Genomic DNA, 62,477 nt, shown 5'->3' with positions numbered 1-62,477 from the left:
AAAAGGCAAGCACAACATAGAGCCATAGGGTTGGGTTGGAAGGGACCCTAAACACCATCCAGTGCCAACCCCCTGCCATAGGCAGGGACACCTCCCACCAGCCCAGGCTGCTCAAGGCCTCATCCAGCCTGGCCTGGAACACCTCCAGGGAGGGCACAGCCACAGCCTCCCTGGGCAACCTGTGCCAGTGTCTCCCCTCCCTCACTCCAAACAATTTCTTCCTCCTCTCCACTCTACCTCTCCCCTCTCCCAGCTCCAAGCCATTGTCCCTCATCCTGGCACTCCCAGCCCTTCTCCAAAGTCCCTCCCCAGCTCTCCTGGAGCCCTTCAGGTACTGGAAGGTTGCTCTAAGATCTCCCTGCAGCCTTCTCTTCTCCAGGCTGCACAGCCCCAACTCTCCCAGCCTGTCCCCACAAGGGAGCTTCTCCAGCCTCTGATCATCTTCATGGCCTCCTCTGGCCCCTCTCCAGCAGCTCCAGGTCCTTCCTGTGCTGGGGGCCCCAGAGCTGGAGGCAGTGCTGCAGGTGGGGTCTGAGCAGAGCAGAGCAGAGGGGCAGAATCCCCTCCCTGTGCTGCTGCTCTCCCTGCTCTGGCTGCAGCTCAGCACACAGCTGGCTCTGGGCTGCCAGGGACCATTGCTGGCTCCTGGGGACTTTGTCACCTACTGACACCCTCGAGGCCTTCTCCTCCAGGCTGCTCTCAGCCACTCCTCACCCAGCCTGGATCTGTGCTTGGGTAGGTTTTCCTTGAGAGACAGCTGCAAACCACCTTCCTACAGTCAAATCTAAGCAAAGGGAGAAGGGAAGGAGCCTTTCAAAAGCTTGAGTACCTGAGGAGGGGGAGTGCTTGCAGCAGGACCTCACTCTCAGGTGCTCCATGGAGGATGATGTTGCTCAAGGGGCAAGACTCGGGACTTGCTGAACCTCTCAGAGCCTTACTGGTACTAAAAGGCAGAAGTGAGCACTGAGAGCATCCAGCTCCCAGGGGAGTGAGCAGAGCAGGGCCAGGCAGGCTGCTCTCAGGTATCAGGCACCCCAGCCCAGAGGCACAGGGCACCTTGTAAGGCAATGCTGTAACACGATGCCAAGTGCCAGAGCCAGGCTCTGCAGCACCCTGCCCAGGAGGCACACAGAGCAGCAGAAGCCTCAGCACAAGGATCCAGCTGCATCTCACTCCCTGCTCTGACCTCACCTGCTGGACCAGGCAGCCCTGCAGCTCTGCAGGAAGAGATCAGGGAGCTCCACAGGCCCTGGAACAGTTCAGCCAGTCTGGATGGATCTCACAGGTCTCTTCCAACCTCAACATTTCTAGGAGTCTATGACTGAGCCTAGAATCAGCCAGAAATGAAGCCACCAGCAACAAAGGGGTGGCACAAGCTGCAGCTGAACAGCCTTAACCATGTTGGACATCTGTAGCTCCCTGGGAGCTGACACAATTTATTGTCCCACACTGCTCTTGCTGATGGAAGCTTGAGAGAAAGAGCCAGGGACTGTTACATGGCAGGGAGGTGTGTGAGGACAGGCTGGGAGAGCTGGGTTTGCGCAGCCTGGAGAAGAGAAGGCTCAGGGCAGACCTTATCACCATGGACCAGGACACCAAGGGTGGCTACCAGGAGGGTGGAGCCTGCCTTTGTCCAAGGAGTCGCAGGGGAAAGACAAGGGGTGAAGGGGACAAGTTAATGTCTGGGAGATTCTCATTGGGCTCCAGAAGGAAATCTTTCCCCATGGGCACAGTCAGACACTGGAATCATCTCCCAAGGGCAGCAGGGGAGTGCCCTGCAGTGGGCACTTTGAAGGCTCAGCTTGGCAGGGTGCTGGCCCTGCTCATTTCAGCTGCACTGGGACCTAGAGAGCTTGGAGCAGGAGGTCCTTGGGGTCCCTTCCACCCTGGCATTCTGTGATATCCCTGGGAAGCTGTGGAATGAAGAGGGAGCTGATAACTCACACCTGCCCAAGAAACTTTTCATACCTTGAGGAAAGCTCAGCAGCAGACCTTCTATGCCCTCTCCTCAAGACAGAGCTGCAGGACAGTCATTCTGCTTCTTGAAGCAAGAGAGGCTCCAGCTGCAACTCCTGGAGAAGCCAAAAAGGATCAGCAGGGCAGTGAGAGTGCTGCTCAGGGCACACAGACACAGCTGAGAGCCAGGCAGGATGTCCAGGGCCACCTTAGCTAAAGATGTGCATCCTCATGGGCAGAGTGAGAGTGGAGATGAAGAAATTCTTTGCAGTGAGGGTGGGGAGACACTGGCACAGGTTGCCCAGGGAGGCTGTGGCTGTGCCCTCCTTGGAGGTGTTGAAGGCCAGGCTGGATGAGGCCCTGAGCAAGCTGTGCTGGAGGGAAATGTCCCTGCTCATGGCAGGGGGGTGGAGCTGGATGAGCTTTGAGGTCCTTTCCAACCCAACCTATTCAGGGAATCTATGAATCTCATAAAGCTTTAGAGCCAAAAGGAGTCAGCTCATGTAGGCCACTCACATTTTAAGTAGTAAAGGAAACCAGAGAGGTGCTCAGCAGCTACAGAATGTGCTACTCCTTAAACACCTATCACAGCACTCTGCAGCACCCCAGGCTACCCAAAACTGCTCCATGCTTGCATCTGCCTAGAGGAACACCTCAGGAATCACAGTGATCCACGAAAAGGCCTCTTGGAAAGCCTAAGCCATGGCTAGAGGCAGAAGTGTGGCCACTCACTGCTAACACCAGGGAAGAGGGAAGATTGGCCAAGCCCAGCATAGAATGAATCACAGAATGGTTTGGGTTGGAAGGGCTCTTAAAGATCATCCAGTTCCAACCTCCCCAACACAGGCAGGGACACCTCCCTCCAGGCCTTGGCATGGTTTGTAAGAGAGAGGCTGGAGCTGCCATGCACTGGAGCAGCAGATCCGTCATCCCAGGCAGGAGCAGGAGTCATCCACAGCATCATGGACTGGCACCTTCCAAGCTCACCCAGCCCACCCCTGCAGCCAGCAGGGACAGCTGCAGCCAGAGCAGGCTGCTCCCAGCCCCAACCAACCTGCCCTGCACTGCTGCCAGCCATGGGGCAGCTCCCACCTCTCTGGGCAGCCTGGGCCAGGCTCTCCCCACCCTCACTGCCAAACATTTCTCCCTTCTCTCCACTCTCAGTCTCCCTCTTTGAGTCCAAACCATCCCCCCTTGGCCTGTCCCAATGGTCCCTGAGAAAAACTCTGTCCCCAGCTTTCTCCTGGCCTCTTGAAGCACTGCAAGGCCACCAGAAGGTCTCCCTGGAGCCTTCTCCTCTCCAGGCTGAACAACCCCAACTCTCCCAGCCTGGGCTCCCAGCAGAGGGCTATTCTCCAAGGTCTGACCATGCAGGACACTCAGGCCCTAAGTCTCTCATCAGAAGCCCTTAAGGTGAACAGACCTGCATGGGACACACTGCCCACACCTCCTGCACCTCTGGGGAGAGCTGCCACAGGGCTGTCAGTCACTGCACACCCGAGACAGAGGGCAGCCACAGTGCCATGTCCCAAAGCATGCTGTGAGAGGCTGCCAGCAGTGCCCACACTATGCAGCTCCCTGCTGAGGCCAGCTGGCCCCTGCACCCCCTCTGGCTGCAACCTGTCCCCAGCAACTCACAGATGAAACAAACCCTGGAAGGCAGAGAGGTCATTAGAAGCTTGAGAAAGCCCAGCTAGCACTGTGCCAGGGGAAGGAGGCATGGAGAGGAAGGATAGGAACCCCTGATGGATGATGGCACATGCAGTTCCCTGCTCTTAACTGGCAGCATTAGAAAGTCACAGATTGCAGCAGGTTGGAAGGGACCCTCAAAGGGCATCTTGTCCAAGCCGCCTGCAGGCAGCAGGGACACCTCCAGGCAGAGCAGGTTGCTGAGGGATAATTCCAGGCTGATCTTGAGTATCTCCAAGGATGGGGCCTCAACCACCTCCCTGAGCAGCCTGCCCCAGTGTCTCCCCAGCCTCACTGTGCAGAGCTCCCTCCTGATGTCCAACCTAACTCTGCCCTGCTCCAGTTTCAAACCATTGTCCCTCATCCTGGCACTCCCAGCCCTTCTCAACAGTCCCTCCCCAGCTCTCCTGGAGCCCCTTCAGCTACTGCCAGGCTGCTCTGAGGTCTCCCTGGAGCCTTCTCCTCTCCAGGCTGCACAGCCCCAACTCTCCCAGCCTGTCCCCACAAGGGAGCTTCTCCAGCCTCTGATCATCTTCATGGCCTCCTCTGGCCCCTCTCCAGCAGCTCCAGGTCCTTCCTGTGCTGGGGGCCCCAGAGCTGGAGGCAGTGCTGCAGGTGGGGTCTGAGCAGAGCAGAGCAGAGGGGCAGAATCCCCTCCCTGTGCTGCTGCTCTCCCTGCTCTGGCTGCAGCTCAGCACACAGCTGGCTCTGGGCTGCCAGGGACCATTGCTGGCTCCTGGGGACTTTGTCACCAACTGACACCCCCAGGGCCTTCTCCTCCAGGCTGCTCTCAGCCACTCTAATCATCTTGGTGGCCTCCTCTGGCCCCTCTGCAGCAGCTCCATGTCTCTGTTGTGCTGGGGGCCCCAAAGCTGGGCGGAGCAGTGCAGGTGAGGCCTCAGCAGAGTAGAATTGTCCCCCAGAAGCGGGGTACAGACAGCTTGCAAAGCTGCATCTCAGCTGAGCTGGCAGAGCACTGAGGACTCCCCTGAGGAACACAGCTCAGTAGACACAGCCAAGGGAGGAGAGGCAGCCACTCTCACCCTGTGTTTGCACTGGAGCTCAACTCATCCTCTCTGTACCTGGGGGATTTCCCATATGCTTAACTTTCACTCTAGGAGAGGCTGACTTGGCAGAATGCAGCCAGCTGGTTGGAAGCCACAGACTGAGTTTAACTACAGAGAAAGCCCTGACTCAAAGCCCGCAACCAAGCCCTGCTCCTCAGCCAGGTTAGCAGCAGCTCCACTCAGCTCTTTCCACCTCAGAGCTGCCTGCTGCTGGCTGGTGAAAGCCAGCAGCAAGTGGCTTGATTCACTTCTCCCACGCACCTGTGCTGGCTTCAACAGAACAACTGAGCCACTTTTCGCTTTCTTTGTTTTGGTTTTGACAGAGAAGTGCTGAAAATAGCAGAATCCCAGACTTCCTCAAACACTGTCACAACATGTGAAAGCCACCCAAGGCCCCCAGCCAGGCTGGTATTGCCAGGCAGAAAGAAAGGACTCTGCAGGGCTGTCACCTCTCCTCCTCCCTCCTGGAGGAAGGGGGGGCAGGCAGGTACCATTCCTTCTGCCTGAAATGCCTTCCAGCTGGGTAGATGTTGGCACAGAATCTGATGCTTTACACATCATGAGATGGCACCAAGCTTTAGGGTATCTGTTACAGCTCTTTCACATCAGAACTTGAGTACAAGTAGCTTGGAGTCACAGAATTGTTGGGGCTGGAAAAGTCCTCTGAGATCATCCACTTCAACCAGCAACCCAGCCCCACCATGGACACCAAACCCCGGCCCCAGGTGCCATGGCCACACATTTCTTTCTTGAACACCTCCAGGCATGGGGACTCCACCACCTCCCTGGGCAGCCTGTTCCAACCCCTGACCACTCTTGCAGTGAAGAAATTTTTCCTCCTCTCCAACCTAACCCTCTCCTGGCACAATTTCAGGCCATTGCCTCTCCTTCTACCCAGGACCAGGCTAGCTGCCTAGGGAGATTAGAGAGAAGAGCCCAAGCCCTAGCTGGCTCCAGCCTCCTCTCAGGGAGCCGCAGAGAGCAATGAGGTCTCCCTCAGCCTCCTCTTCTCCAGGCTCAACACCCCCAGCTCCCTCAGCTGCTCCTCCCCAGCCTTCTTCTGCAGACCCTTCCCCAGCTTTCTTGCCCTTCTCTGGACCTGCTCCAGCCCTCAATGTCCTTCTTGGAGTAAGGGGCCCAGAACTGACCCCAGGATTCGAGCTGTGGCCTTAGCAGTGCCCAGAATAGGGGCACAATCCCTGCCCAGCTCCTGCTGCCACACCGTTGCTGATAGCTTGATATAATGAAGCCTGGAGGTGGAAAGCTGCCAGTAGAAGCCTTTAGAAGCCATCTCAGGCAGGACTTCATCTTACCCACCCTGAGAAGCACCTCTGGAGCAGGGGAGAAGCAGCACAGAGGGCTGGGAGCCAGCTGTGCTGTGGAGTTGGCCAGCACTCTGCCCAGCTTGCAGAGCTGCCTGCAGCCCCGGTGTGGATCCTCATCAAGAGACAAGCAGCACAAACACTCAGACAACGACATTCATACATCCTCCACAGCACAATGAGGAACAGTCCCCTGGCTGAGAGGGGAAGGAAAAGGAATCCCTGAGAGTGTTCTGCTCTCAGAGCTCTGTAAAGCTAAGAGGTTCTTCCTTGTAGGCAGCAAAACAAACTCCAAGCCCAATGCTTCCACAGCTTCAGAAGTTCATTTTCTCACCCAAGAAGCACCTTTTACAACCAGCCATAGACTAAATCCCTGCTATTTGCAGCAGCAGACAAGATTCCTTGAGGGAAAGCCTCCCATTCCTCACCTTGCTGCTCCATAAGAAGTTTTACCTTACCCAGGCCATTGGATCTAACCACATCACAGCTAACAGGTCAATACTCCAACAGCTTAGTTTAGGAATTGAGACTGAGGTCAGTTTTAGGCCCCTCACTCCAAGAAGGACATTGAGGGGCTGGAGCAGGTCCAGAGAAGGGCAACAAAGCTGGGGAAGGGTCTGGAGAAGAGGGCTGGGGAGCAGCAGCTGAGGGGAGACCTCATTGCACTCTACAGTTCCCTGAGAGGAGGCTGGAGCCAGGTGGGGTTGGGCTCTTCCCACAAGGAAAAAGCAACAGGACAAGAGGTAATGGCCTGAAATTGTGCCAGGGGAGGGTTAGATTGGAGATGAGGCAAAACTTCTTTGCTGCAAGAGTGGTCAGGGACTGGAAGAGGCTGCCCAGGGAGGTGGTGGAGTCCCCATCCCTGGAGGTGTTGCAGAAAGGTGTGGCCATGGCTCTTGGGGCCAGGGTTTGGTGGCCGTGGTGGTGCTGGGTTAATGGTTGGACTGGATGACCTTAGAGGGCTTTTGCAACCCAAACAGTTCTATGATTCTGTCATTTACCTTAACACTTCAAAGTAGAGCAGGTGCAGTCAGCAGGACACCTGACAACAACAAAGCAGCAGCACAAAGCCTTGCAGCTTGCCCCGAGTGAAGCTGGCAGTCCCACAGGGACACAGGGGAGCTCTACACAAACTCCCTTCCCCAGCCCTGAGAACCCCTCTGCTCAGGGTCCTCAAGCTGGTTTTACTCCTTGGAGGAGCTAAGCCCAGTGACCTGGAGAGCAGCACAGGCTTGGTTTAACCCTGCCCTAGAGCCAGTGGGGTTTTATACAGAACCTGACCCGAACACACCAAGACATTCGGGAGCAGCTCCCTGGGGTCAGCCTGCGCTCACGAACCCTTCAGGGCGGTTTGCTCTCAACTTTCAGACCCAAGGAGCCCTCAGCAGCCGAGTCCAGCCGGGCTGCTGGGAACCACCCACCGCGGGCCAGCCTGCTCTGGGGCTCAGCAGCCAGCCGGGGCAGGGCCAGCTGCTAGCCAGCCTCCTCGAAGCAGGGCAGGAACCAGCAAACTTCAAACCCATTTACTGCAGCGAGCCCGAAGGGATCCCCAGCCTGAGCCTGCCGCTCCCTTCCCGCCCGCTCCCTCCCTCATCCTCGTAGGATTACGACTGAACTTTACCTCGAGTCTTCCCGTATATGCACGAACGGCTGCCCGCACCTCCCCACACCCTGTCACCGATTCCCCCTTAGCTCCCCACAGACGGCCCTGCCACAGGCTGCGGCCAGCGCCTCAGCCCCCTCACCGCTCACCCACCCCTCCCACAGCGACCCCGAGGGACCCAGGGAGTCAGCGCCACCCCCTTCCCCTTGCCCTCCGCCTCCCACAGCTCCTCACCTGGAGCACGGCGGAACACGGCCGGGCCCATAACGGAGCACCGACCGCTCCAGCCCAGGTCCCCGACCCGCGCCGGCGCCGCCACCCGCCACGGGCTCCACGCGCCCTGCACCGCCCCCTCCACCCCTCACGCGCGCCGCCGCTGCCGCGCGCTGTCCATTGTGCTGCGGCGGGGGGCGGGGCGAAGGGCGGCCATGGCCCCGCCCACCCCCGCGCACGTGCGCTTCCCGCCGCCATCTCGCGGCGCGCGGTTGGGCTGCGGCTGCTGAGGGAGGCGAAGGCTGGAGGAGGGGTGGGGAGAGATCCGTGAGAACAGCGAGTCCGACCCTCGGCTGTCTCTGACAGCGCTGGGGCCAAGCCCTGGAGACCCCTGAGAACAGCGAGTCCGACCCTCGGCTGTCTCTGACAGCGCTGGGGCCAAGCCCTGGAGACCCCTGAGAACAGCCAGTCCGACCCTCGGCTGTCTCTGACAGCGCTGGGGCCAAGCCCTGGAGACCCCTGAGAACAGCGAGTCCGACCCTCGGCTGTCTCTGACAGTGCTGGGGCCAAGCCCTGGAGACTCCTGAGAACAGCCAGTCCGACCCTCGGCTGTCTCTGACAGTGCTGGGGCCAAGCCCTGGAGACTCCTGAGAACAGCCAGTCCGACCCTCGGCTGTCTCTGACAGTGCTGGGGCCAAGCCCTGGCCCTCAGCACCACATCTCTGCCCTTTTGGAACACCTCCAGACGTGGTGGTTCAGCCACCTCCCTGGGCAGCCTGGGCCAGGGCTTGAGAACCCTTCCAGGGGAGAAGTTTCTTCTCATGTCCAACCTAAAGCTCCCCTGAGGCAGCTTGAGGCTGCTGCTTCTTGTCCTATTGCTTGTTCCTAGGGAGCAGAGCCCAACCCCCACTTGGCTCCAGCCTCCTCTCAGGGAGCTGTAGAGAGCAATGAGGTCTCCCCAGAGCCTCCTCTTCTCCAGGCTGAACACCCCCAGCTCCCTCAGCCTCTCCCCAGAGCAGAGCTGCTCCAACCCCCTGAGCATTTCCATGGCCTCCTCTGGACCCTCTCCATCAGGTCCATGTCCTTCCTGTGTTGAGGGCTCCAGAGCTGCTCACAGCACTGCAGGTGAGGTCTCAGCAGAGCAAAGTGTCAGAATCACCTCTCTGGATCCCTGGCAGTGCTGCTGTGGATGCAGCCCAGGCTGCCCTTGGCCTTCAGTGCTGCAAGCTCCCCCTGCCTGCTCCTGTCCAGCTTCTCCCCCACCAGCACCCCCAAGTCCTTTTCCCCAGGGCTGTTTCCATCCCCTCCTCCCCCAGTCTGTATTGACAGTGAGGATTGTTCCAGCCCAGGGGCAGGACCTGCCCTTGCTCTTGTGGAACCTCCTGAGCTTCACCTGGGCACCACCTCTCAGCCTGTCCAGGTCCCTCTGGGTGCCATCCTGTCCCTCTGGTGTGTCCACAGCACCACTCAGCTTGGTGCCATCTGCACCCTGCTGCTGGTGCCTCAATCTCACTGTCTGTGTCATTGATGCAAATATTACCCAGCACAGGTCCCAGCACAGACCCCTGAGGGATACCACTGTCACTGTTCTCCATCTGCACTTCAAGCCACTGAGCACCACCCTCTGGATGCAACCATCCAGCCAATTCCTTACCCACTGAACATCCACCCAGCAAATCCACATCTCTCCAATGTGTCCAGCAGGATGCTGTGGGGATTGTCAAAGGCAGTCCAGATAGATCACATCCAGAGGTCATCCCTTAGCCACTGCCACAGTCACTTTGTCATAGAAAGCCACCAGGTTGGTCAGGCAGGACCTGCCCCTGGCAAAGCCTTGCTGGCAGGCCTGAATCCTAATGGTTCTATGTTGTACCTGAAGGAAGCCTGCAGGAAGGCTGCAGAGAGACTGTTTGCAAAGGCCTGCAGGGACAGGCCCAGGGGCAATGGCTTCAAACCAGAGCAGAGCAGATTGAGATTGGATGTGAGGAACAAGTTCTGCACCAGGAGGCTGCTGGAACACAGGAACAGGTTGCCCAGGGAGGTGGTTGAGGTCCTGTCCCTGGAGATATTCAAGGTGAGGCTGGACAGGGCTCTGGGCAACCTGATCTGGTGGAGGATGTCCCTGCTGAGTACAGGGGTTGGACTGGATGAGCACTCCCAGCTCTTGTCCAGAGTCATTCCCCAGCTCTCCTGGAGCCCCTTCAGGTACTGGAACGCTGCTCTAAGGTCTCCCTGCAGCCTTCTCTTCTCCAGGCTGAACAACCCAAACTCCCTCAGCCCATCCTCACAGGAGATGTGCTCCAGCCATCAGATCATCTTCATGGCCCTTCTCTGGACCCTGAAAGTTTGATGTCCTTCTTGTGTTGGGGGCTCCAGAGCTGGCCCCAACCCTGCAGGTGGAGTCTCCCCAGAGCAGAGCAGAGCAGAGCAGAGCAGAGGACAATCCAGGCCATGATGTCTCTTGCTTCTTTCCTGAAGGGCTGGCATTCAGCCCTCTCTTCTTCTCATGGGAGCTGCTTGGAGAGAAGTTCTCACCCCACAGGAGCCCAGCCCAGGAACTCCTGCCAGGCTCTGCAGTTAGAAAGGAGAACATCTGCCAGGAAGGACATCTGCTCTGGAGAGACCATTCAGGCTCCACTTCCCCCATTACTGGGAACTGTTCTGCTGCAAACTCTTCCCCTGAACTGCCTAAGCCTCATCTGTGGGCATAAATTGGAAGAACTCATCAGAAACTCCAGTGAGGTGGTGCAGAAGAAGACCTGTGGAGCTTCTTCATGGCATTGTTCCTCCTACTGCCCTTCTTACAACAGCAGCTGACCTCTGGAGGGGCTGCAGAGGAGGTTTGTGGCCATGATGGACTCAGTGAGGCCAGAAAATTCTGTGGCCAGTGCTGCAGGTTCTGAAGAAGCTGCAGAGGAGGTTTGTAGCCATGCTGGACACAGCGAGGCCAGAAGATTCTGTGGCCACACCTGGAGGTTCTGCAGAAGCTGCAGAGGAGGTTTGTGGCCATGCTGTAGCCACTGAGGTCAGAAGATTCTGTGGCCAGTCCCAGCAGTTCTAGGGCAGACTCAGCCCTGTGCAGGAGGAAGATGATGGTGCAGAGGGCAGGCAGGATCAGGAGGCCAGCCCAGCCCTTTCTGCAGCACCACCCTAAGGTGGCCTCTGCCACACGTGTTCAACAAGCCTCAGGAAGCCAGGGGTGCTGAAACATTAAAAAGCCTCTTGAAAAATTCAGCAGCAAAGTTCAGCTGCTCTGCAGAGCCACATCTCAGGCAGCAGGGAGTCTGTTTCCACTCTCTAGAGCTGGGCTGCAGGCCAGCCTGTGTCACAGAGTGGAGCTGGGAGGAAGAGAAGGCTCTGAAGCCTCCAGTGATGGGAACAGACTTGGAATCATCATAGAATCACAGAATGGATTGGGTTGGAAGGGATCTTCACGACCACCCAGTGCCAACTCCCTGCCATGGGCAGGGACACCTCCCACCAGCCCAGGCTGCTCAAGGCCTCATCCAGCCTGGCCTTCAACACCTCCAGGGAGGGCACAGCCACAGCCTCCCTGGGCAACCTGTGCCAGTGTCTCCCCACTCTCACTGCAAAGAATTTCTTCCTCCTCTCCACTCTCCCTCTCCCCTCTCCCAGCTCAAAGCCATTGTCCCTCAGCCTGGCATTCCCAGCCCTTGTCCAGAGTCCCTCCCCAGCTCTCCTGGAGCCTCTTCACATACTGGAAGGTTGCTCTGAGGTCTCCCTGGAGCCTTCTCCAGGCTGAACAGCCTCAACTCTCCCAGCCTGTCCCCACAGGGGAGCTTCTCCAGCCTCTGATCACCTTTGTGGCCTCCTCTGTACTGGCTGGTCTCCATAGCAGTGTTCAGAACTGGATTTCACCTCTGCTACCTCTACACTTTTAGCCTGCCTTGTTTTACAGAAGCTAAGCAAAAACTGGGTATGAAGTTTAGAGAGACTGAAGAGAGACCAGAGCAGGCTGCAGAGCTGCTGAGGGGCCTGGAGCAGCTCTGTGAGCAGCAAAGGCTGAGAGCCCTGGGGCTGAGAGCCTGCAGAAGAGCAGCCCCAGAGGGCAGCTGAGCAATGCTCAGCAAGAGCTAAAGGAGCTGTGGGTAGGGGGCAAGAGGCTGGGGCCAGACTCTGCTCAGTGGTGCCCAGGGCCAGCACAAGGGGCAAGGGGCACAAAGTGGCAGGCAGGAGGTTGGATGTGAGCAGGAGGAGAAAGTTGTTTGGTGTGAGGGTGCTGGAGGGCTGGAGCAGGCTGGCCAGAGAGGTTGTGGAGTGTCCTTGTGTGGAGAGCTTCCAACCCCCCCTGGGCATTGTGCTCCTGGGCATTGTGCTGTGGGTGCCCTGCTGGGGCAGGGCTTGGGCTGGGTGAGCTCCAGAGGTCCCTTCCAAGCCCACCCTGCTGGAATTCTGTAAGATTCAACAAAAAATTAAATTTTTCTCCCAGGAAAGAGGGATCAGGAGCACTTCCTCCCACGCCTTTTGCCAGATCCTTTTGTGCCAGAAGCTTGCACACCAGGGTGGGTCCCTGGGGCTTTGTCTTCCCTGTGCTGCTCCGAGAAGCTGATCCTCTCTGCTGATCCTGGTGCAAAAGTGAGCTGAAGTGTGCTGCCCAAGGTCACCCAGTGAGGAGGCAGAGATCAGTGGCAGGGATGAAACTGGAGCTGTAATGAGCTGGGGTCCAGCACATTTAGAGCAGGTTGGGTTACCTCAGCTATCGGGCTGCAGATAAACACACTGCTAATGGCTCTCTGCTACATTCACCTTTAGAGATAAAGCCTTGGTGGCTACCTGCCCAACCTTTCTGCTGCACAACGGTGACCAGGAGGAGGTCCTCAGGGGTCTGTCCTGGGCCCAGTGCTGCTTATCATCTTCGTCAGCAATGTGGGCAGCAGCATTGAGGCTCCCTCAGCAAGTTTGCTGGTGACACCAAGCTGGGTGGTGTGCTGGACCCACTGGAGGCAAGGGATCCATCCAGAGGGATCTTGAGAGGCTGGAGAAGTTAGTGCCAACTGCAGGAGATTCAGCAAGTCCCAGTGCAAGGTCCTGCAGCTGGGTCAGGCCAACCCCAGGCACAAATCCAGGCTGGGTGCAGAGTAGGTTGAGAGCAGCCCTGAAGAAAGAGCCTTGGGGGTGCTGGGTGCTGAGCAGCTCCCCAGGAGCCAGCAGTGCCCTCCTGCAGCCCAGCAGGCAGCTGTGTGCTGGGCTGCAGCCAGAGGAGTGTGGGCAGAGGGCAGGAGAGGGGATTCTGCCCCTGGGCTCTGCTCTGCTCACACCTCACCTCCAATCCTTCCTCCAGCTCTGCTGTCCCCAGCAGGACAAGGACTCAGAGCTGTGGAGTGAGGCCAGAGGAGGCCACAAAGATGCTGCAAGGGCTGGAGCAGCTCTGCTGTGAGCACAGGCTGAGGGAGCTGGGGGTGTGCAGCCTGCAGAGGAGAAGGCTCCAGGGGCACCTCAGAGCTGCCTGCCAGGACCTGAAGGGATCCTGCAGGAAGGCTGCAGAGAGACTTTTGCTGAGGGGGTCTGGAGCCAGGCCAAGGGGGAATGGTTTGGAGCTGAGGCAGAGCAGGGTTAGAGTGGAGCTGAGGAAGAAGTTGTTGAGTGTGAGGGTGGTGAGAGTCTGGCACAGGCTGCCCAGGGAGGCTGTGGCTGCCTCCTGCCTGGGGGTGTTCAGGGCCAGGCTGGATGTGGCTCTGAGTAACCTGCTGTAGTGTGAGGTGTCCCTGCCCATGGCAGGGGGTTGAAACTGGATGATCCTTGGGGTCTCTTCCAACCCTGACAATTCTATGATTCTGTGAAGCCCTTGTCTAACTTTCATCACGGGCAGATGGAGACTGGAGCTGAGGAAGAAATTCTTGAGTGTGAGGGAGGTGAGAGCCTGGCACAGGCTGCCCAGGGAGGCTGTGGCTGCCTCCTGCCTGGAGGTGTTGAAGGCCAGGCTGGATGAGGCCTTGGGCAGCCTGGGCTGGTGGGAGGTGTCCCTGCCCATGGCAGGGGCTTTGCAGTAGATGCTCTCTGAGGTCCTTTACACCCTGAGCCATTCTGACTTTGTGATTCCTTGTGAGTGCTACAAGGATTCACCTTTCCTTCCCAAAGCAGCTCCTTATTTACACTCTGAGCCACATGCTCCAGAGATTTCCTCCCCCCTAGGCTAGGAACTGAAGTTTCACCAACATTTCAGGCTGGTTAGTGATGCAGCTGGGAAGTTCCCCCACACTTAACTGCTTTGTATCTTCAAGTATAGTTGATACTGATGGAGGTCAGGATTTTTCCTAAGCCTTTAGTTTAGGCTATAAAGGATCCTCAGTCTTTGAACACCACCACCCCCACCACCCAAAAGGAGATTTGAATCATTCTGGGTAACACCAGGCATGGACCCCATTTTCCTGCCACTTCTCCCTGCATCTGGCTACCAGCTGCCAAAGGAAGAGGGAGGAAAAAGGGAACCAAGGGAGGTTTAGGTTGGACATGAGAGGAAACTTTTTCACTGGAAGGGTTCTCAAGCCCTGGTCCATGCTGTGCATGGAGGTGGCTGAATCCCCATCCCTGGAGGTGTTTCCAAGAGGCAGAGCTGTGGTGCTGAGGGCCATGGCTGAGCCCCAGCCTGGGCAGAGTTGGGCTGGAGGAGCTGAAAGGGCTTTGCCAGCCAAAACATTCTGTGATTCTTTGATTTCTATGAATCTATGGTTCCCTGATCTCCTGATTCTGTGATTTCTATGATTCCATGGTTCCCTGATTCCATGTTTCTGTAATTTTATGATTCTCTGGTTTCTGTGATTCTGTTATGCTATTAGTTCAATGATTCCATTATTCCATGATTTCTATGATTCTGTGATCCCATGATTATATGATTCTTAGGACTCTATTCATGATTCTATGATTTTTATGGTTCTATGATTTCATGATTCTATTATTTCTATGATTCCATGTCTGATTCTATAATTCTATGATTCTGTGATTCCATTATTCCATTATTCTATGATTCTATGGTTCCATGATTCTATTTCTCTGATTCTATGATTCTATGATTCCATGATTCTGTGATTCCATGATTCTGTGATCCCATAATTCCATGACCCTATGATTTCTATGATTCCATGATTTCTATGATCCCACGATTCCGTGATTCTGTAATTCTAGGTTTCTATTATTTATATGATTATGTGAATCCATAATTTGGTGATTTCTATGATTCCATGATCCTATGATTCCACGATCCTATGATTTCTGTGATTCCATGATTGTGTGATCCCATGATTCTATGATTTCTGTGATTCCATGATCCTATGATTTCTGTGATTCCATGATTGTGTGATCCCATGATTCTGTGATTTCTGTGATTCCATGATTCTATGATTTCATGATCCTATGATTTCTATGATCCCATGATTTCATGATTCTGTAATTCTAGGTTTCTATTATTTCTATGATTCCATGATCCTATGATTTCTATTATCCCATAATTTCATGATTCTATAACTCTGTGTTTCTATGATTTATATGATTCCATGGTTCCATGATCCTATGATTTCTATGGTCTCATAATTTCATGATTCTATAATTCTATGTTTCTACAATTCCATGATTCCATGATCCTATGATTTCTATGATCCCATAATTTCATGATTCTATAATTCTATGTTTCTATGATTTCCATGATCCCATGATTGTATAATTCTATGTTTCTATTATTTCTATGACTCTGTGATTCCATAATTCTCGGATTTCTGTGATGATTCCCTGCCTCCATGACCCAGGGAGGATCTTCACCTCAGAGACCACAACGACTGCACTCACATAACCCAGAGAGCCAACAGCCTTGTGAGCAGTGTTTCCATTTTATTTGCCAGAGCCTGTGCTCCTCTTGGCTCTCCAGCCCACACCTGGCTCTCCACTTCCACTCTTGCATCACACAGATCCAGTTTCTGAGTGCCACCAGGGGCCCTCCCTGAAATATGGTCACTATGTCCCCTCCTGCCTTCCAGGGAGTGCAGGGTGGCACCAGTGGCATGCAGCTGGCTATCTCCACGCTCTCTGTGGCCAGCTCTCTGAGGTGGTGCTCTTCATTTCAAGCATTGCAGCTGGGATAAGCTAGACCAGAAAGAAGAGAAGGAGAAGAATCTCTCCCAAGACAGCTAGGACACTACAGCTGAAGCTGCTTTCATTTTACAGCCACTAAAGACGCTTTGTTTTTTCAGATGAAACCCCAAAAAGGAGTCTGCTGGAGACCCCTGAGTCCCTTGGGTACCTTCACGCTCCTCTTACTAGCCAGGATGCAAGCTCTAAAAGGCTGCCAGTGAAATCCAGGCTCTTGGAGCCTCTTGAGAAGGTTTTTGTTTGTTATCCTATAAAGCTGCAGAACCGTGAGCAAATAGCCTTGGATGATAGCTCGGAGGTAGACACGCAGGGGGAGGCTGCTGGCAAAGCCTTGGGTGCTTAGGAGGACTTAATCTCGTATCAGAAAGCTGCTTTCTCAGCCTGGTTTGCCTGGAAGGTGAAGCACTCAAGGTGTGTCCTTCCCTCCTCCCGGCGCAGCAGCAGCTGGGTCGCAGCCCAAGCCGTGGGAGGTTCCCGGAGGCAACTGCGGCAGGTCCTGGGCTGGGCTGGGCGGCTGCGGTGCATCGCTCCTGGCCTGGCCAGCAGGAGGGGGCCACGTTGTCTTCTGATGGAGGTGGCTGAAAAGGGAGACAGAGGCTTTAGGCAGAGGACCCCCCCGAAGACAACATTGGCTGTTTAGGAAAGAAAAGAACTTGCCTGGCTAGTGCAAAGTTCTGCTGGCCACCTGCTTTGTCTGAAAATGATTTCCCTAACCTGGAAATGGCCCCTGGCAGCCCAGAGCCAGCTGTGTGCTGAGCTGCATCCAGAGCAGGAGAGCAGCAGCACAGGGAGGGGATTCTGCCCCTCTGCTCTGCTCTGCTCAGACCCCACCTGCAGCACTGCCTCCAGCTCTGGGGCCCCCAGCACAGGAAGGACCTGGAGCTGCTGGAGAGGGACAGAGAAGGCCACCAAGATGATCAGAGGCTGGAGAAGCTCCCCTGTGGGGACAGGCTGGGAGAGTTGGGGCTGTGCAGCCTGGAGAAGAGAAGGCTGCAGGGAGACCTCAGAGCAGCCTTGCAGTAGCTGAAGGGGCTCCAGGAGAGCTGGGGAGGGACTTTGGACAAGGGCTGGGAGTGCCAGGATGAGGGACAATGGCTTTGAGCTGGGAGAGGGGAGAGGGAGAGTGGAGAGGAGGAAGAAATTCTTTGCAGTGAGGGTGGTGAGACACTGGCACAGGTTGCCCAGGGAGGCTGTGGCTGCCTCCTGCCTGGAGGTGTTGAAGGCCAGGCTGGGTGAGGCCTTGAGCAGCCTGTGCTGGTGGGAGGTGTCCCTGCCCATGGCAGGGGGTTGGAGCTGGATGGTCTTTGATGTCCCTTCCAGCCCAACCCATTCTATCAATCCATGAATGGTTCTTTTTCCCTTAGTCAGGACTCACAGTGCTCTATAAAGATCCCAGCTGGATGATCCATGGAACCATAAATTCCCAGCTGGCCAGAGAGAAAAAGAACATGTAAGGGAACAAAAGAGATACCCAGGAATGTCCTTTCCTGGGCATGCTGGCTAGGCAGGGATGGATTGCCTTGACCTGGCCTTTCCTTGAGGATGTGGCTCAAAGTTGCCAAGCAAAAAGCCAAGCAACCAACCAGGGCTTTTTGTTTTAGTGTCACAGTTAGAGCCCAGGGAGGGTTTGACACCTACTCCTTGGAATCTGGGATCCCTTCAGCAGGCAGGCACTGGTCCCTGTCACACGGTGAAGCTGCAAAAGGAAGCAGACAGCCAGGTGTGAATGGAGGGTTTGGACCATGGCAGGAGCAAGCAGAGCTGCTATATGGTGCTAAGGCACAGGGAGAGGAAGCAGGAACCCTGAAGATGCTGACACCCTCCTGGAATTGTCCTGGGCTTTGAGACAAAGTCACTGCTGGGCTTTGGCCACGTTTGGTTGGGGAATAGAAGCAAAGGGTAAAGGTTGGGCACCTATGAGGGGCTGTCTGCTCACCTGCCTGGGGCATGGAGGAGACCAGAAGTCTCCTTCTGCATGGCAGGAGGCAGGGGGGGTCAGATAATGCTTATGGCTGATGGACCAAGCTCAGAGCCCCAGTCTGGGACATGGAGCTAGATGACAGCCAGGTGAGGGAAGGGAGTCTGGGCTGGTTTGTTCACCAAGGAAAGAGGAGATGACTCTTCCCCTCTGCTCAGCATAGCTGTAGGCACACCTGAATGGCATAAGGAAGGTTCGGCTCCTGGATTGTGTAAGGAAGGTTTGGATCTCTGTTTCAAAGCTGTTGAGAAACTGGCCAGGCTCCTGCAAAGGCAACCTTGAGGGCTTATAACCTGCAGGCAGAGGCTGGGGAGGGCTGTAAGGGAGCTGAGCTTGTTTAGCCTGGCAAAGAGAAGGCTGAGAGGTGACCTCACAGCACCCACTCCTGCTTTCCAGGGCCAGAAGGATGGTGGAGCCAAGCTCTTCCTGGCAGCAGCAGACAACATAACCTGGGGCACTGGCCAGGCATGGGACCTGAGGGAGTTCAGGCTAGATGCTGGGAAAAGCTTTTTCACATAAAGCAGCACAGGAGCAGCTCATGCAGAGAGGCTGTGGGCTGCCATCCCTGGGGGCTGAGAGCCCAGCTGGCTGAACCCACTGCTGATTCCATCTGGAGTAGAGTCCTGCCTGGAGCGGAGGGTTTGACTCCTCATCTCCAGCAGCCCCTTTGGAGCAGCATTTCTCTGGCTCTGCGAAGCCATCCTGCTGCCTGGAAGGGTTTGGGGGTTGTTAATCCCGGATGAATGCCTTCCCTCTGGCCCTGGGCACAAGTCACCCCCTGGGACTCCTTCAGACTCAGAGCTGAGTCACATGGAGACACGGAGGGCAAATCCATCTTGGAATCAGGGACCATGCATGGGAGGCTTAACTGCTATGGAAAAAGGATGGAAGGTGGTGGGAAGTGCAAATAAGAGTGACAGACATGCTGAAGGCTTGCTGGGGTGCAGGTTTCTCCAGTTCCTTCAGTGCTTACCATCCTTGCTGGAGAGGATTGGTGCTAGCAGCTCTTTAGCTTCTGAGAGCAAAAGGTCAACAAGATCTGAAGATGGAAGAGATGTGTCTGAGACTGCCTCTGTTTTATCCTCTTCTGTGTCACTGCTGGCTCTTACAAATATGGAAAGTGCCATCAATACTTCCATCATGGACTGGTCACTGTAAATCCTGGCCAGCCTCTCAGGAAGGACATTCTAGGTCACTTCAGGGCTCTTGGGGGGTTGATCTCTGTCACTCAGCAGCACAGCTTCACACCTTGTGTTGGGTTGGAAGGGACCCTCCAAGGGCATCTTGTCCAACCCCCCTGCAGGCAGCAGGGACACCTCCAACCAGAGCAGGCTGGACAGGGACATAGCAAAGCTGACCTTGAATGTCTCCAGGGATGGAGCTTCAACCACCTCCCAGGGCAGCCTGTCCCAGTGTCTCCTCACCCTCACTGTGCAGAACTCCGTCCTGATGTCCAACCTAAACCTCCCCTGCTCCAGTTTCAAACCATTGCCCCTGTTCCTATCCCCACAGCTCCTTCTGAACAGCCCCTCCCCAGCCTTCCTGTAGGTCCCCTTCAGGTACAGGGAGGTTGCTCTAAGGTCTCCCTGGAGCCTTCTCTTCCCCAGGCTGAACAGCCCCAACTCTTTCATCCTGTCTTCACAGTAGAGATGCTCCAGCCCTCTGATCAGCAGGAGGCTCTGGTGAGGGCTTTGGAGGGCATGGTGCACAAGGAGCACCTGAGGGAACTGGGGCTATTTAATCTAGAGAAGAGAAGGCTGAGGGGAGACCTCCTTGCTTGGAGTGACGCTGGTGTTGGTCTCTTCTCCCACGTAACCACCATTAAGACAAGAGGCAATGGCCTGAAATTGTACCAGGGGAGGTTAGGTTGGAGAGGAGGAAAAATGTCTTTGCTGCAAGAGTGGTCAGGGACTGGAAGAGGCTGCCCAGGGAGGTGGTGGAGTCCCCATCCCTGGAGGTGTTGCAGAACGGTGTGGCCATGGGGCCATGGTTTGGTGGCCAAGGTGGTGTTGGGTTGCTGGTTGGACTGGATGATCCCAGAGGGCTTTTCCAACCTTAATGACTCTGTTGTTGTCTTACAGAGAGCTCAAAAGATTTGGCTTCTATTCTCAAAGGCATTTTTTTATGATTTTTTATGTCTCCAAACCATTTTTCCTTCACTAGGTGATCAGTAACAGCCCTGGAAACTTCAAAATCCTTTTCAGTCATTCTTAAAACCTTACTTTTTGGAAGGGGTTGGGAAGGCTCTGGGGAGATCTAATAACAACCTTCCAGTATGTGAGGGGGGCTACAAGGAGGATGGGGAGAGACTGCAGGGGTAGAAGCAGGAGCAATGGTTTGAAATTACAGCAGAGCAGATTGAGATTGGATGTGAGGAACAAGTTCTGCACCAGGAGGCTGCTGGAACACTGCAGCAGGTTGCCCAGGGAGGTGGTTGAGGCTCCATCCCTGGAGATATCCAAGGTGAGGCTGGACAGGGCTCTGGGCAACCTGATCTAGTGGAGGATGTCCCTGCTGAGTGCAGAGGACTGGATGAGCTTTGGAGGTGCTTCCAACCCAGAGCATTCTGTGAGTCTGTGGTTGGCAGTGAGCTCTTGCAATGATGCAATCAGTTCAAAACACAGAGAAAGTTGTGCTGCAGTTTTTTCCCCAGGTGGCAGGAGCTAAGTTCACCTGGAAGGGGGAGTCCCAAAGCCTGGACTCTATTTCTGCAACCTTTTTTGCAGCTGAGAGCTGTGCCAGGTCTTTGCTTACACTCTAGCAGTTCCTGGGGTCCCCAGTAAAAGAGGACACAGCTCTAAAGCCAAAACCTGGCTCCTGCTGGGAAAAGAAGGTGGCTGAGAACTCTGCAACAACCTCCTTAGGGGCTCTGCTCACAAGAGCAACTTAACCAGAGGAGTGCTGCACCTACTCACTCCCCTAAAAAGCCTAAAATGAGGCCAACCCTCAGTCCTCCTTCCAAGCACCAATCTACCAGCAGCCTCCAGAGCATCTTTCCCACAGTGCCAACACATCCAGGAACCCTGGGCAAGCTGTGTGTGAATCACCTTCCCCTGAGAAAGGGCACAGAAGGACATTTCATCTTCCTCTGGAAGATTCCCAGAAGCCATCTCCTACCTTTTCTCCTCTGGCAGGTGACTGGATGTGCTCAGGACCTTGTGGACATTCTGCCAGCCAAAGAACAAAAACAAAACAAAAAAGGAAGGAATAAAAAGAAAAAAAAAAAAAAAAAGGGAAAAGAAAGAGAAATATATAAAAAAAAGAGGTTTCAAAAAGAGGTTTCAGCCTCATAGGAAGGAATGATTCCTGAGAACAACCCCCCTGGGTTTTCCCTGGTGATCAGATTTAATACGACAGTAATCAGCTTCTGCTTATTCATTGCCCTTGAAGCCAATGTCTCAAGGCCCTTTGCAGCTCAGGCAGCACTCACAGCCTATGCAAATATGCAGACAGAGCTACAGGAGGCATTTCCAACCCAGCTCTCAAGCCCAGGAAGTGCAACATCAAATGGACTCCTCCAGACAATGACTGTGTGTCAGTGGCCGTGGGCAGGAGCAGCCCCGGGCTGCATGTGTGGGCTCTTGTTGGCTGGCATGGCTGGGGACTGCTCAAATCACCACTCAGGGCTCTAGGAAAATGGGAAGGGGTTTTGTTCCACTGCTCAAAATCCTGAGCTGTCTGACCCTGGGGCCAAGTCAAATCCACTTCCAGAGTCCTGCCTCGCACCACGCAGGCAGCAGAACACAGTGCTGCAGGTCTGGAGGTGATTTCATTCCTCCTCTGAAGGACACAGCATCCATGCTTCCCTGTGCTCCTCTGGGGCCTGCTGAGCTCCTGGGGCAGGCTGCCAGTAGCTGTAGCAGATATTAGCAGCTGGAACCGTTGGAGTGGGGACAGAGGAGGACACAAAGGAGATCAGAGGCTGGAGAAGCTCCCCTGTGGGGACAGGCTGGGAGAGTTGGGGCTGTTCAGCCTGGAGAAGAGAAGGCTGCAGGGAGACCTCAGAGCAACCTTCCAGTAGCTGAAGGGGCTCCAGGAGAGCTGGGGAGGGACTTTGGACAAGGGCTGGGAGTGGCAGGATGAGGGACAATGGCTTTGAGCTGGGAGAGGGAAGAGTGAGAGTGGAGAGGAGGAAGAAATTGTTTGGAGTGTGGGAGGGGAGACACTGGCACAGGTTGCCCAGGGAGGCTGTGGCTGTGCCCTCCCTGGAGGTGTTGAAGGCCAGGCTGGATGAGGCCTTGAGCAGCCTGTGCTGGTGGGAGGTGTCCCTGACCATGGCAGGGGGTTGGAACTGGATGATCTTTAAGGTCCCTTCCAACCCAACCCAGTCTGTGATTCTATGATATGCTGGACCTGGTGCTTCCCATGCTGGCCACTTCCCTCATCAGAGGACCTTGTAGTGCTGCTACAGCTGCAGGGGAACAAGACTCAGTTCAAAGGCAAAACCAATTCTGTGTGAGAGTCTGCAGGAAATCCAGGGGGGAAAAACCACTCTGCAAGTTCATGTTTGTTGTGTAGAGAAGCAACCATCAGGTATACAAAGGGAAGCTTGAGAGGCAGCATTTCAACCAGCATCCCAGAATCCCAGAGCTGGATTAGCTTTGAGGTCCTTTCCAACCCAACTCATTCTGTGATGCTGTCAGTGGCCTGGACAGGGCTGTAGAGGGATTTTATCCCAAGCTTTGCAGGGTGAGACCATCACTGGCCCCTGTGCAGTCTGAAAAGGCACAGAGTGGTTTGTTTACTCCCAGCAGGGAGGGGAAGGAGGGTCTGAGAGGAAGGCAGCAACAAGTGTCAGGGACAAACACTGCTTACAGCAACCTCAAATGCTGCTTCCAGCCTGAAACTCTGAACCATAAGATCTGAAGTCTAGGGATGGTCAGAGCTGTCCTCAAATCACAGAATCCCCAAATCCCAGCAGGGTGGGGGCTGGAAGGGACCTCTGGAGCTCCCCCAGCCCAAGCCCCTGCTCCAGCAGGGCACCCACAGCACAATGCCCAGGAGCACAATGCCCAGGGGGGGTTGGAAGCTCTCCACACAAGGACACTCCACAACCTCTCTGGCCAGCCTGCTCCAGCCCTCCAGCACTCTCACACCAAACAACTTTCTCCTCCTGCTCACATCCAACCTCCTGCCTGCCACTTTGTGCCCCTTGCCCCTTGTGCTGGCCCTGGGCACCACTGAGCAGAGTCTGGTCCCAGATACCCCTCTCCAAGAGAGTTCCTGGAGAAGCCTCAATCAGAGCAGGTTGGGGTGACCCATGGGACAGCAGAGCCTGCCCCACACAGCTGAGAGGTTGGTGAGCACCGAGGAGCTCATTCCCCAGCTTCTCCTAACCAGCAGCCAGTGCCTGTTGAGGATGGAACAGAATAGCCCCCAGCCTCCTCTCACTCCTGGTGGGTGAGTGTTCACCTGCACGAAGAGGAGCAGCTTCCTGTTGCAGATCTCCAGGCGCTTCCGCGACACCTCGGACTTCCGCAGCTGCCCGTCGGCCAGGGACAGCTGTCTCCTGAGCTCCAGGATGTCCTCCTGGGGCAGGGGGAAGGGAGAAAGGTGAGCAGCACCCTCAGCCTTGGTCTTTTGGTGTCGTGGTAGGGCCAAACAGGCCTGGCACAAAACCCAGACAGGCCCTAAGGTGTCTGGATGTGGTTTGCCTCTCCCCCCCTCCTTCCTGCAGAAAATCAGAGCAGTGCGGGAGGAGGAACAAAGGAGGCAGGACCATGCATGTGGAATCATGGAATCAGTCAGGGTTGGAAGGGACTACAAGGATCATCCAGTTCCAACCCCTCTGCCATGGGCAGGGACACCTCACACTGGATCAGGCTGGCCAGAGCCTTATCCAGCCTGGCCTTAAACACCTCCAGGGATGGGGCCTCAACCACCTCCCTGGACAACCCATTCCAGGCTCTCATCACTCTCATGGAGAAGAACTTCTTCCTCATGTCCAGTCTGAATCTCCCCACTTCCAGCTTTGTTCCATTCCCCTCAGTCCTGTCACTCCCTGAGATCCTCAAAAGTCCCTCCCCAGCTTTCTTGTAGCCCCCTGCAGATACTGGAAGGCCACAAGAAGGTCTCCTCAGAGCCTTCTCCTCTCCAGACTGCACAACCCCAACTCTCTCAGTCTGACCTCAGAGCAGAGCAGCTCCAGCCCTCTGCTCATCCTCGTGGTCCTTCTCTGGACACCTTCCAGCATGTCCATCTCCCTCTTGTCACAGGGGCTGCAGAACTGGACGCAGTACTCTTGTCTGGTAAGCAGTGTTGTTTAGCAGGGAAGAGCAGGTGTGCTGGCCCCTGCTCCCCCAGAAGCAAGGCCTTTGGTTTGCCTTTTATGGCCACAGCCTGGCAGAACAATTTTTTCTTGGGTGACTATGGGCTGGCTTCAGTTGCCCCTATTGGCCCAAATGGATCTCGGGCAAGATATCACAGTCTCACAGTCTCACAGGATACCAGAGGTTGGAAGGGACCTCAAGAGATCATCAGGTCCAACCCCCCTGCCAGAGCAGGATCACTTAGGGTAGTCTGCACACAGTCCAAACACAGAACCACAGAGTGGTAGGGGTTGGAAGGGACCTCTGGAGAGCATCCAGTCCAACCCCCCTGCCAGAGCAGGGGCACCCAGGGCAGGGCACCCAGGAACACATCCAGGTGGGTTTGGAAGGTCTCCAGAGAAGGAGACTCCACAACCCCCCTGGGCAGCCTGTTCCAGTGTTCTGTCACCCTCACTGTAAAGAAGTTTCTCTTCCTGTTGAGCTGAAACCTTCTATGTTCCAGTTTGAACCCAATACATATGTGCAGGCTGACTCGTAGTCACCTTCGCCTTGCCCTTCAACCCTGCTCAAGCCGTGCTTGCATCACCTTGTTGGAACCACCTTGCATGAAGCTGCCCTGAGTGCCTGGTCCAGAGCCTGGGATGAAGCCATGAGCCTATACACAGCAAGCTGGAGAAGCCCTGAGCCTAGAAGCCGGAGCCAGGCTTTCCCCTTGCTGCTGGAATCATGCTGTGCCTCAGTTTACCCAGGACAAGCAAGTGCCCGTGGCCAGAGGCATCGATAACCACCCGCCGGCTGCTGAGGCCAGCCCAGCCCTGCCACAGCGAGGCACTGCCCTTGTAACAGTGTGAGAGCTGAAACCCCCTCCCACACCAACAAGCTTCACACACCAACCTCTTCATCAGTGACACTGCTGAGGGGACAGAGTCTGCTCAGCAAGTTTCTGATGACACCAGGCTGGGAGGCTGGGCTGGTACAGCTGAAGGCTGTGCAGCCATCCAGTGTGACCTGGACAGACTGAGAGCTGGGCACAGAGGAACCAAATGAGGTTCAACAAGGACGAGTGCAGAGTCCTGCAGCTGGGGAGGAAGAATAAACTGCACCAGTACAGGTTGGGATGGGATCTGCTGGAGAGCAGCCCTGTGGAGAGGGACCTGGGAGTGCTGGTGGATAACAAGTTATCCATGAGACAGCAGTGTGCCCTGGTGGCCAAGAAGGCCAATGGGATCCTGGAGTGTATTAAGAAGAGTGTGGCCAGCAGAGCCAGGGAGGTTCTCCTCCCTCTCTACTCTGCCCTGGTGAGACCTCATCTCGAGTACTGCCTTCAGTTTTGGGCTCCCCAGTTCAGGAGGGACAGGGACCTGCTGGAGAGGGTCCAGCAGAGGGCTATGAGGATGGTTAGGGGACTGGAGCATGTGCCTTATGGGGAGAGGCTGAGGGACCTGGGGCTGCTTAATCTGGAAAAGAGAAGACTGAGAGGGAATTTAATAAACATTTATAAATATCTGAGGGCTGGGGGTCAGGAGGGAGGGGACAGGCTCTTCTCATTTGCTCCCTGTGATAGGACAAGGAGCAATGGATGTAAGCTGCAGCACAGGAGGTTCCACCTCAACACAAGGAGGAACTTCTGTACTGTAGGGGTCACAGAGTACTGGAACAGGCTGCCCAGAGGGGTTGTGGAGTCTCTTTCTCTGGAGACTTTCAAGGCCCATCTGGATGTGTTCCTCTGTGACCTGTGCTAGATTGTCCTGCTCTGGCAGGGGGTTTGGACTCAATGATCTCCTTGGGTCCCTTCCAACCCCTAACATCCTGTGATCCTGTAATGACCAGGCTAGCTCAGTCTGGAAGCAAATGAAGCTGTGTTTTACAGGCAAAACTACAATTTATGATGAAATGCAATGAATCTGTACAAACAGACACTATTCACAACACTGACAAATAGGTACAGTCAACAGAAAACCACAACCAAGCCCCCTGGCTTCCCCCTCCCCTCAAGGGGCTGTGCTTCTTCCCCAAGGGGCCTCCCCCCCCAGCCAGAAGGACTCTCCCCAGACCCCCCTGGCAAAAGGCAGAGAGTCAAGAAGCAGAGAGGCTGTTAGACTGAGCTTGTCAAAGTCAGTATGCAGGGGTATTATCTCCAGCCAGGAGAGAGAAGCAGCAGGCAGACAGAGAGAAGCCAGACTGCCCGAGTGCCTGACTGCCCCACTCTCCCCTATCTTGTTTTGAGTAGTGGCTCTTAAGCATTTCTCTCTCTCCAACGGAAGTGTTTGGAATCATCATTATTTTGCTCTCTTACACCCAGCAGTGATTTATTTACATTCTTCCACTTTCTCTGCTTGAACTTTGTGAAGAAAAATTACAAAGACAGTCTTAAAACCATCCCAGTCTTGCCAGCAGCCTGCTGTGCCAGTGCCCCATGAGAGCACCCCGAAGCCTCTCTGGTGGTTTCGAGGCTATGCCTTTAATTCCTTTTCACAGAGTTTGAGCAGAGAAGTAGAAGAATGTAAATAAATCAGGACTGGGTGTAAGAAGGAAAAGAATGACTGTTCTAAACACTTCCATTGGAGAGAGAGAAATGTTTAAGAGTACTCAAAACAAAGTTCAGTCTGTCTGTCAGTCTGTCTGGGGGTTCTCTGCTGGGCAGTCTGTGTTTCTCTTCTGCCTTTGCTTTGCACACCTGCATACTGACCTTGAAAAGCTAAGCTCTAACAACCTCTCTGCTTCTTGTTTTTCTTCCTCCTGGGGAAGGCAGGGAAAAGAGCCAGGGCCCCTCTGAGGCCAGGGGGCTTAGTTGTGTTTTTCTGTTCATTGTACATATTTGTTGTCATGTCCCAGTACAAACCCAGACAGGCCCTGAGATGTCTAGACAGGGTCCCTTTCTCTCTCCTCTTCTTCCTGCAGAAACACAGGGCAACAAGGGAGGAAGAACAAAGGGGACAGCACTCCTGCCTGTCTGGTAAACAAGTTGTTTATCTGGGGTGAGAGCACATAAGCTGACCACTGCTCCCCCAGAAACCAGGTTTTTGTTACTGCCTTTTATGACTATAGACTGGCAGAAGGCCTTTCCATTGGGCAGCTACACCTTAGCTTCAGTGCCCTGTTGGACCAATCCATCACTGGCCAGATGTATATGGAGGTTGACCTGGTAGTTGCCTTTGCCTTGCTCAAACCTTGCTTCAAGCTTTGCTTCAAACCTTGCTTTAAGCCTTGCTTCAAACCTTGCTTTGAGCCTTGCTTTAAGCGTTGCTTCAAACCTTGCTTTAAGCCTTGCTTTCAAGCCTACTTGGAGCCACCTTGTAGAAGCTGTCTCAAGTTGCCCTGCCCTGCTTCGAGTGCCTGGTCCAGAGCCTGGGATATAGCCATGAGCCATACACAGCAAGCCAGAGAAGCCACAAGCCTAGAAGCCAGATCTGCCTGGCCTGCTTCCCCTTGCCACCAGACTCCTGCCGTGCCTCAGTTTCCCCAGGAACCAAGCCAGTGCCCGTCACGCAGAGCGTTGTTAACCAGCCTGGGACTATGCAGTGAATCATAGAATCAACCAGTTTGGAAGAGACCTCCAAGACCATCCAGTCCAACCAATCACTCAGCCCTAAGCAATCAACCAGACCATGGCACCAAGAGCCTCATCCAGGCTTCTCTTGAATGTCTCCAGCGATGGTGACTCCACCACCTCCCTGGGCAGCACATTCCAATGGCAATCACCCTCTCTGTGAAGAACTTCCTCCTAATCTCCAGCCTATACCTCCCCTGGCACAACTTGAGACTGTGTCCTCTTGTTCTGCTGCTAGTTGCCTGGGAGAAGAGCCCAACCCCCACCTGGCTACAACCTCCCTTCAGGTAGTTGTAGACAGCAGTGAGGTCAATGAACTCTTCCTGCTGGCAATCTCCCATACCAGCACCCTACGAGAGTGCCCCAAAGCTAACACAGCAGCAGCAGCAGCATCCCCCATGGGGGTAGAACCAGCTGTGAGTAATTAATGCACTGCCCTTTGGGTTTAAAGGTTCTTACCCAGCCTCCCCCCTGCTGTAATCGAGTGCTATCTGCTCTCAGGGACCTTCTTGTTCCAAGTTACTGCCTCCTAGTTTGCATTGAATTGTTTGTAGTCTGCCCCAAGACTGCATATTCCTATTGGAAATAGATATCCCAGTCCTACAACCATCCTAGTTAAAGAGTTTTGGCACTTTTCATATTAATAAAGGGTTACTAATATTTTTGTTAATACCCATTTGCCATATTGTTTATTATTGTTGTAAGGGTAATTAATAATTCCCCTTGGAGACACTTGCAATGTAGTGACTGGTGTGTATTTGTGCCTACTCACTGCATTTCAGCACAGACTGCAGTCTTGCCTGTGAATACAGCTCCATTTGCTTCTGATCTGAGCTAGTCTGGAGTTAACATGGGAGGAGGATTTCAGCCCACCACTCTACATTTGTATATCCTCATTACACTGTGAGGAGAAAGTTCTTCACAGAAGGAGTGATCTGCCATTGGGATGTGCTGCCCAGGGAGGTGGTGGAGTCATCATCCCTGGAGGTGTTCACAAAAGGCTTGGACGTGGCACTGGAAGCCATGGTTTAGTTAGTCATGAGGTGCAGGGTGATAGGTTGGACCTGATGATCTCTGAGGTCTTTTCCAACCTGGGTGATTCTGATTCTATGATTCCATTGCAGACTGCAGTTTTTGCCTGTGCTCCATCTGCTTCTGAACTGAGCGAGTCTGGTGTGGTTAATGCGGGAGGGGGATTTCAGCCCACCACACTACAACATTTCTATGTACTCATTGCATTTCAGGACAGGCTGCAGTCTTGCCTGTGAATACAGCTCCATCTGTTTCTGAACTGAGCGAGTCTGGTGTGGTTAATGTGGGCGGGGGATTTCAGCCCACCACACTACAACAGCCTCATATCTAACACAGCAGCAGCAGCAGCAGCATCCCCCATGTAGATAGAATCAGCTGTGAGTAATTAATTCATTACCTCTTGGGCTTAAGGGTTCTTACCAAGTCTTCCCCCTCTGTAACTGAGCACTACCTGCTCCTGTGGACCTTCTCTTCCCCAGTTATTTCCTCCCAGTTTGCATAGAATTATTGTATTTTGCCCAAAGACTGCATGTTCCCGTGGTAAATCTATCTTCCAACCACACAACAATGCCATTTAACCAAATTGGGCAATTTTCACATTAATAAAGGGTCAGTGGTATTTTTATTAATACCTGATTGCCATATTGGTTATTAGTTAAGTGCAATCACTTAACATTTGGAAACACCAATTCATGGCACTGGCTAGGAGTAGAAAGCAAGGGTCATGGATCCAGGGACACAGAAAGGGTTGGAAGGAACCTCAGAGGTGATAGAATGAGAGAATGGCTCAGGATGGAAGGGAGCTCAGAGGTCAGACAGTCAGAGAATGGCTCAGGATGGAAGGGAGCTCAGAGGTCAGACAGTCAGAGAATGGCTCAGGATGGAAGGGAGCTCAGAGGTCAGAGAGTCAGAGAATGGCTCAGGATGGAAGGGACCTCAGAGTTCAGAGAGTCAGAGAATGGCTCAGGATGGAAGGGACCTCAGAGGTGATAGAATGAGAGAATGGCTCAGGATGGAAGGGATCTCAGAGGTGATAGAATGACAGAATGGCTCAGGATGGAAGGGACCTCAGAGGTGATAGATGAGAGAATGTCTCAGGTGGGAAGGGACCTCAGAGGTGACAGAATGAGAGAATGGCTCAGGTGGGAAGGGATCTCAGAGGTGATAGATGAGAGAATGGCTCAGGTGGGAAGGGACCTCAGAGGTGATAGATGAGAGAATGGCTCAGGTGGGAAGGGAGCTCAGAGGTGATAGATGAGAGAATGGCTCAGGTGGGAAGGGACCTCAGAGGTGATAGATGAGAGAATGGCTCAGGTGGGAAGGGACCTCAGAGGTGATAGATGAGAGAATGGCTCAGGTGGGAAGGGACCTCAGAGGTGATAGATGAGAGAATGGCTCAGGTGGGAAGGGAGCTCAGAGGTCATAGAATGACAGAATGGTTCAGGATGGAAGGGACCTCAGAGGTGATAGATGAGAGAATGGCTCAGGATGGAAGGGATCTCAGAGGTCATGGAATCAAAGAATGGCTCAGGATGGAAGGGACCTCAGAGGTCATAGAATGAGAGAATGGCTCAGGATGGAAGGGACCTCAGAGGTCAGAGAGTCAGGGAATGGCTCAGGTGGGAAGGGACCTCAGAGGTGATAGAATGACAGAATGGCTCAGGATGGAAGGGATCTCAGAGGTGATAGAATGAGAGAATGGCTCAGGATGGAAGGGATCTCAGAGGTGACAGAATGAGAGAATGGCTCAGGATGGAAGGGATCTCAGAGGTGACAGAATGAGAGAATGGCTCAGGATGGAAGGGATCTCAGAGGTCATAGAATGACAGAATGGCTCAGGATGGAAGGGACCTCAGAGGTGACAGAATGAGAGAATGGCTCAGGATGGAAGGGATCTCAGAGGTCATAGAATGACAGAATGGCTCAGGATGGAAGGGACCTCAGAGGTCAGAGAGTCAGGGAATGGCTCAGGTGGGAAGGGACCTCAGAGGTGATAGAATGAGAGAATGGCTCAGGATGGAAGGGATCTCAGAGGTGATAGAATGAGAGAATGGCTCAGGATGGAAGGGATCTCAGAGGTGACAGAATGAGAGAATGGCTCAGGATGGAAGGGATCTCAGAGGTCATAGAATGACAGAATGGCTCAGGATGGAAGGGACCTCAGAGGTCATAGAATGAGAGAATGGCTCAGGATGGAAGGGATCTCAGAGGTCATAGAATGACAGAATGGCTCAGGATGGAAGGGACCTCAGAGCTCATCTGCTCCAACCTGCCTGCCATGGACAGTGAAGCCTCTCAACAGCCCAGGCTGCTCCAAGCCTCATCCAAGCCTGGCCTTGAAAACCCCCAGGCAGGAGGCAGCCACAACCTTCCTGGGCAGCCTCTTCCAGACTCTTACCACTCTTACACTGCAGAACTTGTCCTCAGGTCCAATCTAACCCTGCTCTGCCTCAGCCTCAAACCGTTGCCCCTTGTCCCATCTCTGGACACCCTGATGGGTGCCCATATCTCCTGCACTGGCACAGCTGCCCAGCTCAGCTGCTTGGGTACTCTGTCACCTACTGCTCCTGCTGATTTCCAACCAAAAGAATTCATTATCAAGCAAAGTGAGGCCAGCAGGGCTAGGGAGGTTCTCCTGCCCCTCTGCTCTGCCCTGGGGAGACCACACCTGCAATCCTGTGTCCAGTTTTGGGCTCCCCAGTTCCAGGGAGATAGAGACCTGCTGGAGGGAGTCCCAGGGAGAGCCATGAGGATGATTTGGGGACTTGAGCATCTCTCCTGTGAAGAGAGCCTGAGAGCCCTGGGGCTGTTTGGTCTGGAGAGAAGAAGGCTGAGAGGGATCTGATCAATGTCTATCAATAGCTGAGGGGTGGGGGGCAAGGGGAAGGGGCCAGGCTCTTTTGGGTGGTGTGCAGTAATAAGACAAGGACCAATGGATACAGAGAAGGTTTAGGCTCAACATGAGTTGAAACTTCTTTGGTGTGAGGGTGACAGCCCTGGAGCAGGCTGCCCAGGGGGTTGTGGAGTCTCCTTCTCTGGACACATTCAATGCCTCCCTGGATGCATTCCTGTGCAGACTACCCTGGGTGACCCTGCTCTGGCAGGAGGGTTGGACTGGATGATCTGTGGAGGTCCTTTCCAACCTCTAATGTACTGTGACACTGTGATCACCCCCAAGATGTGGGATGAACCCATCCTGTTTAGTCAGCCTTCAGTGGCTCACACCACTTCCAACCCCCTGCCATGGGCAGGGACACCTCCCACCAGCACAGGCTGCTCAAGGCCTCATCCAGCCTGGCCCTCAACACCTCCAGGGAGGGCACAGCCACAGCCTCCCTGGGCAACCTGTGCCAGTGTCTCCCCACCCTCACTCCAAACAATTTCTTCCTCCTCTCCACTCTCCCTCTCCTCTCTCCCAGCTCCAAGCCATTGTCCCTCAGCCTGGCACTCCCAGCCCTTCTCCAAAGTCCCTCCCCAGCTCTCCTGGAGTTCCTCTTTCTTGAAGGTCCTTTTGGAGGGGACAGTGGAAATCCTACAGCCCTTGGGTCCATGCTGGCCCTGTGCTCACACTCAGCAAGTGGAGGCTCTGCTTCCTTCACTTTCTCCTCTGGGAAGAGGAGGAGAAGCCCTGGGAGCAGCTCCGGAGGGCTGTGGGGGTTTTCCCTGGCTGAGTGCTTGCATTACCTCAATTTCAGAGACATGCTTTGCCTTCTTCCCTGCCAGCTGCATCTTCAGCTCTGCAATCTCAGCCTCCAGCAGGTGGATGACCTCCTCGTAGTCCTGCTCAGCACTGTGTGCCTGCCTCTGCACCACCTCTGCCATCTGCAGCTTGCTGTGCAGGGTGCGGTTCTCCGACAGGAACCCCAGGGCTTTCTGCAGGCAACACCAGCAAGTTCTGCCTCATGCACCACCTCCCCCTCACCTGCCCACCACCCCCCCCCCCCCCAAGGCTCCCAGCAATCCCTGTGCTAACCTGGTTCAGCCTCTGAAGCTCATCTTCCATTGACTTCTTGCTGTTCTCCACCTCTTTCAGCAGAGACTAGGGGAAAGGGTTTCACCAGGTTAGAAGGAATAAGCCACAGGACATTGTCTGAGAGATCACAGAATGGATCAGGGTGGAAGGGACCTCAGAGAGCATCTACTGCAACCCCCTGCCATGGGCAGGGACACCTCCCACCAGCCCAGGCTGCCCAAGGCCTCATCCAGCCTGGCCTTGAATGTCCCCAGGCAGGAGGCAGCCACAGCCTCCCTGGGCAGCCTGTGCCAGAGTCTCATCACCCTCACACTGAAGAACTTCTTCCTCAGCTCCAGTCTCCATCTGCCCATGATGGAAGTTGGACAAGGGCTTCACAGAATCACAGAACTGTCAGGGTTGGAAGGGACCCCAAGGATCATCCAGTTCCAACCCCCTGCCATGGGCAGGGACACCTCACACTAGATCAGGTTGCTCACAGCCACATCCAGCCTGGCCTTAAAAACCCCCAGGCAGGAGGCAGCCACAGCCTCCCTGGGCAGCCTGTGCCAGACTCTCACCTCCCTCACACTCAACAACTTCTTCCTCAGCTCCACTCTAACCCTGCTCTGCCTCAGCTCCAAACCATTCCCCCTTGGCCTGGCTCCAGACCCCCTCAGCAAAAGTCTCTCTGCAGCCTTCCTGCAGGATCCCTTCAAGTCCTGGCAGGCAGCTCTGAGGTCCCCTGGCCTGGCAGCCCCTTCCCACCACAGCCATGTTCTAGATGTTGTTGTAGAGCAGTTGTGGTCACTGTCCCTCCCCCCATGGTGCCTCTCATGCTTGCAGCAATCCCCCTAGACACTGCCATGGCTGGCAGCTGGAGCTAGGTGAGGCTGGGAGGGCAGGTGGTGGTGGTGCTTCTGCTGTTCATGGGCTTCAGTGGTTTGTGAGAGCCCTTCCTGTGTCTCTCAGATGTGCCTGGAAGCTTCCAGAGCAAGGAAGTGGCCACGTGAGGCTGAGAGGCAGAAAGGTGCCACGAGGGGAGAGAGCCTCTGCAGTGAGGGACCTGCAGAATGCAAGCTGGAGGCTTCTGAAGAGGGAGAGGCAGCCCCAACCCCTGCTATGTGACTAGAGCCAGCCAGAGCAGAAGGCAGCAGCCCAGAGGTCTGCTCCACCTTGAGCCTTCGGACTTCGTGCCGCAGGTCCAACGTCTCCAGCTGCAGCTGCTCCAGCTCCTCACTGCTGGTACAGCTGAGAGAGTCCAGGGTCTGCAAGGCAGAGGGACAGACAGCATCAGGCACCCCCTGGGCATGGAGGCCCTTTACCTCTTGTCCTGTCCCTTGTTCCTAGGGAGCAGAGCCCAAGCCCCAGCTGGCTCCAGCCTCCTCTCAGGGAGCTGCAGAGAGCAATGAGGTCTCCCTCAGCCTCCTCTTCTCCAGGCTCAACACCCCCAGCTCCCTCAGCTGCTCCTCCCCAGCCCTCTTCTCCAGACCCTTCCCCAGCTCTCTTGCCCTTCTCTGGCCCTGCTCCAGCTCCTCAATGTCCTTCTTGCAGTGAGAGCCCAGACCTGACCCCAGCACTCAAGCTGTGCCCTCCCCAGTGCCCAGCCCAGGGGCACAATCCCTGCCCTGCTCCTGCTGCCACCCCATTGCTGCTCCAGGCCAGGCTGCTGCTGCCCTTCTTGCCCACCTGGGCACTCCCTGGCTCCTCTTCAGCTGCTGGCACCCAGCACCCCCAGGCCCTTCTCTGCTGGGCACTTTGCAGCCACTCTGCCCCCAGCCTGGAGCCTTCCTGGGGTTGTTGTGACCCCAGGGCAGGACCCAGCCCTTGGCCTTGTTGAACCTCATCCCATTGGCCTCAGCCATGGATCCAGCCTGGCCAGGGCCCTCTGCAGAGCCTCCTGCCCTGTAGCAGATCAACTCTGCCACCCAATTTAGTGCCATCTGCAAACTGATTCAGGGTGCACTCAAATGAGACATTTGAGACCTTCTCTAGAACTTGCTGTCACCAAAATGGTCAATGCCTGCTGCTGCCTTCTCTTTGGAGCTCTAGAAGAACCAGGGCATGGTCCCTTAGCTTTCCCCCTCTCAGAATTCCCTGGATTCCCTGCAGGAGGGTGGAGGGAGGCTGGACTGACCGGGGAGTGGAAGGCTGAGGTGTCCAGCAGGTTGGCCACTTCGTGCTGTGTGAAGAGCATGCAGCTGGAGTCCACCCCAGCCTCCTCCAGCTCCTCCTGCAGCAGGGCCCTGAGAGCCTGGAGGAGATCTGCAAGAGAGCAGCAGCTGCTAAGGGGCTGGAAGGGGAAGGTGCTGTGTGGCAGGAGACAATGCCACCCACTGACTGCCAGCCAGAGCAGGCCTGGAGATGCCAAAGAGTCTTCTCCAACATTGCTGGGCTGCCTGGTGAGCCCCTTGGGCTCCAGTGAGGTTGCTGATGGTCTTTACCTAACCCTTGTGTCTTCTCCCATCAAGAAGCCAACCCCAGAGGTTCTCCCAGCAGACTTCTCACACTTGTGGTCCTCAGAGCTTTACAGTTTGAGGCCCAACCCGGATTGCTCTGCCAGAAGCCCCCCAGCTGCCACCACCTCTTCAACAAAAGCCAACCCCAGGACCTCAGCACTTCGAGAAGGTCCCCAAAAGGCCAGGTCCTGGAGCCCAGAGGTGGTTTGCTGTGGGATATGGAGGAAAGCACTGCACAGGAGCTGCGTGGGACAGGCAGGGACTGGGGCAGAGGAGGGGAGGTGGCACTGCCATGCCAGCCCCTCCAGTCCTCAGCCCAAGCCTTTATGCCTAGAGTGGCACCTGCACTGCCAGCACCTGCACCCAGTGCCCCCAGCCAGCCTCATTCCTGTGCCCACCAGCTGCAAACCAAACCTCTCTCCTAGGAGAACACCAAGGGTCTGGCTCCCACCCTTCCCAGAGGGGACATTGCTCTGCAGGCTGCTGGTGAGGACATTGCTGCTGGTGGGGACACTACTGCTGGTGGGGACACTGCTGCTGGTGGGGACACTGCTGCTGGTGGGGACACTGCTGCTGGTGGGGACATTGCTGCTGGTGGGGACATTGCTGCTGGTGGGGACATTGCTGCTGGTGGGGACATTGCTGCTGGTGGGGACACTTGCTGCTGGTGGGGACACTGCTGCTGGTGGGGACAATGCTGCTGGTGGGGACACTACTGCTGGTGGGGACACTGCTGCTGGTGGGGACAATGCTGCTGGTGGGGACACTGCTGCTGGTGGGGACACTGCTGCTGGTGGGGACATTGCTGCTGGTGGGGACACTACTGCTGGTGGGGATGTTGCTGCTGGTGGGGACACTACTGCTGGTGGGGACATTGCTACTGGTGGGGATGTTGCTGAGGGCTTTGAATTTTCTTGGAAAGCTTTCTGGGCAGCAGATTTGCTCCAGCAGGTCCCAGAGGGGCTTTGATTTGCTGCTGCCCATCTCTTGCTTGCCAGGCTGTGGCCTGGGGGCACTGAGCCTCACCCCAGCTTTGCATCTCCACTCCATGGATGCTCCTCCCAGCACCTTCTGTTGTCTCAGGGACTTTTCCCAGCTGCTTGGAGGCTATCCCAATCCTCAGGCAGCTCTGACTTGCTCCCTCTCAGCAGATGCCTCTCTCTCAGCCTCCAGCAAAGCCCCCTCCCCACCCCAATGAAGAAGCCCCCCCCAGCCCCAGGGCTGCTGCTCACCCCCATAGGCCACTGTGCCCTGTGAGTCCGTGGTGAGGCTCTGTCTGAGCTGCCTCTTCTTCTCCTCAGTCACATCCAGGCCAAGGTACTGCAGAACCTGGAGCAGAAACAGTGAGCCTGGCAGAAGAGAGGGGCTGGAAAAGCAGCTCTGGGAAGTGTGTGCTCAGGTGCTGCAAGGCACCCTCCAGGCAGCTTCTCCCTAGGGAGCAGCCTTGGGCTGGATTTCCAGTCCCTGCTGCCCTTCATGTGCACAGAGATCAGAGAGTCAGAGATCATGGACTGGGGTGGGCTGGAAGGGACCTTTAGAGCTCCTCCAGTCCAGCCCTGCAGCCAGCAGGGACAGCTGCAGCCAGAGCAGGTTGCTCCCAGCCCCAACCAACCTGCCCTGCACTGCTGCCAGCCATGGGGCAGCTCCCACCTCTCTGGGCAGCCTGGGCCAGGCTCTCCCCACCCTCACTGCCAAACATTTCTCCCTTCTCTCCACTCTCAATCTCCCTCTTTCACTTCCAACCATCCCCCCTTGGCCTGTCCCAACAGGCCCTGAGAAAAACTCTGTCCCCAGCTTCCTTCTGGCCCCTTAAGTCCTGAAGGTGCCCCTGGATCCTTCTCTTCTCCAGGCTGAACAACCCCAACCCTCTCAGCCTGATCCTGAAACCAGGACACCTTCACATCCCCCCCAAGAACATTCCAGACAGCCTGCAAGCAGGTTTGCAGCTCTGACAACCCATCAGGAGCTGGATCAAAAGCTGCTGAAGCTGTAGCCAGACCCAGCTGCCAGGAGCTCAGCCCAATGAATTGTGCTGGGACCTGAGAAGATAAAAGCTCTTCACAGAGCAGCTCCTGTGGCAGCAGGAGTCATGCAGGCACTTTGCTGCTGCACAGCACCTCTTGCTCTCTCATTTTGCCTGGTGCCCTCCCTGTCTTCTCCTGATATGGATCAGTTCAACCCCAGGCAGCACACAGGAGCAGCCAGACCTGTGCAAACCCCTCCTGGCTGCTGCCAGCAGCAAGGGAGAGCTTTTAGAAGACACAGCCAAGCTCAGCAGGCTCTGGGGAAGAGCCTAAGGTAGACACTTCCCTGTCCCACACTGCAGCCCCAGCTCCTGCTCACCCCCAGCCAGCACCTCATGCATGGTCTCCTGCAGAGGGGATGAGGAGGAGTCCTTCCTCACATGGCTGTCACCAGCAAGCCCATGGGACCTGTCTGCTCTCACATGCTCCTCGGGAGGCCCTTTTGCACCTCCTGCTCCTCTTCCCACCAGCCCTGCACCAGGCAGTGCTGCCAGCTCCTGGGCTTTGGGATGCTCTGATCCTCAACATCCTGCAGATGTTGGCACCTGATGAGGGCCACCCCAAAGCCACCTGGGAAGCATGCTGGCCAGTGAGCATCTCCTGACCCTGGCAATGCTGCAGGGGCCAGCAGCCCCAGAGGGGAGCTGAGCAATGCTCAGCAAGAGCTAAAGGAGCTGTGGGTAGGGGGCAAGAGGCTGGGGCCAGACTCTGCTCAGTGGTGCCCAGGGCCAGCACAAGGGGCAAGGGGCACAAAGTGGCAGGCAGGAGGTTGGATGTGAGCAGGAGGAGAAAGTTGTTTGGTGTGAGGGTGCTGGAGGGCTGGAGCAGGCTGGCCAGAGAGGTTGTGGAGTGTCCTTGTGTGGAGAGCTTCCAACCCCCCCTGGGCATTGTGCTCCTGGGCATTGTGCTGTGGGTGCCCTGCTGGGGCAGGGCTTGGGCTGGGGGAGCTCCAGGGGTCCCTTCCCACCCCACCAAGCCAAAGGTCCCCACTCCTCCCTCCACCCAAGAGCTGCTGTCACAGCCGTGAGGAGCAGAGGTGGCTGCAGCGATGCTAGCTCCGTCCTGCGAAAGGAGAGTCGCTCGGGCAGGGCAGGGCAGGGCAGGGCAGAGCAGAGCAGGGCAGGGCAGGGCAGTCTCCGGCGGTGTGCGGCGGTGCCCGGCAGGGCAGCAGCAGGGCCGGGGGGTGGCAGCAGTCGCTCGGTGCTGCAGCTCCTCCCTGCGCCCCCGGCCCGGCAGCAGCCGCTGCGGCCCCGCACACCCCTCAGTGCCAGCAGCACCCAGGGGAGGGTCTGCATCCCAACAGCAGCCAAGGGCCATGGCACTCCAAGGGCACTCTGCCCTTTGGCTGAGGTTTCACTGCCTCATGTTGTCTCTGAAGCTCCAGAGGTGATCTCCAGTTCCAGTGATGCTTGGAGGGTCAAACTTCATCCCAGCACCTCCCTTCCTGCACTTGGCTGTGTCTGCAAAATCCTCTCTGCTGCAAACCCCCTCAGGGGTGGCTTTCATGAACAACATCACAGAACCCCAGAACCCCAGCAGGGTGGGGCTGGAAGGGAGCTCTGGAGCTCACCCACTCCTACCCCCTGCTCCAGCAGGGCACCCACAGCAGCTTGCCCAGGAGCACAATGCCCAGGGAGGGGTGGATGCTCTCCAGACTCAGTGGGGAGCTGGACAGCAATCCCTGCCCTTGAATGGTGCCCATGGAATGCATTTTCCCTGGAATGCAGAAGGGAGCAGCAGTTCTGAATAGGTCCTTGGTGAGATCTCCTCTGCTTCAGCCTTCCTTCACCCACATCAACCTGCCTGAGGACACCCCAGCAGCAGCACTGCAAAGTTGGGGGGGCAACTGCCTGCACCCACAGCCCTGAGTCAGACACCTTCTGCCCTGGGGAGGTGCAGGTGCCAGGAGGAGACCTCTGGAGCTGCCTGGAGCATTGGGAAGCAGCCAAGATGAGCCAAGGTGTGTTCAAAGGCCCCTTCAGACACATCTGGGATGTTTCACCACACCCTCTTCTTCCTTGTTACCTTTAGAGGCTGGACCCAGCCTCCAGCAAACTCAGCTGAAGAGCTGAGAGCCCTTTCCTTCCTCTCCAGACTTGCTGATAAACACAGGTTGGTGGCTGACTCTTACACCTCTATTTCCAACCCCAGCTCAGTCAGCTGCAGCAGGTGAGTGCTGGGATGCTGAGGAGGAATTCAGTGTGCTGAGCACCAGAGCTGGATCTGCACTCAACACTCCCAGCACAGCCTGGCCAGCATCCTAGAGAGGGGAAGGGGTCTGAGGCTGGAACAGGCTGTTGGTGGAGGGTGGTGAATGTTCAGAGGAAGGCAGTGAGCAAATGCTGGAGCTTTGTGTGTGCAAACAGGCAGGCAGCAAACAGACTTCAGCTGTTCAGGTTTGCATTTCTTACTCCCTCCCAAAACCAAGCAGTGTAGTGTCCTGGGCTGGTCCTCACAGGCCTGGGGGTGACATTGGTTCAGGAATCAAAGGCTGAGAGCCCTGGGGCTGAGAGCCTGCAGAAGAGCAGCCCCAGAGGGCAGCTGAGCAATGCTCAGCAAGAGCTAAAGGAGCTGTGGGTAGGGGGCAAGAGGCTGGGGCCAGACTCTGCTCAGTGGTGCCCAGGGCCAGCACAAGGGGCAAGGGGCACAAAGTGGCAGGCAGGAGGTTGGATGTGAGCAGGAGGAGAAAGTTGTTTGGTGTGAGGGTGCTGGAGGGCTGGAGCAGGCTGGCCAGAGAGGTTGTGGAGTGTCCTTGTGTGGAGAGCTTCCAACCCCCCCTGGGCATTGTGCTCCTGGGCATTGTGCTGTGGGTGCCCTGCTGGAGCAGTGGCATGGGCTGGGTGAGATCCAGAGGTCCCTTCCAACCCCTGCCACTCTCTGGTTCTGTGTGTGGGCACCTCAAGCAGGATGGCTTCGAGTCAGGTGGCAAACAGATCCTGCATAGATCAGCAGCTTGTGGTCTGCTCTGTGACTCTGCAAGGTCTCCAGCAGCTCTTTCACAGAGCAGCAACACAAGGAATCCATTCATGGCAGCTTTGCTGTGCTTGCAAGGAGCTATGAGGCCTGTGGATTATTTCCTGCATTGCCTATCTTGGGGGAGGAGTGAGAAGTGATCTTGCTTTGAGGAGGGAGAACTCTCTCCACTCACCAGTTCCAGTTTGCCATCCTTGAGGCGGATGTGGGGATCCAGAGCTACTTTTGGTTTGGTGCCTGGAGCTCCTCTGTGGTTAGATGCTGAAGTGGGTGCTGAAAAAAAACCAAAAGCATAGAGTCATAGAATCAGTCAGGGTTGGAAGGGACCACAAAGACCATCCAGTTCCAACCCCCCTGCCATGGGCAGGGACACCTCACACTGGATCAGGCTGGCCAGAGCCTCATCCAGCCTGGCCTTAAACACCTCCAGGGATGGGACCTCAACCACCTCCCTGGACAACCCATTCCAGGCTCTCACCACCCTCATGGTGAAGAACTTCTTCCTCATGTCCAGTCTGAATCTCCCCACTTCCAGCTTTGTTCCATTCCCCCCAGTCCTGTCACTCCCTGACACCCTAAAAAGTCCCTCCCCAGCTTTCTTGTAGCCCCTTGCAGACACTTAAAGGCCACCAGAAGGTCTCCTCAGAGCCTTCTCTTCTCCAGACTGCACAACCCCAACTCTCTCAGTCTGTCCTCAGAGCAGAGCAGCTCCAGCCCTCTGCTCATCCTCGTGGTCCTTCTCTGGACACCTTCCAGCATGTCCAGATCCTTCCTGGAACAGAGGCTCCAGAACTGGACACAGAGCTCCAGGTGTGGTCTCAGCAGAGTGGAGCAGAGGGGCAGAATCCCCTCCCTGGCCCTGCTGGCCACACTTCTCCTGCTGCAGCCCAGGCTCTGCTTGGCTCTCTGGGCTGCAAGTGCTCACTGCTGGCTCCTGCTGAGCTTCTCCTCCCCCAGCACCCCCAAGTTCCTCTCCTCAGGGCTGCTCTCCAGCTAGTCCCTGCCCAGCCTGGATTTGTACTTGGGATTGCCTTGACCCAGCTGCAGGACCTTGTCCTTGGTCTTGTTGAACCTCATGAGGTTGGCTTGTGGCCACCTCTGCAGCCCTGGGTCCCAGTGTCCCTCTGGATGGATCCCTTCCCTCCAGCCTGTCTGCTGCCCCACACAGCTTGGTGCCATCAGCAAACTTGCTGAGGGTGCACTCAATGCCTCTGTCCATGGCACCAACAAAGATGTTGAACAAGCCTGGTCCCAGCACTGATCCCTGAGGGACTCCACTTGTCCCTGGCCTGCACTGGGACATGGAGCCATTGACAGCCACTCTTTGGGTGCGGCCATCAAGCCAGTTCTTTATCCATCTTGTGGTCCACCCATCAAACCCATGTGTCACCAGTTTGGAGAGCAGGCTGTGGTGTGGGACAGTGTGGAAGGCTTTGCTCAGGTCCAGGTCAATGCCATCAGTTGCTCTCCCCTCATCTATTAATGTTGTCATCTGGTCATAGAAGGCCACCAGGTTTGTCAGGCAGGATTTGCCCTTGGTGAAGCCATGCTGACTGTACCCAATCACCTCTTCACTATTCTTCTGTCTCAGTAGTGCCTCCAGGAGGATCTGCTCCATGATCTTACCAGGCACAGAGGTGAGACTGCCTGGCATGAAGGTTAAAAAGGGGAGCACTTGGCTAGAGGAAAGTGGTGGCTGCAAAGCACAACCCAGAAGCCTCCTGGCATGCAATACAATGTGTGTGCAGCAGGCCTGACTGCAGAGAGCAGGATGCACTCAGGCTTGTCCCAGAAGGCTGAAAAATTGGATGCTGGGGCAAACCTGCCCTGAAATTGCAAAGTTTAGAAGAGGACATTTCACCCAAGGGCTGCAAAAATGGCCCCTGGGAAATTTCCAGTCCCAAGGTTCTGTGGAGGGAAAAACCAAACAACCTCTGCCTGGCTCTCCCCTCACTGATTAAGCAAAACTGAATCTCAACATCCTGCAAGATGCAGCCTTGGCTTTCACAATATCCAAGACAAGGGGAATTGATGCATTAAAAGCAACGTGGGGAAGCACCAGGGCAAGACTTTTTCCCTCTCCAAGACTGCAAAGAGCCTTGAGCCCTTTCCCCTCAGCTGGGCAGAGAGGTGGCTTTGGGTACAAGCAGGCAGATGTGTTGGCAGGCAGACAGGGGGCAAGAAGAGGGCAGGAAGGCAGCAGCTTTGCTGCTGGTAAGTCAGGAGAACAGAAGGGGCAGCTGCTGACAGCTGGGGTTGGCGTTGTTCAGCCTGGAGAGGAGAATACTCAAGGGAGACCTTCTGGTGGCCTTGCAGTGCTGAAAGGAGGGCAACCAGAAAGCTGGGGACAGAGTTTTTCTCAGGGCCTGTTGGGACAGGCCAAGGGGGGTTGCTTTGAACTGAAAGAGGGAGATTGAGAGTGGAGAGAAGGGAGAAATGTTTGGCAGTGAGGGTGGAGAGAGCCTGGCCCAGGCTGCCCAGAGAGGTGGGAGCTGCCCCATGGCTGGCAGCAGTGCAGGGCAGGTTGGTTGGGGCTGGGAGCAGCCTGCTCTGGTTGGGGATGTCCCTGCTGAGTGCAGGAGTTGGACTGGGTGAGCTTGAAAGGTCCTTTCCAGTCAAACCAGTCTGGGATTCTGTGATTCTCCTCTAAGCCTCTCGACTGTGGAGGCAGAGAGCTGGTGGCAGGGGAAGGCAGGCAGGAGCAGCAGAGGTGCTGCTGCAGCTTTAATCCCCTGAGGCAGACACTGATCCGCTGGGCTGACCCTAGCAGCTGGGAAGCAGCAAGAGGGCAATAAACCACCTGGGTGTGCTGGGGCTCCCACCACCACCTGGCTCTCCACGTTGAAGGGCAGAGCTGCTCCCCTCCCGGGCCTGGCTGATCAGGATTAGCTCCCCACGGCTTTGCTGTCAGCTGGTATCCATCAGGCACCCGGCAAGGGGCAGCCACTGGCCCGGGACAGCCACCGGCCCGGGGCCCCCAGCCTGCCTGCTGCTCTTTCAAAGCCAGCTGCCCCTTTCCATGGGTGACAGCACTGCCACAAAGCCTCCTCAGCACTTCCCAGGGCTCAGCCCTGTGTCACCAGGTGCCCTGAGTTAAGGCAGGGAGCGGTGAGGTCACTGCTGCGTTGCCTTCCCGACCCGAGGCTCTGCTGCCTCTCACCGGCTGCCTGTGGTGGCCACCTCAGAGCCGACCTGAAACCAAAGCTGCAGGACGCTCAGGGCAGGGAGGAGAGCCCAAGGGCTGTCCCTGTCCCAGGCTGTCTACAGTGCAGAGCACAGGAGGTGGAGGCTGAAGCTTCCTGAGCTTGCCCAAGGGGAGCAGGGCAGCCCTGTGAGCCGAGCGCTGACGCACGCCCAGCTCAGCACCATCTGCTCCGTGGCTCCCACTAATTCCTGCTGGGACTCAACTCACTTCACCTCCCAGCACTCACTCCCAGCCTTCCAGGTGGGAATCACAGCAGGCCACAGGGACCTGCAAGTGATGCCAGTGCATCAGCAGCACAGGGGACCTGTGGCCACAGCACCTGCCAGGGACTTCTCCTTGAGGCAGGAGTAACCTTCACAGCCCAGGGCTGTGGGTGGCCTGCTGCACACTGCACATTTGTCCTGCTCTCCTCCCTGCACTCTGCATCTTGCGGGTCACTGAGGTTTGCTCTGATCTTGTTGGAGGTCACCTCCCTGCACTCTGCATCTTGGGGGTCACTGAGGTTTGCTCTGATCTTGTTGGAGGTCACCTCCCTGCACTCTGCATCTTGGGGGTCACTGAGGTTTGCTGTGATCTTGTTGGAGGTCATCTCCCTGCACTCTGCATCTTGGGGGTCACTGAGGTTTGCTGTGATCCTGTTGGAGGTCATCTCCCTGCACACTGCATCTTGGGGTTCACTGGGGTATCCTGTGGTCTAGTTGGAGGTCATCGCCCTGGACACTGCATCCTGGGGGTCATTCAGGTTTTTCCTGCCATCCCTAAGGGACCTACAAAGCTGCAAGTTGGTTTCAGCTCACCCCCCTTCATATCAGGTGAGCAGAGAAGACCTCTCCATAAGAAATAAGAGCTCAGAGAGGACTCAGAGCATGGAGAGAAAGCACAGCATGAAGAAGTAGGTCAGAAGAGGAGCTTGGATGTGGGGAAAGGTGACAGTCACACCTAGAAGCCATGCCCGAGTGTGACGAATTGAGGGCATCCCTAATGCCTGTGGAACCCTGAGGGCAGAGGGACAGCAGGGAAAGTGCAAAGCACAGCACTGAGGAACCATTTCCCTGCTGTCCTTCTGAGCATCATCATCAGAAGGCAAAGCTGCGGGCAGTGGGTCCTGCTGCCTGTGACCCTGCTGGCAGTGCCACATGTGGGCAAAGCCACTGCTGCCAGGAGCTGAGAACAGGAGGAGTTGTCTCCTGTCATCACCTCTGAATGCATAAGTAGAGATGTTTGCTGCTGTGGGCAAGTGTGGACATCATCACTGCTCACTGAGTGAGCCAAGCTGCTGCTGTCCTGAGCTGCTGACCCTGTCCTGAGCTGCTGACCCTGTCCTGGGCTGCATCTGAAGCATTGTGGCCAGCAGCACAGGGAGGGGATTCTGCCCCTCTGCTCTGCTCTGCTCTCCTTTGCTCTGCTCTGCTCTGCTCAGACCCCACCTGCAGCACTGCCTCCAGTTCTGGGGCCCCAGCACAAGAAGGACCTGGAGCTGCTGGAGAGGGGCCAGAGGAGGCCACCAAGATGATCAGAGGCTGGAGAAGCTCCCCTGTGGGGACAGGCTGGGAGAGTTGGGGCTGTTCAGCCTGGAGAAGAGAAGGCTGCAGGGAGACCTCAGAGCAGCCTTCCAGTACCTGAAGGGGCTCCAGGAGAGCTGGGGAGGGACTTTGGACAAGGGCTGGGAGTGGCAGGATGAGGGACAATGGCTTTGAGCTGGGAGAGGGGAGAGGGAGAGTGGAGAGGAGGAAGAAATTGTTTGGAGTGAGGGTGGGGAGACACTGGCACAGGTTGCCCAGGGAGGCTGTGGATGGCTCCTGCCTGGAGGTGTTGAAGGCCAGGCTGGATGAGGTCCTGAGCAGCCTGGGCTGGTGGGAGGTGTCCCTGCCCATGGCAGGGGGTTGGCACTGGATGACCTTTATGGTCCCTTCCAACTCAGCCGGTCTAGGATCCTCTGATTCCCTCTTTCCTAGCAGGCTGAGTCTCATCTCCCCCTAGGTCCCAGCACAGCAGCACTGACACCAATCCAGACTGGCTCCCTCCCCCTCAGCAGCGAGGAGCCAGGGCTGTGTTTGTCACCCACAGCTCAGCAGGGCTCTTACCTGAGACAGTCAGCTCTGGTGGGCAGATGTCTGGTGACAAAGAAGGCACAGGGAAATGATTTTCTCGGGGGTTCTGCAAGAAACAAGAGAGAACATCACTGGCAGTGCCTGAGGAGAGCCTGAGGTGTAGAGGAAGAGCAGAGAGAGGAGATGTTCAGGGGGGGAGCAACCCATCTGGCCCCTAAAGAGCAAAGAGATGGATCCAAAGAGACTCTGGGGGCTTCTCTGGGAGCTCTTGGCACAGCCACCTGCTGAGCCAGCTCAGGATCCCTGCTCACAGACAGAAGCAGGGGTTGGGCATTGCTGGCACTCTGGCTGAGAGGTGAGGATGGATTCCACCCTGTAGGGTTTGTCCACAGAGGTTCTTCCTAAAGCTCTACATCCAACTAACCATGAGGGGGAGCTTCTTTGTGGAACTGGAGCTTAGGAAGAAATTCCTTCCAGTGAGGGTGGGGAGCAGGCTGCCCAGAGAGGTGGTGGAGTCTCCATCTCTGGAGACATTCAAAACCCATCTGGATGAGGTCCTGTGGCACCTTCTCTTGGTGGCCCTGCCTTGGCAGAGGGTTGGACTCAATGACCTCCAGAAGTCCCTTCCAGCTCCTACCATACTGTGATTCTGTGACCCAACTCACCACCAAGGTCTTGAGCCCAGCCACAGCCAGATGAATTCTTCACCCCAAACTCATCACTGTCCTCATGGGCAGGGCAGGCTGCTGAGAACAGCAGGGACCTGCCCCTTCCCTTCAGTGCCAGCTCTTGGCTTGGAAGCACAGATCAGAGGGAAAAGCAGAGCCACAGGGGAGGTGTGTTGAGCACCACTGAGGCACTGCTTCCACAGGCTGGATGCAGAGAGCACAGCACTGGTGCTGAGGCCATCCAGGCACGTTGCATGGACACCTGAGCACCCTGGAAGCTCAGGAGAAGCTCCATCTTTTAGCAGCCAATTGAGGAAAGAAGCAATTCCAGCCCAGCCATGATTCCATGTGGGTGCACAGCACCACACAGGCACCCCTGCTGCTGGGTGCTGAAGGATCTGACCATAGGTGTGGGGGCTAAGGGGGACTCTCCCCAGCAGGTCTCCAGCCTGCTGCAGCCAAAGGCAATGTGTGTGGGATGGTCCTGCAAACCAGAGGGGCTGGGAAGGAAGAGGCTTTGTGGATGATGTGTGTATGAAGGGGACACCCAGCCAGCCTTGTCTGAAGGCAGCTGGTGTGGAAGAGGGCAGAAGATACCTCCCCACCACTGCCCCCCTCCAAGGGGTAGTGCCAGACACACAGAATGCAGCCTGGATCCCCATCAGGGGGAGGTGTGATTGTGGCACTTTGTGGCCCTCTTAGAGGCACCCAGAGTCTCACAGTGAGGGGTCTGGAGCACAGCCCTGTGAGGAGAGGCTGAGGGAGCTGGGGGTGTTCAGCCTGGAGCAGAGGAGGCTCAGGGCAGACCTCATTGCTGTTAACAACTCCCTGCAGGGAGGTTGTAGCCAGGTGGGGGTTGGTCTCTTCTCCCAGGCAAGCAGCACCAGAACAAGAGGACACAGTCTCAAGCTGTGCAGGGGGAGGTTTAGGCTGAGCTTAGACAGAAGTTCTTCCCAGAAAGAGAGATTGGCCTTGGGATGTGCTGCCCAGGGAGGGGGTGGGGTCAGTGTCCCTGGAGGTGTTTAAGAAGAGCCTGGATGAGGCACTCAGTGCCATGGTCTGGGTGATGAGTCAGGATTGGGTGATCAGTTGGGCTTGATGGTCTTGGAGGTCTCTCCCAACCTGGCTGACTCTGTGATTCTGTGAGTTGAGACCTCCAGTGTGCAGAGTGTGCAGTGTCCAGCCCAGTGGGTGGATACAGGAACCGGTGTATTTCTTCCTATAAATCCTGCATCCCTATGAAGCTGGCTGAAAGGTCAGCCTCTTGCCTCTCCTCTCTCCTCCTGGGTCAGCCTCTTCCCCTTTTCCTTCTCCTCTTTCCTCCTGTGTCAGCCTCTTCCCCCTTGGCTCTGCTTGGCTTTCTGGGCTGCAAGTGCTCACTGCTGGCTCCTGTTGCGCTTCTCCTCCCCCTGCACCCCCAAGTCTCTACCATTCATTTGCTTGCTAAGTGGGATGGAAGGTAGCTGCATACCCACTTGTGTCCCTTTCAGGACCTGCAGGGCTTGCTCCCTTCTCTCTGAGCTTGCCTGCAGGCTGAGCCGCCTGCTCTTTGGAGTGTGTGAGGTACAGGGCAGGAGGTGAAGGGCAGCAGCAGAGGGGAGGCTATGAGCAGCCCCTTGGACCATCCAGAGGGGGCGTGGGGAACAATTCCAGGGGGGTTTTTGGGTTGTCCCTGCCCTGTAAATAGTTGTGGATATCTGTTTTGTACTTATCCATTGCATTTTGTGTTCCTGCATATAGCTTGCTTTGCGAATGCAGCTTCCTCCTGCTTCACAGGATCATGGAAGCACAGAATTGTTAGGGTTGGAAGGGACCTCAAGGATTCCAGTCCCCCTGCTTCCAGTCCTCCTGAGCTAGTCTGGTCTTTTATTGGGGGTGATTCTCCTGTTTCTTGGGGGGCTGATCTCAACCCACTGCACTGACCCTGTCTCAGCACCAGCTGCAGCTCCTGTCTCTGCAGACACAGGATGGAGCTGGGCTTCCCAGGAGGAGTCAGCCTGGCTTATCATCATCAGAGCAGGGAAGGGGAGGAGCAGGCTGCTGGGTGCCACAGCGGGTTGGTCCTCCTCAGAGCTCTGCAGCAGAAAGAGGAGTTCCTGCCTTTGGGTAGGAGATCAAACCCACTGCTGAGAGCCCTTCCAGCTCTGGGGCTGCTGCTCAATGAGATGCTGGTTGCTACCCAGGGGTTTTCTTCCTTCGTTTTTTTTTTTTCTTAACCTGAGACTTCTGAAGCAGGTCTGGATGCAGGCCCTGGGGAGGAAACTCCTCTCATTTCCCTTCACACATCCTTCCCTGTCTCAAAGCCGAGGCAGAAGAAACAAATGTTTCCCATGTAAAGTAGCTGGCTGCAAGCCAGGGCTGCATCCAGCAGCACTCCAGACACCCTGGAGAAGGACTCTCCTGGGATCCCTAAAGGAGACTTCTCTGATCAAAGAAAGTTGGACAAGGGCTTCACAGAATCAGAGAAGTGTCACGGCTGGAAGGGACCTCAAGGCTCAGCCAGTTCCAACCCCCCTGCCATGGGCAGGGACACCTCACACCACAGCAGGTTGCTCACAGCCACATCCAGCCTGGCTGCAAAAACCTCCAGGGGTGAGGCTTCCACCACCTCCCTGGGCAACCTGTGCCAGTCTCTCACCACCCTCCTGGGGAACAACTTCTTCCTAACATCCAATCTGAATCTCCCCATTTCTAGTTTTGCTCCATTCCCCCCAGTCCTGTCACTCCATGACACCCTAAAAAGTCCCTCCCCAGCTTTCTTGTAGCCCCCTGCAGATCCTGGAAGGCCACAAGAAGGTCTCCTCAGAGCCTTCTCCTCTCCAGACTGCACAACCCCAACTCTCTCAGCCTCTCCTCAGAGCAGAGCAGCTCCAGCCCTCTGCTCATCCTCGTGGTCCTTCTCTGGACACCTTCCAGCCCCTCCAGAGCCTTCCTGTAACAGAGGCTCCAGACTGGATGCAGTACTCCAGGTGTGGTCTCAGCAGAGTGGAGCAGAGGGGCAGAATCCCCTCCCTGGCCCTGCTGGCCACACTTCTCTTGCTGCAGCCCAGGCTCTGCTTGGCTCTCTGGGCTGCAAGTGCTCACTGCTGGCTCCTGGGGAGCTTCTCATCCCCCAGCACCCCCAAGTCCCTCTCCTCAGGGCTGTTCTCCAGCCAGTCCCTGCCCAGCCTGTATCAGTGCTTGGGATTGCCCTGACCCAGCTGCAGGACCTTGCCCTTGGTCTTGTTGAACCCCCTGAGGTTGGCTTGTGGCCACCTCTGCAGCCTGTCCAGGTCCCTCTGGATGGATCCCTTCCCTCCAGCCTGTCAGCTTGGTGCTGAGGGAACCTCAGTACCACTGTCAGTGTCACTGATGAAGGTCAGGCTGGATGAGGCCTTGAGCCAGCTGTGCTGGAGGGAGGTGTCCCTGCCCATGGCAGGGGGTTGGAGCTGGGGGATCTGGAAGCTCCCTTCCGACCCAACCCCCTCCAGGATTCCCCTCCAGACCATGAACTGATGCCTGTGGTCTCAGACATGAGCTTCCGCCTACCTCTGGGGACCTCAGATGGACCTTCAGCCTGCAGGAGCTGAGCCCATTGCCCACAGGCCTTGGAGGTGGAGATGTGCTGCTGCTGTGGAGCGCCAGCCCAGGGTGAAGCCGTCCCCTTCCAGGGAGAAAGGCCACTTCTGTGCTTCCCTCGGGTCTTCAGCAGGCAACAGACACACAGCAGGTTATTGGCAACAAACCCACAGCCCCAGACATGCAGAGCTTCCCCTGTGTGCTGCCTCCTCCAGGACCATCCCACCTCAGCCCGTGCAGCCTGTTCTGGTGCAGCTGCATCTCCACCAGCCTGTTTGGACCGATGCAGAAGTCAGCTTGGGCAGTGCTAGTGGAGATCCATGAGGACCAGGACCTTGAGAAGGCCTGGATTGCACTTCAGGATGATTTACTCATTCAGGATGATTTACTCATTCAGGATGTGCTCATATCACCTCCCCTCAGGACCTTCTTGAGGCACCATTCAAGACCAATCCACCTCACGCTTCTAGAAGCCAACCATGAGTGTGAGAGGAAGGGGCCCAGCACCATGAAGACACAGGAGATGTGTCCCATGCCTACCTGAGTTTGGCTTTTGCAATGATTTTTCTGGCCTCCTCATATGTGCTGCCCACCAAAGAATCTCTGTTGATAGCAATCAGTTGGTCCCCAGGTCGGAGTCGACCATCCTGAGGAAGGAGGGAGGGAGAAAGTCACAGCACTGGGAAGGGAGGTCCCTGCCCCAAGCCTTCAGCCTCACCAGCCCAGGCAGGGCATTGCTCAGCTGCTCCAGCGCAGCCACAGCCTGGAGGGGTGGGGGTGGGGAGTCCCTGAGGGTGCCCAGAGTGCCTCACCTTGTAGCAGTCCCCATCTGGCAGCAGCTCTTGGACGTAGACCATGGGGCCATCAGGCCTGTTGGATCCACCACTGATGGTCAGCCCCAAGCCTGAGGACTTGGCTATGGAAATGCTCTGGATCCCTGAGTCAGTGGAGTAGCTGTGAGGGAGAGATGGCAGCAGGTGACCCGAGGTGCTCTGCTGGATTGCTCCCTGCCTGCAAGCCCTGCCTGCCTTTCTTTCCACCCAGGATCCTCCTAACCTCTCCCAGCTTCATCAAGGGCTTGTGGTGCCAGGATGAGGGACAATGGCTGGGAGCTGGGAGATTGAGACTGGAGAGGAGGAAGAAATTCTTCGCAGTGAGGGTGGGGAGACACTGGCACAGGTTGCCCAGGAAGGCTGTGGCTGTGCCCTCCATGGAGGTGTTGAAGGCCAGGCTGGATGAGGCCCTGAGCAAACTGTGCTGGTGGGAGGTGTCCCTGCCCATGGCAGGGGTTGGAGCTGGAGGATCTTGAAGGTCCAAGCTGGGTCCCCTGCAGCCTCCCTGGAAGCTGGAGCAGGTTGGGAGCAGAGCAGGGCTGTCTCTTTGGTGCTGAGCAGCTGCCAAGGAGATGAGCTCCTCTGTCAGGGTCTCTCATGCCATGCAAGCAGCTTAAACCTCTGGTGCCAAATATTTGTCCTCTGCAAATCCCTCCCAACGAGCTGGTGCTTAGCCAGAGGATTTACTGCTCCTGCAGGGGGGCTGATTCCCTTGGCCAGCCACTTGGCCTTGTTTGTGCTGGTACAGGCAGGGCAGCTGCAAACCCTGGGGACAACTGGTCCCAGTCCCCTCTAGCTGTCCCTCTGGAGGAGGGCAACCCCGAGCCCCTGGGGGGCAGGCAGCCCAGGGAAGGCAGCTCTGCCTGCCCACACCCCTGAGCCTGCCACGGGGAGAGGGGCAGAGGAGGACCACAGCCCAACACAGGCTGCAGGGGAGCCCCACAGACAGAAGGATGTGGTGGGAACTGCTGCTGCCAGCAGAGCACAGGGGGTCAGGAGTGCTGCATGGAGGGGGCAGTGCTGGTGCCCTTGGGGCACCATGGCAGCGTGCCAGGAGCAGGGCAGCAGGAAACAAGCTCCTCAAACACCTTCTGAAAGCAGCCCTGGCCTGGCAGGAAGGCTCTGCTTGTGGCATGGTTCACCAAGTTGCTGCTCAGGGGCTGCCCAGCTGTCTGAGAGCAGCAGGGAGAGGAGCACTTGCCTGGCTTAATCTGTGCCAGCCATGGGCACTCCCTCAGCAGGGAGGCTTTAAAGCTCTTGGGCTTGCCCAGGAACAAGCAGGAGCATAGAATCATGGAATCATGGAATGAGTTGGGCTGGAAGGGACCTCCAGAGGTCATCCAGTCCAACCCGTCTGCACTCAGCAGCGACATCCTCCACTAGAGCAGGTTGCCCAGAGCCCTGTCCAGCCTCACCAGGCATGGAGCCTCAACCACCTCCCTGGGCAACCTGTTGCAGTGTTCCAGCAGCCTCCTGGTGCAGAACTTGTTCCTCACATCCACTCCAAATCTGCTCTGCTCTCATTCCAAACCATTGCCCCTGGTCCTGTCCCTTGCAAGACTTTGGGAACAGTCCCTCTGTAGCCCCCTTCAGGTACTGGAAGGCAGCTCTGAGGCCTCCCTGGAGTCTTCTCTTCTCCAGGCTGAGCAGCCCCAGATCCCTCCCACCACAAGAAGGACTTCTAGAAGGTGCTGTGATCTCCCAGGCATGGTGCTGACACCACAGAGAAGGGGATATAGGGATGGATGGATGGATGGATGGATGGATGGATGGATGGATGGATGGATGGATGGATGGATGGATGGTTGGATGGATGGAGGGAGGGAGGGAGGGATGGATGGGTGGATATAGGGATGTATGGATGGAGGGATGGATGGATGGGTGGATGGATGGATGGATGGTTGGATGGGTGGATGGATGGATGGATGGATGGGTGGATGGGTGAATGCATGGATGGGTGAATGGGTGGATGGATGGATGGGTGGATGGGTGGATGGTTGGATGCATGGATGGGTGAATGGGTGGATGGATGGATGGGTGGATGGGTGGATGGGATGGATGGGATGCATGGATGGATGGATGGGTGGATGCATGGATGGGTGGATGGGTGGATGGATGGATGGATGGATGGTGGATGGATGGATGGGTGGATGGGTGGATGGATGGATGGATGAATGGATGGTGGTTGGATGGATGGATGGATGGATGGGTGGATGCATGGATGGGTGGATGGGTGAATGGATGGATGGTGGATGGATGGATGCATGGATGGATGAGTGGTGGATGGATTTTTGGATGGATGGATGGATGGTGGATGGATTGTTGGATGGATGGATGGTGGATGGAGGGATGGGTGGATGTGTGGGTTGGTGGAAAGACAAAGGAGTTCTTCAGGCTTTGGAGCTGGGAGGAGCTGTGTTGGGTGTGTGGCATGCCCATGAGTGCCCCCAGTACGTACTGTGCATGCTGGGGCTGTGGCAGGCTGGGCAGGCAGGGGCCGTGGGAGCTGGCAGGGCTCAGCAGCAGAGGGCTCTGGGAGCGCGAGGAGGAGCCTGAGGAGGTACTCTCCAGGTAGCGACCTGAACAGCAAAGGCAGAGTCAGCCCAGGGCACAGCACAGCAGCAGAGGGGCTGGAAGAGGCCTCTGAGAGCACTGACTCACAGCATTGCAGGGGGTGGAAGGGACCTCCAGAGAACACCATACCAGCCCCCTGCCAGAGCACACAGGGCACACAGGAACACATCCAGGGGGGTTGGAAAGTCTCCAGAGAAGGAGACTCCACAGCCTCTCGGGACAGCCTGCTCCAGGGCTTTGGCCCCCTCACATGGACAAAGTTTTCCCTTCTGTTCCTGTGGGACCTCCTCTGCTCCAGCTTGCCCCCAGTGCCCCCTGTCCAAGTGCAACCCAACCACCATGACCACTAAACCACATCCTGGAGTGCCACATCTCCAGCTGCCTGAGCACCTCCAGGCATGGTGACTCCAGCTCCTCCAAACCCCTCCCCAGCCTCACTGCTCCCCTCTGGACATGCTCCTGCCCTGCTCTTCCCCTGAGAACCAGCACCCTTGGCCTAGTTTTGGGGGGCAAACCCCACATGGTAAAGCCATCAGAGGTCCCTTCCAACCCCTTCCACTGTGGTGTTGCTCATGGAGAGGAAGCCTTGATCCTCCTCAAGTGCAACATGGAACTGTCACCCCTGTGCCAGCCCTCCCTAGCTCTGCCATAGGGGAAAGGTTGGCATCCTCTGGTGGGCTGCCAAGGCAAGGGCACAGCTCCTTCCCCCATGGACCTTTGCTGTGTTGTGCTGGCATCTCGCTTAGGTGGACCCTGCTGCATCTCATGGCCCAGGGGATCACTGAAGGATGCCTTGCTGAAAGGCTTTGAAGGCTGCAGCTGCAGAGGTGTGCTGCTGGGGTGCTGCAGGGCTTGCCCACCCCCTGTGCCACTTCAGCAGGACCTGGGAAGTGCTTCCAACCCCAACCCAATTCCTTGGCCACCTGGAGGAGGCTACATTGCTCTGTGCTGGCAGGCCTGGCTGTGCCTCTGCACCCCACACCTACACACATCCAAGCAGATCTCCTTCCAGATACCACAGGGATAAAGAAAACTCTCAGCAGAGAGAGATCCTTTTGGTTCCATCCTCCCTCTCCCCCCCAGAGGAATGAGAGCTACTCACTGCCACCATGCAGGACCGGGGAGCTCCGTGCTGAGCCTGTGTTGCTCTGGGAGCCAAACTTCTCCAGAAGCTCAGAGAACTCCCTCCTGCAAGCAAAGCCAAGATATGGTCAGCAGAAACTATTCCCCAGCTGGTTGTCATGGAATGGTTTGGATTGGAAGGGCTCTTAAAGAGCAGCTAGCTGCAGCCAGTGCCTCTGATGGCAGGGCTGACCACCCAGGCTGTAGGGTTGATGCTCTCCAGGGCAGTGGGGAGCAGGCAGAGCTTCCTCAGGCATAAAGGGAACCTCTCAGCTAGGCTTGATTGCCCAAGGCCTCATCCAGCCTGGCCCTGAACACCCCCAGGCAGGAGGCAGCCACAGCCTCCCTGGGCAGCCTGTGCCAGACTCTCACCTCCCTCACACTCAACAACTTCTTCCTCAGCTCCACTCTAACCCTGCTCTGCCTCAGCTTCAAACCATTCCCCCTTGGCCTGGCTCCAGACCCCCTCAGCAAAAGTTCCTCTGCAGCCTTCCTGCAGGATCCCTTCAGGTCCTGGCAGGCAGCTCTGAGGTGCCCCTGGAGCCTTCTCCTCTGCAGGCTGCACACCCCCAGCTCCCTCAGCCTGTGCTCACAGCAGAGCTGCTCCAGCCCTTGCAGCATCTTTGTGGCCTCCTCTGGCCTCACTCCACAGCTCTGAGTCCTTGTCCTGCTGGGGACAGCAGAGCTGGAGGCAGGATTGGAGGTGAGCTGTGAGCAGAGCAGAGCCAAGGGGCAGAACAACATAGGGTGAGGAAGCTGAGGAGCAGCCTGAGGACAGGCACTGGTGCTGGGGACTGACCTCCCTGGGAGAGGGCAGATGAACACAGGAGCTCTGTCTGCTGGGGAGCCAGCTGGGATAATGTCACCCCTGACTACCCTCAGACATCACACAGGGTGAAGGAGCTGCCAGAAGGAGCTGTACCTCTGCAGGCACCACCCAGGACTGCCTGCCCTCTGTGACTCCTTCCAGAACAGTTTAATGTAGATTATTCTCCAGGGGTTCATAGAATCACAGAACTGGCAGGGTTGGAAGGGACCTCAAGGCTCAGCCAGTCCCAACCCCCTGCCATGGGCAGGGACACCTCACACCACAGCAGGTTGCTCACAGCCACATCCAGCCTGGCTGCAAAAACCTTCAGGGATGAGGCTTCCACCACCTCCCTGGGCAACCTGTGCCAGTCTCTCACCACCCTCATGGGGAACAACTTCTTCCTCACATCCAATCTGAATCTCCCCACTGCTACTTTTGCTCCATTCCCCCCAGTCCTGTCACTCCCTGACACCCTCAAAAGTCCCTCCCCAGCTTTCTTGTAGCCCCCTGCAGATCCTGGAAGGCCACAAGAAGGTCTCCTCAGAGCCTTCTCCTCTCCAGACTGCACAACCCCAACTCTCTCAGTCTGTCCTCAGAGCAGAGCAGCTCCAGCCCTCTGCTATCCTTGTGGCCCTCCTTTCCCAGACAGAAAGCAGATCCTCCTAGCTCTTGCTGGGTCAAAGGTGGAAGATGGCTTCTGGAGAAGATTCCAGAGAAGCAGCTCCATGGTGGTGTCCTCCATGACCACCAGAGGCTGAGCCCTGGGAGCATAAGACCTGCAAGGACCTTCTGTGCATCAAATGTTCTGGGGCAGCTTCTGTCCTGTTGCCAGCTGAAGCAGCTGGAGCTGCACTCCCAGCTGTCAAGATCAGAAGGGCTTGGCAGAGAACTGAGGAGCAGGGAGGAAAGGCAGCTCCCAAGCCCTGAGCATGCCTCCTGTGTCCTGAGGTGAGCCCTGCTGCTGCCTGATAGCTGCCTGCAGAGCAACCTCCCCCACAGGTCCCCCTGGCAAGCTGGCATGGTACCCAAGTGCCTTCATTAGAGCTTCCCTTCCAGGCTGACCTTGACCAGCAGCTAACCACCCAAGGCTGCTGGCTCCCTGAGGAACCCTAATGACCTGTGCACAGCAGGTGAGTTGCTCTGTGACCTTCCTTTGGCCAGGTGGCACACACTGAGCTCCAAACCCCATCCAGAGCCACCACTGACCATGTTTGCCACCTCCTGCCTCCTTTCTGCAACCTTTCCCTGGGCTGCCACATCCCTTCCACAAAATCATAGATTCAGGGAGTTGTTTGGGTTGGAAAAGCCCTCCCAGAGCATCCAGTCCAACCTTCAACCCAACACCACCATGGCCACCAAAGTGCCATGGTTCTGGAGCACCTGCCCTGGGTGATCCTGCCCATGGCAAGGGCTTGCACCTGATGATCTCCAGAGGTCCCTTCCAACCTCCTGATGCTCTGTGACTCACAGCCTCATGGACTGGGTTGGGTTGGAAGGGACCTTGGAGGTCATCTAGTTCCAAGCCCGTGCCAGAGGCAGGGCCAGCTCCAGCAGAGCCTCCAGGATGAGTGATCCTCCCCTCTGCCATCACAGCAGCAGCCAGGCAGTGGGCAGGGACCCTGCAGGTGCCACTGCTGTGAGCATGGCAGTGATGTTTGGTGTCCCCTCTGCAGGCAGGAGGGGATCCCCGTGGGAAGCTGCCTGCCTCCTTCACACCCTAGCCCCAGGAGGAGCCTGGAGGTGAGTGACTACCCCTGGCAGCTGCCAGCCAGCCAAGCTCCACTCACCCAGCCCTGGGGAAGCAGCCACAGCAAAGTGTCCCTGAGCCAGGAGGCTCTTCTCAGGCAGCAGCAGACTCTGTGTCACCTGGGACTGGCAGGATGAGAGCCTGCAGCACCAGGTGCTGAGTGACTCACCACCTCCTCAGGTTCCTGCTGGAAGTGCTCTCCAGGAGAGACACCTTCCCATCACCAACCAGCTCATTACCTGACTTCAAAGCCTGCCCTATCTGACATTGCCATCAAGTGCAGGCCTCATCCAGCCCAGGAGGTGCTGGTTTGAAGCCCCAGTGGCACACAAGGCTCAGTGGAACCACTGACCCCACTGCCTTCAGCAGCCAAGACCCTGCCCACAAGCCCCAACACCTCCTGCTCAACTCTTCTGCCTGCTGGTTCCACAGCACCAGGCACTGAAGTGGCTGCAAAAGCAGGGAGAAGGTGGAAGGGCAGCACCAGGACAGAGCTTTGGTCTTCTGTGGTTGCCTAGGTCCAGCCTGGGATGGACCTTACCTCAGCAGAATCTGTCTAGCTGTCCATAAAGCCTCTGTGTTTCTGCAGTGGACACACTGATGGCCTTGAGCTCCTAACATGGAGCTTCCATGGCATTTCCAGAGGTTACTTGGTGGCCTTGGACCTCCCTGACCTCCTAACATGGAGCTGCCATGGCATTTCCAGAGGTTACTAAGCCACCAGCAGCTGGGGTTCTATTTTCACAGAATCCCAGAGTGCTTTGGGCTGGAAGGGACCTTCCAAGCTCATCCAGCCTAACCCCCTGCAGCCAGCAGGGACAGCTGCAGCCAGAGCAGGCTGCTCCCAGCCCCAACCAACCTGCCCTGCACTGCTGCCAGCCATGGGGCAGCTCCCACCTCTCTGGGCAGCCTGGGCCAGGCTCTCCCCACCCTCACTGCCAAACATTTCTCCCTTCTCTCCACTCTCAATCTCCCTCTTTCGCTTCCAACCATCCCCCCTTGGCCTGTCAGAGAAGGTAGTTTGGATCTGGCTGTCTCTGGTCACTGCCATCACCTTTGTCCTGTCACAGAGGGTAGTTTGGATCTGGCCATGCACTCTTACCTTTTCCTTAGATGTTCTCCCTCAGAGCCTCTGCCAGGGGCTGACCTTAACCCAAGGGCTGAAGCCCTTCTCAGTCCATGCAGATGCCCTCAGCCTTTGAGCAAGTCTCTGCCTTCACATAGACCTGGCAAGCTGTGACCTGCAGAGGCACATCTCAGCCTCTCTCTTTGTCCCCAGAGAGCAGCCCCTGGCCCTGGGACACTCCAGGCTTGCCAAAGTCATCGCCAGCAGCACCTTCTTGTGTAGCACCAAGTGTTCAGATGAACAAACCCAGAGGCTGAGCCCCCCCTGTCACATGCAGGAGGGAAGGGCAGGCCCTGCCCTCACAGCAGGCTGGGCAGCAGCTCCAGGAGGAGCCCCTCTGCAGATTCCTGGCTGCTGGCTGCTATGGGTCATGCTCTTGCAGACAGCAGCCTGCTCTCCCTACTCTGTCTGGAGGAAGCCTCATCAACACCACAAGCCCTTCTCACCAGCACCATAGAACCTTAGGCTGGCTTGGCTTGGAAGGGACCTTAAAGATTCACAGCTTGCATTGGGCTGGAAGGGAGCCTCCAAGGGCATCCTGTCCAAGCCCTGCAGGCAGCAGGGACACCTCCAACCAGAGCAGGCTGCACAGGGACACAGCTCCAGGAGGAGCCCCTCTGCAGACTCCTGGCTGCCATGGGTCATGCACTTGCAGACAGCCTTTGAGCCCTGCCCCACACCACAAGTCCCGGCTGGCAGGCTTGCTTGGCAGCCAGGGCAGGCAGGGCTGGAGCCTTCCCCCTTGTTGTGGCAGTCTGCTGTGTCCCTGCAGCAGGGGCTGGCTGTCAGTGCTTGCTCAGCAGCCTGCACGACCAGCTCCAAGCCCAGGGCCAAGGTGACTAAAGGCTCTGTCACTGCAGCACTGCCCCAGCTCCTGCCTTTGCTGCTGCATGCTGCCAGCCCACCGAGGACACAAACACCTGAGTAAGGTGAAACCCGGGCTGGGCCCCGCGGCCAGCAGGGCACTTTCTGGAGTCACCCTCCCGAGAATGAATTCTCTGCTTGGCTCTGCCCGAGGAGGAGGAGGAGGAGGAGGAGGAGGAGGAGTCAGCCAGCAGGCAGCCCATGCCCAGACTGTGGCCCATTAATGAAGGGATGCCAGCAGGGCTTTGCTTTGTGCCTTCAGACACCAAGGAGCTTCAGAAGGTGTCTTTAATATGTAAAATCTGACCCTGGCTAAAGGGTTCTGACCTGCCAGGTGCCTGCAGGACTAAGCTGCCTGGCTCTCTTTAGAGGAAAAAAGCAAGCAAGCAGTGTGAATGGTGTTAGGTGGAAAGCTGATCTGAATATTCCCTTCCCCTGCTCTTCTTCCTTGCCATGCAGACTTCCAAGGGCAGCAGAATCCCTGTGAAGGAGCCTGGAGCTGCAGAACCTTCAGGCAGCCCCACAGTGTGGGACTTGTCAGCAGCCAGGCAGCTGCAGCCTGATTCTGCTCCAGAGGAGGGGAAAATCTTCTGCTGCTTTGTCTCTTAATTCCTTGCGGGTGGAGGAGAAGCTCCCCAGGAGCCAGCAGTGAGCACTTGCAGCCCAGAGAGCCAAGCAGAGCCTGGGCTGCAGCAGGAGAAGTGTGGCCAGCAGGGCCAGGGAGGGGATTCTCCCCCTCTGCTCCACTCTGCTGAGACCACACCTGGAGCTCTGGGTCCAGTGCTGGAGCCTCTGTTCCAGGAAAGATCTGGAGGTGCTGGAAGGTGTCCAGAGAAGGACCACGAGGATGAGCAGAGGGCTGGAGCTGCTCTGCTCTGAGGACAGACTGAGAGAGTTGGGGTTGTGCAGCCTGGAGAGGGGAAGGCTCTGAGGAGACCTTCTGGTGGCCTTCCAGTATCTGCAGGGGGCTACCAGAAAGCTGGGGAGGGACTTTGGAGGGTGTGGGGTAGGGATAGGACTGGGGGGAAGGGATCCAAGCTAGAGGAGGGCAGATTTAGAGCAGACATCAGAAAGAAGTTGTTCCCCATGAGGGTGGTGAGAGCCTGGCAGAGGTTGCCCAGGGAGGTGGTGGAAGCCTCATCCCTGGAGGTTTTTGCAGCCAGGCTGGATGTGGCTGTGAGCAACCTGCTGTGGTGTGAGGTGTCCCTGCCCATGGCAGGGGGGTTGGAACTGGATGATCCTTGAGGTCCCTTCCAACCCTGACTGATTCTATGATTCCATGATTCTGTGATTCCTTGTGCTGCCCTTTTGTTCCTGGGAGGACAAAGAGTGAAGCCTACATCAGAGGTGATGGGAGAGCAGAGGTCTGGGGAGCTCAGCTCTGCAGCATGGCTGGGGCAGAAAGAGGAGCTACTGGCAGCAGAGGAGTGAGGAAATTGTCTCCAAAACCCCCAAAGCCTGCAGGTCAGTGAGCAGCCTGAACCCAAAGCACTGCAAAGGCATCACAAAGGGCAGCTTGGCTCATGCCCAGCTCCCACCAGCTGCAGAAGGGCCACCAAAATGGGCAGAGGGTGGAAGCCCTCTGCTGTGAAGCCAGGCTGGGAGAGTTGGGGTTGTTCAGCCTGGAGAGGAGAAGGCTCCAGAGAGACCTTCTGGTGGCCTTGCAGTGCTTCAAAGGGACAGAAGAAAGCTGGGGACAGAGTTTTTCTCAGGGCCTGTTGGGACAGGCCAAGGGGGGATGGTTGGAAGTGAAAGAGGGAGATTGAGAGTAGAGAGAAGGGAGAAATGTTTGGCAGTGAGGGTGGGGAGAGCCTGGCCCAGGCTGCCCAGAGAGGTGGGAGCTGCCCCATGGCTGGCAGCAGTGCAGGGCAGGTTGGTTGGGGCTGGGAGCAGCCTGCTCTGGCTGCAGCTGTCCCTGCTGGCTGCACGGGGATGAACCTTAACAGGTCCCTTCCAGCCCACCCCAGTCCATGATTCTGTGAGTCCCCCTGCTGTCTGGCTGGGATGATGCTCTGGACCAGCCCAAGTCCATCCTGGGGCAGTTTTGGTGGGGCCAAGGCTGCAGAGATCCAGCACACAGAGCCACAGAACCCCAGGCTGGGAGGTCCCTCAGAGATCATCTGGAGCAATCTTTCTTGGCCAAGCCTCTGTCCAGATGAGATGGCCCAGCCCTGGTCCAGCTGAACTTCAAGGCTGGGCTCAATCCTGAGCTGTGAGTCCTCCTGTACCTCCCACCACTGCTGGGCTCTGCCTTCCCACAGATGCCTGGCAAGCTGTGACCTGCAGAGGCACATCTCAGCCTCTCTCTTTGTCCCCAGAGAGCAGCCCCTGGCCCTGGGACACTCCAGGCTTGCCAAAGTCATCGCCAGCAGCACCTTCTTGTGTAGCACCAAGTGTTCAGATGAACAAACCCAGAGGCTGAGCCCCCCCTGTCACATGCAGGAGGGAAGGGCAGGCCCTGCCCTCACAGCAGGCTGGGCAGCAGCTCCAGGAGGAGCCCCTCTGCAGATTCCTGGCTGCTGGCTGCCATGGGTCATGCTCTTGCAGACAGCAGCCTGCTCTCCCTACTCTGTCTGGAGGAAGCCTCATTAACACCACAAGCCCTTCTCACCAGCACCATTGAACTTAGGCTGATCTCTCTCTTTTCCTTTCCTGACTCGACCCACCCGGGCCCTTACCTGGGGGGTCCTTTGTTTGTGTTTTTTATTTTTACCTTCTGCTCATGGCACCTTTCCGTTGCTTTAGTCTGTTCCCTTACTGTCATATTCTCGCCCGTACCTTCTGTCTTTTCTCCCCCTTGTTCTCTTAGTCCTCCTCCATCCCGTGCCACGCCTTTTTTTTTTCTCGCTCTTTTGTTTTTTTCTCTTCTCCCTCCGCCCTTCCCGATACTCTCCCACCTCTTATTCTTGTCCTTTCCCTCCCTTCCATCTCCCTGGAGGTAGTTCTCGCACTACTTTTCGCCCTTTTGCTTTCTTTTCTGTGGGTGAGGGCGGTCTAAGGGTGGGGTTTTGGTTTTGGTTGGTGTGGGGTTCTGCAATGTGGTGGTTGTTTGAAGTTGGTGTTGGGGTGGTTTGATCCGGGCATGGTCCATGTCTTGTCTCTTCACACCCCCGCCCCAACTTTGTCCCCTCTTCTCTCCCCTCTTCTTAACCCCCCCCCCCTTTTCCTTTTTCATATTTGGTATTTTTGGGCTTTTTCCCCCCGTCTTTTTCCGCCACTGTTTGATTTGCCCTATTTCCCTTTTTCTTCATGTTATTCTTTGTCAAATCGTACTTCTTCCTTTAATTTTACTGATCTCCCCCCCCTGTTTTTCTTCTCTTTTTCTTTGCTTCCCCCGCTTTTTGTTTCCTGTTGTCTTCATTCCTCCCCCTGTTTCTCCTCTCTTTTTTTCCGTCCCCCGCACTTTCTTACTTTCTCTCTCCCTTTCCTCTATTTTTGTTTCCCCCCCTTTATTCTCCCTCCTCCTCCCATCCCCTCTTATTTCTTTTTTTTTCTGTTTTCTCCGTTCTTTTCATTTTTTTTTAGCTTCTTCTGGCTCATTCCTTCCTTCCCTTTCCCCCCCCCCCCCCCTTTTTCCATCCTTATTTGATTTCTTGTTCTCCCCGATTTTTTCCCACCCCCCCCCCCCCCCCCCCCCCCCCCCCCCCCCCCCTTTTTCATATTTCACCTATCTTTTTTTACCAGGTTCGCCTTTCTCCCCCCCCCCCCCCCTCCCTGACGTTGGGGATTTC

General features: G+C 56.3%; 1 protein-coding gene across 1 annotated transcript; it reads right to left on the bottom strand.

Annotated features, from left to right (window-relative positions):
• Window positions 1-7,998: 7,998 nt before the first annotated feature.
• On the bottom strand, window positions 7,999-54,264 carry LOC128980276 (syntaxin-binding protein 4-like; the record flags this gene model as incomplete). The annotated part of the gene is made up of 18 exons (XM_054398731.1): window positions 7,999-8,282; window positions 16,413-16,528; window positions 17,589-17,646; window positions 18,902-19,032; window positions 21,046-21,095; window positions 23,341-23,457; window positions 32,464-32,652; window positions 32,753-32,818; window positions 33,907-33,999; window positions 34,869-34,996; window positions 36,423-36,519; window positions 40,363-40,460; window positions 45,477-45,549; window positions 49,640-49,793; window positions 50,210-50,316; window positions 50,482-50,623; window positions 52,961-53,081; window positions 54,179-54,264. Coding segments are annotated over 18 exons (2,110 nt in total), but the record flags the coding sequence as incomplete, so codon positions are not given.
• Window positions 54,265-62,477: the final 8,213 nt, after the last annotated feature.

Source organism: Indicator indicator, unplaced genomic scaffold (assembly GCF_027791375.1).
Source record: "Indicator indicator isolate 239-I01 unplaced genomic scaffold, UM_Iind_1.1 iindUn_scaffold_98, whole genome shotgun sequence".
Classification (NCBI taxonomy): Eukaryota; Metazoa; Chordata; class Aves; order Piciformes; family Indicatoridae; genus Indicator; species Indicator indicator.
This window is presented reverse-complemented; position numbering and strand designations above follow the sequence as displayed.